Source organism: Hemiscyllium ocellatum, chromosome 27 (assembly GCF_020745735.1).
Source record: "Hemiscyllium ocellatum isolate sHemOce1 chromosome 27, sHemOce1.pat.X.cur, whole genome shotgun sequence".
NCBI classification, from domain to species: Eukaryota; Metazoa; Chordata; class Chondrichthyes; order Orectolobiformes; family Hemiscylliidae; genus Hemiscyllium; species Hemiscyllium ocellatum.
The window spans coordinates 6,675,982-6,747,273 of NC_083427.1; the positions used below are offsets into that span (position 1 = coordinate 6,675,982).

Genomic DNA, 71,292 nt, shown 5'->3' on the forward strand with positions numbered 1-71,292 from the left:
AAACATTCTTTCTCTGTCAATTTTGCCAATCCCTTCCGCATCTAATATAGCCCAATTCAATCTCCTCTCATTCTCCCAGCTTCCAGAGAGTAAGGGCCTAAAGTGCTCAATCTCCTTTCACAAGGCAAGACTTTCAGCTCAGGAATCAATCTGGCGGTGGAATAGGGGCCTCTGTGCTGCAGCTTCTCAACTTCAATCGCTATTTCTTTTTCCGTCTCTTTTCCTCGTTGTCAGCGACTGCCCTTGCCCTGAGCATGGAGGGCATCGACAGCTGCGAGAGCACAGCGTGTGGTCCTCAAGTGGTCTCGGGCCAGGCCCAGGGGCATAGGCCTCAGCCAGGCCTACCACAGACCTCGAGATGGCCCTAAGGAGCGGCACTGCTGGCTCCCAGCACCAGGGTCCCAGGTTCGATTCCAGCCTCGGGGCGACTGTCTGTGTGGAGTTTGTACTTTCCCCTCTGTGTCTGCGTGGGATTCCTCCAGGTGCTCCGGTTTCCTCCCACAGTCCAAAGATGTGCAGGAGGTTCAGGGTGAATTGTCCGTGCTAAATTACCCACAGTGTTAGCGAGAGGGAACTAGGTCTGGGTGGGTTGCTCTTCGGAGGGTCGGTGTGGACTTGTTGGGCCGAAGGGCCTGTTTCCACACTGTGGAGAATAAGTGCACACCAACCCTCCAGACAGTATCCCACCCAGAGCTGCTCCCCAGCCCTATTACATTTGCGTTTTCTGCAGACTAATGCAACTAATCTGCATATCCCTCAACACTACGGGCAATTTAGCATGGCCAATCCCATCCTGTCCTGCACATCTTTTGTGACTGTGGGAGGAAACCCACGCAGACACGGGGAGAATTTGCAAACTCCACACAGACAGTCTGCCCGAGGCTGGAATCGAACCAGTGACCCTGGTGCTGCTAGGCTGCAGTGCTAACCACTGTGGCACCCCCAATGGTCCGATACAAGCCGCCCAGTATCAAAGGCTGTGTCTGAGGAACTGATTTTCATGCAAAAAATACCCCAGGGGAAGTGACAGGAAAGAGAACAGGCCTATGTCCCAGGACTTAGTTGGGGAAGGTGGTAATTGGAATGAGGTCAGCCGGGCGAATCACGTAGAATGTGAGTTCCCTGTTTGGGGCCATTAACCCTATCCAATAAGGGATATATTTCGAACAGATCTAGCATCTCAAAGTCAGGCATACATGAAGCACTGCCAGCCATTAGCTGTATCAGAATTCTACTCAAAATACAATCAGTAATGGCATGGCTCAACATATTCCCCCCCACCAACCATCTCCCTCCTTCCCCTACCGTTACCAGCAAGCGAGAGGTCAATTTAAAAATGGCGAATGCTGGAAATCTGAAATAATAACAGAGAGCGTGAAGAAACCCAGCCGATGTCTCAGGATGTCTGGAGAGAGAAAGACAGTTAACATTTCAAGTGCAATCTGATGCTACTCCAAAACTGAGCGCGGCTGGAAAATGGTGGTTTCTGCGCTGTTGGCCGGTGACGAAAAGTGAGCGCAAAATGTTTTAAAGGTGCCTGGAGCAAAAGAGGAGGAAGCGAGGACCGGAGATGCTGGAGATCAGAGTCGCGGGTGTGGTGCTGGAAAAGCTCAGCAGGTCAGGCAGCATCCGAGGAGCAGGAGAACTGAACCCTCGGGCACAAGCCCCTCCCCCATTCCTGATGAAGGGCTTTCGCCCGAAACGTTGATTCGCCTGCTCCTCAAATGCTGCCAGACCTAGTGCGCTTTTCCAGCACCACACTCTCAATGCTGCCTACAGCAAATGCCCAGAGTGGCAGTGGGGGGGAATAGAGATGCAAAAGAAAGTACCCAAAGGAGAATGTAGGTCTACTTTGCTCACATGCAAAATAGAGAAAATGGTTCATTTCTTGATCTGATAGTGACACACCCTGTCTCCCCATTATTCCTTTCAATAAGCTTTTGAATTATTTGTCCATTATTTTACTATGGTCCCACCTGGTCGGCATGGACAAGTTGGACCGAAGGGTCTGTTTCCGTGCTGTACGTCTCTATGACTATGACTCTATTTTAATTAGAGATCTTGAAAGTCACATTGCAGCTGTACAGGACATTGGTTAGGCCACTTGTGGAATATTGTGTGCAATTCTGTGTTGTGAAACTTGAAAGGGTTCAGAAAGGATTTACAAGGATGTTGCCAGGTTTGGAAGGTATGAGCTACCGGGAGAGGATGAATCGGCTGGGGCTGTTTTCCCTGGAGCGTCAGAGGCTGAGGGGTGACCTTACAGAGGTTTATAAGATCATGAGGGGCATGGATAGGGCCTGCAGATGCTGGAGATCAGAGTTTAAAGTGTGGTGCTGGAAAAACACAGCAGGTCCGGCAGCAACCAGGGAGCAGGTGATTTGACATTTCAGGCATAAGCTCATCATCAGGAATCTTGATTTCTTGACCTCATTCCTGCCGAAGGGATGATGCCCGCAACATCGACTCTCCTGCTCCTCGGATGCTACCTGACCTGCTGAGCTTTTCCAGCGCCATACTCTTGAGATAAATTCTTTTCCTTGGGGTGGGCGAGTCCTGAACTAGAGGGCATAGGTTTAGGGTGAGAGGGGAAATATTTAAAAGGGACATAAGGGGCATCCTTTTCACGCAGAGTGTGCCGCGTGTGTGGAATGGGCTGCCGGGACAATTGCAACATTGCACAGTGTGAGAAACAAAGCTCACTCACTGCAATAATGTCAGTCCAAGACAAGATCTGAATCAGTCGTGCCCTTTATTTCACACTTGCAAGTGGGTGTGATGTCCACAAGGCAGGGACAAAACACACTGAATTCAACAAATACTCGATATTTATATAATTTGGTTCCTATATATGTTTTTCTTATTTCATTGGTTCCCCCCCACCCCGTTCACATCCTCCACTTCCCTCAGACCGGTACCCATTACTCCTGTTTATCTCTTGTCTTCTCCGGCCTTGTCTGTGACAAAAAGGCTTATTCCTGTTCTCACAAGGCCGTTTGACCTCACCCTGCTGTGGGCACATCCTTGCCTTACCATTATCTACTCCCTCCATCTGTGCTGACCCTCACAGCATCTTATCACTAAGCCCTTTGAATTGGGGCTTGTTCCCGTGTTTCTGTAAAAATGGGAAACAAATGTTTATGGTTGAAAATGTGTTGCTGGTTAAAGCACAGCAGGTCAGGCAGCATCCAAGGAATAGGAAATTCGACGTTTCGGGCATCAGCCCTTCATCAGGATGCCCGAAACGTTGAATTCCCTATTCCTGAGATGCTGCCTGGCCTGCTGTGCTTTGACCAGCAACACATTTTCAACTGTGATCTCCAGCATCTTCAGACCTCATTTTTTACCCAAACAAATGTTTATACCTATTGTTTGTACAGGCGTATCTAGTTTAACTGCCTCTCTTCATAGCATTTTATCTAGTGTCTGTATTATCTATCGTTGTCTTACAGTCCCGTTCCTTTCTTGCATACATTTTTAGCTAATACAAAAAAAAATTATGCATTTCCTCCACATAGTTCCCATTCTTGTTGACTCAGCTCTTGGCTGAGCTGAAAATGTGTTGCTGGTCAAAGCACAGCAGGCCAGGCAGCATCTCAGGAATAGGGAATTCGACGTTTCGAGCATAAGCCCTTCCTGATGAAGGGCTTATGCTCGAAACGTCAAATTCCCTATTCCTGAGATGCTGCCTGACCTGCTGTGCTTTGACCAGCAACACATTTTCAGCTGTGATCTCCAGCATCTGCAGACCTCATTTTTTACTCAGCTCTTGGCTGAAACAATTACACGACTGATGTGAGTTCACTTATTTTTATATCAGTAATTATAACTGCAGAAGTTACATTAATGTCCTATATCCCACACACAGGCATCTAGATGGTCATGATTTGGAGATGCTGGTGTTGGACTGGGGTGGACAAAATTAAAAATCACACAACACCCTAGATGGTTATATGATTAAGAAGGGTTTAGAGGGATATGGGCCAAATGCTGGCAAAATGGGATAAATTAGGGTAGGATATCTGGGCTGCATGAACTAGTTGGACTCTACAAAGCTCTGGTCCACTCCCACAGTGCTCTACCTGCTCTAAGCCCCAAACAGAGAGGTCCAGCTTTTCCAGCCCCGCCCCACCATTCACTCCCATTGGTTGGAAGACCAGCCGCACGCGGGCAGTCCTCCAGCCCCGCCCCACCATTCACTCCCATTGGTTGGAAGACCAGCCGCAAGCGGGCAGTCCTCCAGCCCCGCCCCACCATTCACTCCCATTGGTTGGAAGACCAGCCGCAAGCGGGCGGTCCTCCAGCCCCGCCCCACCATTCACTCCCATTGGTTGGAAGACCAGCGCGGCCGGGCGGTCCTCCAGCCCCGCCCCACCATTCACTCCCATTGGTTGGAAGACCAGCCGCAAGCGGGCAGTCCTCCAGCCCCGCCCCACCGTTCACTCCCATTAGTTGGAAGACCAGCCGCAAGCGGGCGGTCCTCCAGCCCCGCCCCACCATTCACTCCCACCCGCGGCCGGGAGGTCCTCCAGCCCCGCCTTCCCACCCCACTCACTCCGATTGGTGGGCGGACCAGCCCCCGGTCTCGCGGTCCTCCAGGCCCGCCCCCCCTCCCTCCAAACCCGCTTCCGATGGGGTGAAGGGCGGCCGTCAGTCACCGCCGGGGTTGCCGTGGTGACCGGGGGGAGCATGCGCAGTGCCGGCGACGCCGCTGAGAGGTTGGTTGCTTGTTTTTCTCTCTGTCGCCGGGGGCACCGCGGCTGCGAGGGGAGAGGAGGGGGGGGGCGGGGAGTGCTGGGCGCCTTCGTGAGCAGCTAGCGAGACGCTGAGACTCCCGAATGAGAAGCGGCAGGTCCCCCGGGGGTCCGCGGCCGCGGGGGGGGTTTCTCCGGCCGGTGGTCCGGGCCCACTCGCTCGAGCGGGGGGCTCCGCCGCCGCCATGTTTGCAGCGTCAACGGGCAGCATCGCGCATGCGCGGGCAATGCAGAGCATCGCGCATGCGCGGGCCATGCAGAGCATGTTGTGCTGTGTCTGTCCCTGGAGCCTCCCACTGCAGCTCCCTCTGCACCCCCTGTCCCCCTCTCTCCTGACATTGGGAGCACACCGTTAACTTGGCAGACCTGCTGGATGGTAAAGGCTTGGCAGCTGGTCTCTAATGGAGCTGCCCAATTTGCATCCTTCAATCCCATCAGGGTTTGGACGTGTCAGGGAGCAGAACAATTCACACAGGGGAGTGTGGGAACTGAAAGGGGGGGGTTGGGGGTGGTGGTGGGGAGGGGGTCTCAGATCGCTGGATGGGCTGCAAGCTCATTGGTGCAGTGACATGGGGTTGGCACCTGCTTGATCGTGGGAGGAGGTTCGCTCAATTTGTTCAACCTTCTCAAACACCGGTGGGCTCACACCAGCAGAGACCGTTATCCTGCCCCCAGGACTGGAATGAGGTTCATTGATTCGCCTCACCTGCAGGGCGAAAGGGAGAGGAACCGATGGCCTGCCCCAAGTGTGAGAAGGCATTCACATTGGTCGTCAGGTCTCCTATAGCATCAATGAATTCACAGCACAGGGAGACCATTCCCTTGTCTCGAGTGTGGGAAGGAATTCACTCAAGTCATCCATGGTGCTGAGACACCTGCAGGTTGACCACGAGGAGACACCTTTTAAATGCTCAGACTGTGGGAATTGGTTATTGGGAAGATCAACGTGTTCACCCTGAGGAGAGACCATTCAGGTGCTTTCTCTGTGGGACTGAGTTCAGGCAGTCATTTCCCCTCACTGAGCAGCAGCGAGTTCACTGTTGCGTCCGATCTGCTGACACACTCGGGAGAGACTGTACATCTCTTCTGTGTGTGGGAAGGCGTTCACACAGACGTCCATTCTGCTGAGACATCAGCAAATTCACAACTGACTGCTTTAATGGGATTCTGTTGTTCATCGCATGTAGGACAGAACCATGTTCTCTGGGGCCTGATTCTGTTGACACTAATAAACGCCACCCCACTTATACTGGTTAATATTGTGGATATAAGTCATGTGTATTAAGCTTATTTTAAATGCAGTGTGTTCAACTGTTTTATTATATTAAACACATGTTAATTCCTTTTGAAATAAAACAAAAAGAGCTGAAAAAGAGTCTTATTGGACTCAAAACGGAAAGTGTTCCCCTGTCTACAGATGTTGCCAGACCTCTCTGGCTACTCACAATTATTGTTTGATCTGCAGTGTTGTGCTTTCATTTGTGTGTTTACTTCCACCAGTTAATCTCAGAGTGCTGACTGTACAGAGGTGATTGCAGAGATAATGGTGGTGGCAGCCATGGAGGGATTTGAAAGCAAGGAATGAAAATCGTCATCTTCCTAGCTGGGGTTTGTGTCTGCCGTGACCACAGGGCAATGGGTAAGCAGCACTCGGTGTGAGTGAGGGGCCATGCAGCAGAGTTTGGGTGACCTGAAGGTTGAATGTGAGAGATGGTCTGGAGCTAACAAATGAATGATTGGAAGCTTCAAAGTAGATGAGTAGAGACTGGGACGGAGTTCACAAACCTACTGAGGTGGAAAAAGACAATCTTGGTGACGAAGAGGCTGAATGAGCTGAGGAGTGGCAGACGGAGTTCATTTTAGATAAATATGAGGTGCTGCATTTTGGGAAATCGAATCTTTGCAGGACTTATACACTTAATGGTAAGGTCCGAGGGAGTGTTGCTGAACAAAGAGACTTTGGAGTGCAGGTTCGTAGCTCCTTGAAAGTGGAGTCGCAGGTAGATAGGATAGTGAAGGTGGTGTTTGGTATGCTTTCCTTTCTTGGTCAGAGTATTGAGTACAGGGGTTGGGAGGTCATGTTGTGGCTGTACAGGACATTGGTTAGGCCACTGTTGGAATATTGTGTGCAGGTTCTGGTCTCCTTCCTATCGGAAAGATGTTGCAAAACTTGATAAGGTTCAGAAAAGATTGACAAGGATCTTGCTAGGATTTGAGCTTTAGGGAGAGGCTGAATAGGATATGGCTGTATTCCCTGGAGTGTCAGAGGCTGAGGGGCGACCTTATAGAGGTTTATAAAATCATGAGGGACATGGTTAGGATAAATAGAGAAAGTCTTTTCCCTGGGTTGGGGGATTCCAGAATTGGAGGGCATTAGTTTAGGGTGAGAGGGGAAAGATATGAAAGAGACCTAAGGGGAACGTATTCACGGAGAGGGTGGTACTTGTATGGAATGAGCTGCCAGAGGAAGTGGTGGAGGCTGGTACAATTACAGCCTTCAAAAGGCATCTGGATGGGTATGTGAATGGGAAGGGTTTGGAGGGATATGGGCCAGGTGCTGGTAGGTGGGACTAGATTAGGTTTGGCTATCTGGTCAGCATGGACGGGTTGGTCCGAAGGGGTCTGTTTCCATGCAGGACATCTCTGTAACTTTAAGAGGAAATCAGTATATTTAGTTGTATTTTCGATAGGAAATTTCTGCTGAATCCAGACAAGCGTATGATTTGGAGATAACTTGGAAATGATGGTGTTCACAAATACCTGCTGTCCTGGTCCACCTGTGTGGGGGAGGTTCGGGGTTTAGGATGTTTTGTCAAATTTCTTGTTAATGTGTATACTCCCTCTTCCTTAGCTCTCCCCACCCCCCCCCCACCCACCCCCCAACTCTCTCTCCCCTCCCAGTAGCCAGACTCTTCTCCAGGTCTGACCTTAGTGATTGGTTCCCTTCTCTGAAGTACATTCGTGAAAACCTACTTTTGTTATTCTCTCTCTGACTGCCTGCTCTATTTTGAATCAATTTCACAGGATGTAAGGAAGGGAGGATTTGTAATCGGAAATCTGACACCAAACATCAAAACTGTAACTGAAAGACACCGTTTACTGTAACCTGCGTTTGGACTTTGATTATGAAAGGAAAGAGCACCATTCACAGGGCAGAGAAACCGTACACGTGTTGTGGGTGTGGACGAGGCTTCAGTCGACCACCGAGCCTTTCGAGACATGAGTGCAGCCACACTGGGCAGAAGCTGTGGAAATGCGGGGACTGTGGGAAGGGATTCAGTTACCCATCCGAACTGGAATCCCATCGACGGAATCACACCGGAGAGAGGCCGTTCACCTGCTGTGCGTGCGGGAAGGGCTTTACGCAGTCATCCAGCCTGCTGAATCACCAGCGGGTTCACACTGAGGAGAGGCCTTTTAAGTGTGCAGACTGTGGGAAGTGCTGCAGGAGTTCCAGCGATCTGATGTCCCACCAGCGCGTTCACACCGAGGAGAGGCCTTTTAAGTGTCCGGACTGCGGGAAGTGCTTCAAAAGCTCTGGGGAGCGGGTGCACCACCGGCGCGTTCACACCGAGGAGAGACCCTTTAAATGCCCAGACTGTGGCAAGTGCTTCAAAAGCTCAGGGGCACTGGTCACCCACCAACGCGTTCACACCGAGGAGAAACCGTTCAGGTGCTCGAACTGCGGGACTGGGTTCAGGCGAACGTCCCAACTCACTGAGCACCAGCGGGTTCACACTGGGGAAAAGCCCTTTATCTGCACGGTGTGTGGGAGGAGATTCACTCAGTCCTCCACCCTGCTGAGACACCAGCAGGCTCACACCGGGGAGAAACCGTTCACCTGCTCGGAGTGTGGGAAGAAGTTCAATCGGCCCTCTCACCTGCTGAGACACCAGCACGTTCACAAGTGATGACAGCAGTTGGATTTTGCTGTGAATCACATCCAGCACATATCTGTGTACATCGGGATTGCTTGCTGTTTAGGTTAATAAACTTCAGCCCAGTTATATATGTTAACATCCTCGGTAAATGTTAAATAAATCGGCTGTGTTAAATAATCTGTCAAATCTTTTTAATGCCTGTAACCATACAAGAGTGGCTCGGTGGTTAGCAGTGTGGCCTGTCAGTGCCAGGGACCCAGGTTCGATTCTAGCCTCGGGTGCCTTTTTCTTTGTGTGGATTTTTGCACATTCTCTGGCTCGATTAGATTAGATTCCCTACAGTGTGGAAACAAGCCCTTCGGCCCAACCAGTCCACACCGACCCTCCGAAGAGTAACCCACGCCCCCCCCCCCGACTAATGCACCTAACAACTATGGACAATTTAGCACGGCCGATTCACCCTAACCTGCACATCTTTGGAATGTGGGGGGAATCCGGAGGACCCGGAGGAAACCCATGCAGACGCAGGAGGGGAGAATGTGCAAACTCCACACAGACAGTGGCCCGAGGCTGGAATCGAACCTGAGACCCTGGTGCTGTGAGGCAGCAGTGCTAACCACTAAGCCACCGTTTCTTCCCACGGTCGAAAGCTGTGTGTGTTAGGTGAATTGGACATGCTATTTTGCCCAATATTGTATTAGGTGGGTTAGCGATGGTAAATGTGGGTTTATGGGGATAGGCTGGCTATCCTCAGCCATTTTAAAAAAAAACTCTTCAGCTTTGCAACATACCAGCCCATCACCAATCTCCCTTTCCCCTGCAAAGGCCTTGAACTTGGTGTCCCTCTAGGATCTATCTTTGCCCCCCCCGCCCCCCCCCACCACCTGCTCACTGCCTTCAACTGACATTATTCCTAAAGCACTGGATTAATTTTCATGCACCCTGATAAAAACCAGCCGCTCCTCACCACCATCCCGCTCCATTTTTCCACTGTTTTAAAAATATCGGACTGCTTATGCCTAGTCTTGTAGGGGTTGCGTCAGAAATTTCTTCCAAGTAAACGTCGGGAAGGCCAAAGCCACTGTCTTCGGTCAGTACTACAAGTTCCATTCCCTCCCTCCCTCACCCCCCCCCCCCCCCCCCCCCCCCCCCACCGTCTGCCCCTCTCCTTAGGTCCTGTCTGCTGCTAAACAAACTGCTCACCATCTCAAAGTTAGAACACCATTATCAAAATTGATAGTGTTGACCTTATTGAATTCAAATGCCAGATCTTATTAAATTGACATTTTGCCATCTCCTTGGTAGGGTTCAACCCTGAGAACTTTGATCTGGTGTTCCGGATTAGCAGTACAACGACACCAGAACATCCTCCTTATTGCCATTCCCCTCCGTGATGCCCTCCACCTCCACCTCACCCCAGCTTAGCTGCTGCTGAAGCCCTCACTTTCGCCCATCTTGCTTTTAGACTTGACCATCCAATCCTGCTCAGACCCTCACATTCACCTCAAGACAGAAACAGCAGTCCATCCGAAACTGCTGCCCACGTGCTTTCTTGCCCAGATTTTGCTTATCATCATGGCCTTTACTCGATGACCTATATTGGCTCCTGATCAGGCAATGCTTTGATTTTAAAATTTGCGTACCGGCTTTCAGATGTTTGTATCGCCTCAACACTACAATTTCTGATCTCCATCCTGTCAGGCGCCCGAGTCCCCCTCATTCATGTCTCTGATTTTAATTACCTCAACACTGCTGTCAAACTCTAAACTTCTCCCTAAAACCTCTCTGTCACTCCTTGACTTAAAGCTACCTCTTCAATGAAGATTTTGGCCAAGTACTATTTTACCATCAAAATTCCTTTGAAGCACTGTGGAATGCTTGATGTGCTCTACAATTATAAGTTGTTAATTTCCCATCGCTACCGGGATTATGCAAAGTCAGCCTGCACAAACAGCCGACAAGGGACCAGTGTAAGAATTATACGCTGGTTAAAATTCCGGGCTGCTAGCCTGCGTAATTTAGCATTCGACAACCTCAATTTCCCTGGAGCTTGGCTGAGCTGATCTGTGAGTTGCAACTGAGTCATCAAAGGGGAACTGGGTTAGATCATGGAGGTGGAATTTCTGAAGCAAAACTGCTAAATCTCCGGAACAAAAGGCAGTGAAAACACTGAGGATATTCTTATCTCATCCTCTGCTGAGGGTGTGCAGTCTCTCAGTGGCTGACAGCACAGTGAAAGTCTGTGCCCTGACCCTCATTTGATGTGAGAGTTGTTACCAAAAGAGTGATGGTAATACTGCCAATGATGCCTTGAACGCTTCATATCTGGCCTTCTTCCTGACTGTCCTTGAGCCAGAGCTCATATCAACCCCTTTTTAGTTATTTTAAAGTCAGGCCACTCTCTATTCTCACGTTCGGGGCTTGAATCGTGGAACTAACAGGCTTATTTCATTCTTGCTCTCCCTAGATGTTACGTGAAGGAATGTAGAGTTCAAATTCCAGAAATTAGGCTCGATCCTCAGCACAGTGTGTATCAAGTAGGCTTTCTCTAATTGTTTTCACACAGTTGACGGGGAGGAGTGGTGTCTGGACTAACAATACGCGCTTGATGGGCTGAATAATGCACATGATGGAAGTTGTCGAAAGGACAAGTCAAATACATTCCCTTCGGCAGCGACACCCTTATCAGCAGAAAGAGGGAACATTGAAAAAGTGAGCAATATCTTAATGAGGGAGGATTCATTCTGAACAGCGACAAAAGGGTGTTCGTGGAGACAAGTATGGAAAGGAAGCACGAGAATACATTGTGGATGATGTGAAAAGCTCAGTGTCATGTAAAAGCTGTTGATAAAGAAACTCGAAATTGACACCAAAAACAGAAATTACTCGAAAATCAGCCTTGGCCTGACAGCTTAATATCTGATGAAGGAGCGGCGCTCCGAAAGCTAATGCTTCCAATTAAAGCTGTTGGACTATAACCTGGTGTGGTGTGATTTACAACTTCGAAAGTCAGCAGAACTGCTCTGAAGGGGAACGGTCACTGAACCGGGAAACGTTGACACTGATTTCTCTCCACGGAGGCTGCTAGACTTGCTGATACTTGACAGGAATTTCTGTTTTTGTTTCAGATTTCCAGCAACCTCAGTTCTTTTGGATTGATGTCAAAATCGAAATTAATGCATTGAGAAATAATGACGAAAACACACTGACCTGGTAACAATCAGCTGTTTACTGTTATTGACAGAATTCAACAGGAAATGGGAACAAGATATTTTCTGACAGTAGAAATGCAGTCACAAAAATGGGTTTTGACAGTCATATTTGAATTATCCCATATTTTCAATTATTGCTCTCGTTCTCCCAGTTTTAAATATTCAACTCAGCCCTGCAGTCACGTGCAGCAGTTTTTTTTAATGACAATTGATAGTGTTGGCCTGATTGAATTCAAATGCCAGATCTTATTAAATTGACATTTTGCCATCTCCTTGGTAGGGTTCAGCCCTGAGAACTTTGATCTGGGGTTCCGGATTAGCAGTACAACGACACCAGAACATCCTCCTTATCATCAGAGTGTAACCTCTGGTCTTCTCCACAGTAAGATTTGTGAAACTTGGAAGGGTTTAGAAAAGATTTACAAGGATGTTGCCAGGGTTGGAGGATTTGAGCTCTATGGAGAGACTGAATAGGCTGGAGCTGTTTTCCCTGGAGCGTCAGAGGTTGAGGGGTGACCTTATAAAGGTTTACAAAATTTTGAGAGGCATGCATAGGATAAATGGACAAAATCTTTTCTCTGGGGTGGGAGAATCCAGAATGAGAGGGCATAGGTTGAGGGTGAGAGGGGAAAGATATGAAAGAGACCTCAGGGGCAACTTTTTCACGCAGAGGGTGGTACGTGTATGGAATGAGCTGCCAGAGGAAGTGGTGGAAGCTGGTAAAATTGCAACATTTAAGAGGCACGTGGATGAGTATATGAATAGGAAGGGTTTGGAGGGATATGGGCCGGGTGCTGGCAGATGGGACTAGATTGGGTTGGGATATCTGGTCGGTATGGACCGAAGGGTCTGTTTCCATGCTGTACATCTCTATGACTCTACTGTGTCCTGTTAATGGTCAATTCAATTAATTTGATGTTTACTAGATCAATTCTAACTCGTTTGCTCCTTTTATTTACTCCACCGAAAACAAACTTTGATACAGAAACAAACAACGCAGGAAAGGTTTTGGAGGACCCTCGATAGTCACACGTGAGGTGCCAGAAGACTGGAGGTTGGCTAGCATGGTGCCACTATCTAAGAAAGGTGGTAAGGACAAGCCAGGGAACTCCAGAGCAGTGAGCCTGACCTCAGTGGTGGGCAAGTTGTTGGAGGGAATCCTGAGGGACAGGATGTGCATGTATTTGTAAAAGCAAGGACTGATTAGGGATAGTCAACATGGCTTTGTGCGTGGGAAATCATGTCTCACAAACTTGATTGAGTTTTTTGAAGAAATAACAAAGAGGATTGATGAGTGCAGAGCGGTGGGCGTGATCTATATGGACTTCATTTGGATACAGAACCGGCTCAAAGGTAGAAGATAGAGGGTGGTGGTGGAGGGCTGTTTTTCAGATTGGAGGCCTGTGACCAGTGGAGTGCTACAAGGATTGGTGCTGGGCCTCTACTTTTTGTCATTTACATAAATTATTTGGACCCGAGCATAAGAGGTACAGTTAGTAAGTTTGCAGATGACACCAAAATTGGAGGTGTAGTGGACAGCGAAGAGGGTTACCTCAGATTACAACAGGATCTGGACCAGATGGGTCAATGGGCTGAGAAGTGGCAGATGGAGTTTAATTCAGATAAATGTGAGGTGCTGCATTTTGGGAAAGCAAATCTTAGCAGGACTTATACACTTAATGGTAAGGTCCTAGGGAGTGTTGCTGAACAAAGAGACCTTGGAGTGCAGGTTCGTAGCTCCTTGAAAGTGGAGTCGCAGGTAGATAGGATAGTGAAGAAGGCATTTAGTATGCTTTCCTTTATTGGTCAGAGTATTGAGTACAGGAGTTGGGAGGTCATGTTGCGGCTGTACAGGACATTAGTTAGGCCACTGTTGGAATATTGCGTGCAGTTCTGGTCTCCTTCCTATCGGAAAGATGTTGTGAAACTTGAAAGGGTTCAGAAAAGATTTACAAGGATGTTGCCAGGATTGGAGGATTTGAGCTATAGGGAGAGGCTGAACAGGCTGGGGCTATTTTCCCTGGGGCATTGGAGGTTGAGGGGTGATCTTATTGAGGTTTATAAAATCATGAGGGGCATGGATAGGATAAATAGGCGAAGTCTTTTCCCTGGGGTCGGGGAGTCCAGAACTAGAGGGCATAGGTTTAGGGTGAGAGGGGAAAGATATAAGAGACCCAAGTGGCAACTTTTTCACACAGAGAGTGGTACGTGTATGGAATGAGCTGCCAGAGGATGTGGTGGAGGCTGGTACAATTGCAGCATTTAAGAGGCATCTGGATGGGTATATGAATAGGAAGGGTTTGGAGGGATATGAGCCAGGTGCTGCCAGATGGGACTAGATTAGGTTCGGCTATCTGGTTGGCACAGATGAGTTGGACCGAAGGGTCTGCTTCCCGATGTATAACTCTATGACACAAAAGTGTTTCCTCAGATTTTCCCTATTCTGAGGGAGCGTCAGTACAAAACAAATTGACAGATTTCTGCACAGATGCAATTCAGCTTGCTGGCAGTTGATTAGCTGTTTAACAATTTGAAACCTTCCGAATGAATTGGCAAAAATGTCAGTGTCGGTGCCATTATTCATTTGTTCAGTGCCGTGAAAACTAGAAAAGGTGCTTTCCTTTTATTGCACACAATTCCCTTTTATTTCAATTCTTATTTTTTTTTGTCCTATGTCCACACCTTTATTCTCAAATAATGAAAGCTATACTTTGTTTGAAATACAGTTTCCCAATTTTAATCTGGTTCTTTATATTCCATGACTTTTTCACCCCAATTAATTTCTTATATTGAATCTTTCAAGAATTTAGGGTGGCTTGATGGCTCAGCGGTTGGCACCAGTGCCTCACAGCGCCAGGGACCCGGGTTTGATGCCTGCCTCGGGTGACTGACTGTGTGGAGTTCGCATGTTCTCCCCCGTGTCTATGTGGGTTTCCTCCAGGTGCTCCAGTTTCCTCCCATAGTCCAACGATGTGCAGGTTAGGGTGAACTGGCCATGCTAAATTCCTGTAGTGTTAGGTCCATTAGTCAGAGGGAAATGGGTCTGGGTGGGTTAGTCTTCGGAGGGTCGGTGTGGACTGGTTGGGCCGAACGGCCTGTTTCCACACTGTAGGGAATCTGAAAAAACAACTCTTTCAGCTCATTCACTTCTAGTTATAAAAACTGAGCCACGCAAGTTTGATCTCAGTAATGGATGAATCAAGAAGGGGCAGAAAGTACTTTACTAAATTATATCGAATAAAATCTCATCTTATTAAGTAACTCTTGAGTATCTGCCTTGCCTGATGGGATATCTCTGTCTGACCTGGAATAGTGTCATTTGAAGGAGTGAATTTGAAACTTTCAATTAGATGGGCTGAACCACATTGAACTCATCTAAATTATATTTCAAACATAGAGCATTACAGCGCAGTACAGGCCCTTCGACCCTCAATATTGTGCCAACCTGTGGAACCAATCTGAAGCCCATTTAGCCGACACTATTCCAATCTTGTCCATTTGCCTATCCAATGACCATCTAAATGCCTTTAAAATTGGCGAGGCAAAAGTGAGGACTGCAGATGCTGGAAACTAGAGTTTAGATCAGAGCGGTGCTGGAAAAGCACAGCAGGTCAGGCAGCATCCGAGGAGCAGGAAAATCAACATTTCGGGCCAAAGCCCATCATCAGGAATAGAGGGATGAAGGACCTTTGACCAAAACCTCGATTTTCCTGCTCCTGGGATGCTGCCTGACCTGAGGTGCTTTTCCAGCACCGCTCTGATCTAAACTAAAAGTTGGCAAGTCTACTACTGTTGCAGACAGTGCGTTCCACACCCCAACTACTCTCTCTGTAAAGAATTATTTCTCAATTACATCCACTCCATTTTAAAGCTTACAACCAACATTAGCGGTAGTGCCACTGTAGGCCGGATGTCAGGAAAGAGATTGAAGGCCTAGCGGCAAGATGCAAAGACAACAGTCTCGTCAAATGAAGGAGCTGCTACCTGACTTCAGGAAGTGGAGTGTTCGGAGGTCCCTATCTGGTGCTGAGGTGGAGATGGCCGAGACCGTGAAATTCCTGGGAGTGATCATCACCAACACTCTGTCCTGACCTACCCACATTTCAAGGAAGCACAACAACATTTTTACCTCCTCAGGAGGCTAAGGAAACTCAGTATGTCCACAAGGACTCCTACTAATTTTAGTAGATGCACCATTTCAGGAACAGCTTCTTCCCTGCTGTTTCGAATCAATCTCTCAAATGTCAATTGTAATCTCTCTCTGCACCTTTTCTGCTGTAACACTAATGCTGTGCACTCTCTTCTACTATCCTGATGCACTCGTATGATATGATCAGCCTGTATATCACAGAAAACACTTTGTTTACTGTATCGCAGCACGTGACAACAATAAATCAATCAAACAATCGATCAATCAGCAGTCCAACCAGATCTTATGCATGCCACTCAATCAGATCATGGCCACAATTCCACGTTCCCCACTACCTCCTGATAATCCTTCACTGACTGAGGAGTCACAAATCTATCTACCTGAAGTTTATAAACACTCCCTGACCCTACCTTCCTAGCTCTCTGGGTAAGAGTGTTCCAAAGACTCTCAGCCCTTTGGGAGTAGAAAGATCTCCATCTGAAATGGGCGAGCCTGAATTTTTAAACTGTGTCCCCAGCTCTAGCCTCTCCCACAGTCAGGAATACTCTTTCAGGATCGACCCTGTCAGAACCGGTGGCCCCGGTGGCTCAGTGGTTGGCACTGCTGCCTCACAGCACTAGGGACCCGGGTTCAATCCCTGCCTTGGGGCATCTGTCTGTGTGGAGTTTGTACGTTCTCTCTGAGTCTACGTGGGTTTCCTCCGGGTACTCTGGTCTCTTTCCACACTCCAAAGACGTGCAGGTGAGGTGAATTGACCATGCTAAATTGCCCCTAGTGTTCAGGGATGCGTAGGTTAGGTGCATTAGTAAATGTAGAGGAATGGGGAATAGGTTTGGGTGGGATGCTCTGCGGAAGGTCAGTTTGGACTTGTTGGGCCGAAGGGCCTGTTTCTGCACTGAAGAGATTCTAACTCTAACCCCTCAGGATCTTATGTTGCAAAAGGTCATCCGTCATTCTTCTAAGCTCCAATGGATACAGGCCTAACCAATCCAACCCCGCCCTCACAAGATGGCCCCTGCCTCCAACCCAGTATCAGCTGAGCAAAGTCTCACGTGAAATGATCCTCCATCACCGGGAACGTTGAACATGGAATCGTGGATGATGTGGCCTCTGGAGTGGGTCTTTATCCACCATCTCCTGACTCTGAGATAACAGTGCTGACCGCCCTGTCAGGTTGAGCATGGTTCAGTCCCGGTTGTGATCAACAAACGCGATAACAGCAGAAGCCAAGCACTGTCATCATTTGTGGACTCGCTGGTGCTTCCGCAGCCCAGAGGACTGACTAAATCCCTTCCCACACACAGAGCAGACGAACGGCCTCTCCCCTGTGTGAACACGCTGGTGTCTGCGGAGATTGGACGAGGTTATAAATCTCTTTGCACAATGAGAGCAGCTGAACGGTCTCTCCTCGGTGTGAATTCGCTGGTGGAGCATCAGGTTCCGAGAGGTTTTGTAGCTGCGACCACAGTCCGAGCACCGAAAAGGCCTTTCGCTGGTGTGAGAGACGTGGTGCCTCTGCAGCTCGGATGACTGAACGAATCCCTTCCCGCACACAGAGCAGGTGAACGGCCTCTCCCCGGTGTGAATTCGCTGGTGTCTCCGCAGGCTGTACGAATCACTGAAGTCCTTCCCACATTCAGAGCAGTTGAACGGCCTCTCGCCGGTGTGAACTCGCTGGTGTGTCAACAGGCTAGATGAGGCACTGAATCCTCTTCCACACACAGAGCAGGTGAAAGGCCACTCCCCAGAGTGAACCCGCTGGTGTTTCAAAAGGCTGGAAAACTGATTGAAGCTCTTCTCACACACCGAGCAGGTGAATGGCCTCTCCCCAGTGTGGACCCTCTGGTGTCTCAGCAGGGTGGATGAATTAACAAATCTCTTCTCACAGTGGCAGCAGGTGAATGGCCGTTCCCCAGTGTGACTGCGTCGATGAATCTCCAGTTCAGATGGAACTTTGAAGCCGATCCCACAGTCCTCACATTTCCATGGTTTCTCCATGGTGCAGATGTCCTTGTGTATGTCCAGGGTCAATAGTGAGCTAAAGCCCCATCCTTACATAGAAACATTGCTTCAACAAAATGTGCTTTCAGTCAGTGCAACTGCATAAATAGTTAAAGCTCCTTCCACAGTCACCTCACTGGAGCACTCTCGCTGTCCTAGACACAGTGACGTTTAAAACATTTTGAAACAGGAAGAACAGACAAGCATTTCTCCTTTCAGATTCCAAGGCCAACTATATTCGGGTCCCAGATATGTCACACATTTGCATGGCGTGTGGTTTGAGTTCTCAGTCTTCAAATCGTCCTGTAAAAGATCACAAAGACGTTACTACCAGTTCAGGTTGAAATTCAGTTTTCAATTGAACAATTTTTTTTTCCACGCTCATTCACCAAAATATGTAAATTTATATCCTGCACACTCTTCCCTCTATGATCACACTGCTGGCCTAATATACACTGTCCCCGTTCTTATAAAAGGTACAGATTCATGTCGATCGACAGGTCCACATTAAACCTATTTGATGATATCGCATCACAGAGGTCTTGAGGTTTGTTCCTGCAAATCCTGCCTTTCAAGTATCCCTTATTCCTGATGAAGGGCTTATGCTCGAAACGTCGAATTCTCTATTCCTGAGATGCTGCCTAACCTGCTGTGCTTTGACCAGCAACACATTTGCAGCTGTGATCTCCAGCATCTGCAGACCTCATTTTTTACTCGTAGATTTTAACCTACTGCGAATCCTCTTACAAGGATGCCTTCCTTGAAGAAGCTCTCTTCCTCCCTCTACAAGGATTTCAGTGAGTCCCTCTCTCACTGCACCCCCCAGGTAAAGCTTATTCCTGATGAAGGGCTTATGCTCGAAACGTCGAATTCTCTATTCCTGAGATGCTGCCTAACCTGCTGTGCTTTGACCAGCAACACATTTGCAGCTTTCAAGTATCCTGCCAAACAAATTTACAAAACTCTGTGCTCGAAGTGAAGGAGAATCGAAATCATTTCAAAATGAGATTGGACGGCATTTGAAGGATGTCAACTTGCAAGGCTGGGGGGGGGGGGACACAGAGGGAGGCTGGGACGCTCCAATTTGCTGTCCCTGAAACCCTGACCCCATCTTTTTGCAGAAATCCTCCAGCTGTGAACGTCTGGCAAGCGGTCATCGCCTGAGCCGGAGAGATCGATGCATCAAGCTGACAGGAAGGGTGTTCATGCCTTGAAGGGAGATCGGCATACCTGAAGCAACCTTTGCAGAGCACGCTCCTTCCCTGGGATCACTTCATGGACTGCAAGTCAGGACAGAAATGCAAGAGGACTTGTGCTCGCACAGAGGAGGAAGTAATCGTTCTAATGGGGGGCAACTTCCTCATTGTGACGTTGCACACGGGGGGGTGGAGTCTGCACGGTTTGTGAAGCAGCCAATAGGAACAGCCGGGTTGCGTCATTGGGGGGGAGTGGTGCTCCTCGGGGTTCCAGGCTGCGCGTTCGGGACGCGGTGGCTCCACCCCTCCCCATTGTTCCCCCCCCCTCGCTACTTCATCCGCGGAGACAAAGGTTTCCAGGGCAACCGGCTGCCGGGGACCGGCGCGGGAGAGGCAGCTCCTCCCGGCTGCCGCAAACTGCGCCTGCGCCGTCCAGCTCCGGGGCTCTCCCCTTCTCCAGCCGCCGCTGCTTTGTGTTGCAGGTGAGGGTCGCTTTCGCGCAGCGCAGGGTGCACACTGCACGGTGCATCGGTCAGCCAAAGCAATTCCTTCTCCCACACTCTTTTGCAAAATCCTGGACCTCCCCCCCACCCCGGGTGCAGGGGGAAACTTGGAGAAAAAGGGGGGGGGGGAAAACTGCAGATCAGGGTCGAGAGTGTGGGGCTGGAAAAGCACAGCAGGTCAGGCAGCATCCCCAGGAGCAGGAGAGTGGACACTTGGGGGCATAAAGCCCTACATCAGAAATCTCCTCCTCCTCTTGCCTTGCCCAACACTGCAAAACAACTTCCCTTGGAAAATCCGGGGTGCAGGGGAATGTTGGGGGAACTTGGAGAAAAGTGAGCACTGCAGATGCTGGAGATCCGGGGTGGAAGAGTGCAGCGCTGGAAAAGCACGGCAGGTCGGGCAGCGTCCCGGCAGCATCGACGTTTCGGGCATCAGCCCTTCACCAGGAATGAGGCTTGTGGCTCGAGGGGGTAGAGAGGTAAATGGGAGGGGGTGGGGGTGGTGGGCAGGTAACAGGGAATGCAATAGATAGATGGAGGTGGGGGTAACGGTGATAGGTCGGAGAGGAGGGTGAAGCAGACGGGTGGGAAAGGCGAGGGACAGGTGAAGAGGGTGGTGCAGAGCTGGAGGCTTCCGAATGGGATAAGGTGGAGGGAGGGGAAACGGGTGAAATCCACATTGAGCCCCTGTGGTTGCAGGGTTCCGAGGCGGAAGATAAGGCGTCCTTCCTCCAGGCGCCGGGTGGTTAGGGTTTGGGGGTGGAGGAGGCCCCAGGACCTGCATGTCCTCGGCAGAGTGGGAGGGGGAGGTGAAGTGTTCGGCCATGGGGCAGTGGGGCTGGACGGTGCGGGTGTCCCAGAGAGGTTCTCTGAAATGATCCGCAAGTTGGTGTCCTGTCTCCCTGAGACTGCATCGGGTGCAATGGACACAGGAGATGACATTGGTGGAGGTACAGGTAAATTTTTGTTGGATGTGGAAGGATCCTTTGGGGCCTTGGACTGAGGTGAAGGGGGACCTTTCTTTCTTTGATATTGACTGAACTGTCCTCCTCTTGGTTTTCTTTGTGTGTGTGTGTGGTCTCTGCGTCCCAGACAGAGAAAGGATGAGTGCACATCCATAAAACATCATGGATCAGTCCCTTTGTGAGAGTGGAGAGCATGAACTTGAGGTAGAATTAGAATTTTTGGAATTAGAAGTGTGGAACTCGGCCCTTCAGCGCAACAACTGCCACACCAAAGAGTAACCCACTCAGACCCATTCCCCTATTACTCAATAATTACCCCTGACTAATGCACCTAACCTACACATCCCTGACCACTGTGGACAATTAAGCACGGCCAGGTCCCCGAACCTGCACATCCTTGCAGAGGGAGAGTGGGTGAGATGTAAGTTTTCAACGTTGGCGAGCAAAAGGGTGGGAGCCTGTTTCATGAAAACTTGAATTGCCCTCTGAATTTGTGGCCTGTACTGACAGTATTTACTTTTGTAATATGTTGCAGGATATTAGATGGAGAGGGTTTGAAGACAGAAGTCTCAAGCCACCCAGCCTGTCAAGATCTGACAGTCACTGTGTTCATCAAGACTTATTGGCTTCTGGAGCTTGTGTAGATTCTATCCTCGCTGCGTCAGAAGCTGTCAACCATCGTCCTGATTCAAATAGCACCGAGGCTCAACATTGCAGTGAGGTCGTTTCAGTGCTGTGAACTTTAACTGGTTACAGGGCGAGAATAGTGTTGCCCTGTTCACAGCAGGAAAACCGTGGAAGGGTTGTGGATGATATTCTACCTGATCGTCAAACCCGGACAGATTGAAGGTCAGCATGGAGAAACCGTGGAAGTGTGAGGACTGTGGCAAAAGCTTCAAAGCCCCATCTGAGCTTGAGATTCATCGACGCAGTCACACCGGGGAGAGACCGTTCACCTGCTCCGTGTGCGGGAAGGGATTCAGTGATTCCTCCAACCTGCTGATGCACCAGCGTGTCCACACGGGAGAAAGGCCGTTCACCTGCTCCGAGTGCGGGAAAGGGTTCACTCGATCGTCCAACCTGCAAGCACACCAGCGGGTCCACACGGGGGAGAGGCCGTTCACCTGCCCGACGTGCGGGAAGGGATTTACTTTGTTGTCCCACCTCCAGATGCACCAGCGCGTCCACACGGGGGAGAGGCCGTTCATCTGCTCTGTGTGTGGGAAGGCGTTCACTATTCTGTCCAATCTGCAGAAACACCGTCGGGTTCACACCGGGGAGAAGCCTTTCACGTGTTCTGCCTGCGGAAAGGGGTTCGCTCAGCTGTCCCACCTGCAAACACACCAGCGTGTTCACACCGGGGAGAAGCCGTTCACCTGCGCCGAGTGTGGGAAGGGCTTCACCGAGCCGTCCAAACTCCAGATACATCAGAGAGTTCATTCTGGGGAGAGGCCGTTCATCTGCTCTGAATGTGGGAAGGGCTTCACTCTGTCCTCCACCCTGCTGACTCACCAGCGGGTTCACACCAACGAGAGGCCATTCGTCTGCTGTGACTGCGGGAAAGGTTTTAAGGATTCGTCCAGCCTACTAATCCACCAGCGGGTCCACACCGGGGCGAGACCCTTCGTCTGCTCCACGTGTGGGAAGGGCTTCACTCAGTCGTCCAGCCTGTTGACACACCAGCGAGTTCACTCCGGGGAAAGGCCATTCATCTGCACGGAGTGTGGGAAGGGCTTCACTCAGTCATCGAACCTACGGGCACACCAGAGAGTTCACAAGTGATGACGAGGGGTCAGATCCGGCGGATAGTATTGCTGATGTTGGGACAGTGCAACAGGCCTGAGGCAGAAATCTGTGCAGGAAAACGCAATGGCGTATTGAAGTAGCAGTTGACGGGTTCATGTTAGCGGACTGAGCCGGGGGTGATCCGTAAAGCTGCCTCTCTTTGGTTCAGGGAAAATTTATCCTCATTTCATAGCTTGGCTCAATCTCTCTCCCAGCTGCAGAGGGAACAACCTTAGTCTGACGGTCTGAAATGCAGAAGACAGACGCGTCCTGTCGAGAAAGCCACATCTGACATCTACCGGAAATCTCAGCACAACCGAGGGGAGGGTGAGCAAATGTTCAGGCCGGACAGACCGACCCGTCACTGTGCTGTTTTGGTAAAGATGGCCTTCACATTCAGTTGGGATACCGGTCTGAGTGGGTAGATATTATGTGCCCCCCTTTGAAGCCATGAACTTGGGGAAATTTCGTGATGAACTGAAGAGCAGGTCCCAAACACGTGCAAGCCCTTGAGAGAACAGCCAGACGTCAAACGGTGAATGTGGCCTGGGGACCGAGACAATATTGTGACATCATCAAGGCAGTGACACGTCGTCCAGACCGAAAGGTAACTTGAAATGATCGGGAGAGAATTCAACTGGCAAGGAATGGTCAGAGAATGAGGGAGACGAATGTGCAAGGGATGACGATACTTGCACCGAGACAGGTAAATCCTGTGCCCCACACCTCCCCCTCCTCACCTCCATCCAAGGATCCTTCCTCATCCGACAGAGATTTACCTGCACTTCCACACACGTCAGCTACTGTGTCCGTTGAACCCGATATGGTCTCCTCTGCACTGGGGAGACAGACGCCAACTTGCAGATCGTTTCAGAGAACATCTCCGGGACACCCGCACCAACCAATCCCACCGCCCCGTAGCTGAACACTTCAACCCTCCCTCCCACTCTGCCAAAGACTTGGGCGTCCTCCATCGCTAAACTCTAACTATCCGACGCCTGGTGGAAGAACGCCTCATCTTCCACCTTGGGACCCTCCAACCACATGGAATCAATGCGGATTTCACCAATTTCCTCATCTCCCCTCCCTCCACCTTATTCCAGATCCAACCTTCCAGCTCGGCACCGCCCTCATGACCTGTCCTACCTGTCCATCTTCCTTCCCACCTGTCCACTCCGCCCTCCTCTCCAACCTATCACCATTACCCCCACCTCCATCTACCCATCAGCTACCTGCTCCCCAGCCCCCCCTCCCATGTATCTCTCCACCCCCTTGGGCCACAAGCCTCATTCCGGATGGAGGGCTTATGCCCGTAACATCGACTCTCCTGCTCCTCGGATGCCTGTGCTTTTCCAGCACCACACTCTTCGACTCCGATCTCCAGCAACTGCAGCCCTCCCTTTCTCTGTTGCGACAAGTGAAGCAAGCTATTGGGAGAGAGGAAGCTAAAGAGGAACTGTAAAGAGACAGTTGGAGAATCTTTCACTTCCATCCATGACCCATTGCTGGAAGCTCACGTATCTGTGTGCGATTAACTTAAACCTCACAGCCCTCCTTCCAAAGAAGATGTGACCCCTCCCACAGGGCAGGGCCAGAACACAACGAGAAAATAACATGTAGAATTGAATGAGCATCAGGGAGAACTCCTTCCCCTCAAGGTGTGAACTGTAAAAATATAGAGGTACTATCTACTTTGGATTTTCTTGCTAAGGGTCACTGATTAAATACTTTATCTTGTTTTAATTACACTCAGGGTCAAGATGGTTGACAGGTGACAGGATGGAAATTATGGCTCGGTCCTCCGTTCTTAGACTATCTTATTGATCTGACAGGGGCCAAGTTTCAGAAATCCAGCAGAACTGAGAACAAATGGTTTCCTCTGTCGGAACGGGGAGATCCACAGCTCCCAGAGTTCACAGGAAACAAGAGGGCCCGGAATCCTGGACAACAGCCGGTGTCAAGGCCGCTGTGTCTTCACTGGTTGGGATGGGAACGCTGACTCCCGGTACCAGGGATGGGTGAGGGAGACCAATTGTCGGAGAGTTTGACCAGACTTGGGCAGGTTCAGGGGCAGATCGTGGAGTTGCTTTGTGCAATGATTGGGTTCAGTCAGTCTGCGTCGGGAAAACAGTTTGAGGAGGGATGTCCTGAGCTCAGAGATTTGTTGAATTTTTACAGATTTGACTGGCTGGTGCCATGGCCTCTAGGGCAGATGGTGCTTTTCCCCAGTGTAATGGTGATGCTCCTGTGCCTTGATATGACCGGTCAAACGTCAGCAGTGAAATATTAACAGAACGGTGATCATGTCCGATCCATTTCCTAATATCACCGTGTCAAACAAAAAAGGGAATCTCACCTTCCACTCTGGCTCTTTACCAATGACTGGAGAGAGACATCTATTCCGTTACGGCACTGCCTACCACTCTTCCCTGAACAGGTTGGCACGGTGGCTCAGTGGTTAGCACTGCTGCCTCACAGCGCCAGGACTCGGGTTCGATTCCAGCCCCCTGGGCGACTGTGCAAACTCCTCACAGACATTCGCCCTGGGCTTCCTCCCACGCTCCAGAGATGTGCAGTTGAGGGTGAATTGGCCATGGGAAATTGGCCACAGTGTTAGGTACATCAGTCAGAGGGAAATGTAGGGGAATGGGTCTGAGTGGTTACTCTTCATAGGGTTCGCACAGACTTGTTGGGCCGAAGGGCTTGTTTCCATACTGTAGGGAATGTAATCTTTTTTAAAAAAGACACAAATTTAATCAGGAAAAGTCCTGCGACATCCGATATTTTTACTGGTAAGAGTTTATAAATGAAATAGAATAAAAATTACTTGAGAATCAAAGGGAGTCAGAATTAAAGGAACGCGTAAAGGGCTCTGGAACCAAAATTTTCCCTTCGACTCCTCTGTCCCCCTGTTCCTGTGACTGTCTGCTTTGGACACTGTCACTGAACCCACGGAGGTCTTGTGAAAGCCCACTTCCCAGTCTGTCCCAGCACCTTCCTATCTCTCTCTTCGTCAATGATCCCCTCAGGGTTTCAGGCCCCATTATTCTCAGCTTCCGCTCTGTCACCTGACTCTGACAAACGCAACAGAGAGACAGAAATGCGCAGGAGGCCCGAATGGTTACTCCAAACTCCAGGCTGTATACCAACATAGAACATTCCAGCGCAGTACAGGCCCTTCGGCCCTTGATGTTGCGCTGACCTGTGGAAGCAATCTGAAGCCCACCTATCCTACACTATTCCATTCTCCTGTCCAATGACCATTCAAATGCCCTCAAAGTTGGTGAGTCTACTACTGTTCCAGGCAGTGCGTTCCACACCCCGACTGCTCTCTGAGTAAAGAAAATACCTCTGACATCTGACCTATATCTATCACTTCAACATTAGTTATTAAAACACTTATATTCACACAATATTAATAGATTGAGTTAAAAATCACACAATACCAGGTTATAGTCCAACAGAGTCATAGAGATGTACAGCATGGAAACAGACCCATCAGTCCAACCCGTCCATACCGATCAGATATCACAACCCAAACTAGTCCCACCTGCCAGCACCCGTCCCATCTCCCTCCAAACCCTTCCTATTCATCTATCCATCCAAATGCCTCTTAAATGTTGTAATTGTACCAGCCTCCACCACATCCTCTGGCAGCTCATTCCATACATGTACCACTCTCTGTGTGAGAAAGTTGCCCCTTAGGTCTCTTTGATATTTTTCCCCCCTCACCCTAAACCTATGCCCTCTATTCTGGACTCCCCGACCCCAGGGATAAGACTTTGCCTATTTACCCTATCCATGCCCCTCATAATTTTGTAAACCTCTATAAGGTCACCCCTCAGCCTCCGACGCTCCAGGGAAAACAGCCCCAGCCTGTTCAGCCTCTCCCTATAGCTCAAACCCTCCAACCCTGGCAACATCCTTGTAAATCTTTTCTGAACCCTTTCAAGTTTCACAACATCTTTCTGATAGGAAAGAGACCAGAATCGCACACAATATTCCAACAGTGGCCTAACCAATGTCCTGTACAGCCGCAACACGACCTCACAACTCCTGTACTCAATACTCTGACCAATAAAGGAAAGCACACCAAACGCCTTCAATCTGTCCGATATGTGTCACTTCAACATTAGTTATTAAAATATTTATCGTCACAATATTAATAGATTGAGTTAAAAATCACACAACACCAGGTTATAGTCCAACAGAGCAGTACCATGAAGTATGTAAGTCCTTCCCTGATTTGCCTGACCAAAATGCAATGCCTCACGTTTAAGGAGAGGAGATGAGGTTACAAAAAGATGCTGACTGGTTTCACTTGCCCTCTATTTCTGGACTCCTCCAACCCAGAGGAAAGACTTAGTCTATTTACCCTATCCATGCCCCTCACGATTTTGTAAGTCTCTATAAAGGCACCACTCAGCCTCCGACGCTCCCTAAGCAGTGCACGGTTGAGTAGTTTGTGCTGTCCACGTAGCACCCTCAGTCCTGGAGGAACACTATCCCAAAATCATCCATGTGCTTATCTAAGGATTGTTTCAATCTCCCTAATGTGGCTGAGTTGACTACATTAGCAGGTAGGGCATTCCACACCCTTACCACTCTGAGTAAAGAACCTGCCTCTGACATCTCTCTTAAATCTATCACCCCTCAATTTGTAGTTATCCCCTCTCATACAAACTGACATCATCCTTGGAAAAAGACTGTCACTGTCTACCCTCTCTAATCCTCTGATCATCTTGTATGGCTCTATCAAATCCCCTTTTAATCTCCTTCTTGCCAATGAGTACAGGTTCAAGTCTCTCAGCCTTTCCTCATAAGACCTTCCCTCCAGACCAGGCAACATCCTGGTAAATCTCCTCGGCACCTTTTCCAATGCTTCCACATCCTTCCCGAAATACGGGGACCAGAACTGTACACAGTATTCCAAGTGTGGCCGCACCAGCGTTTTGTATAGTTTACAGCATGATATTGCGGCTCCGGAACTCAATCCCTCTACCAATGAAGCCTAACACACCGTATGCCTTCTTAACAGCACTACCCACCTGGGTGGCAACTTTCAGGGATCTGTGTACACGGACTCCAAGATCCCTGTGGACATCCACACTACCAAGAATCTTTCCATCGACCCAATACTCTGCCTTCCTGTTATTCTTACCAAAGTGCATCACCTCCCATTAATGTTATATCCCTCAATCATATCCCATCTCCTATGCTCCAGAGAAAACAATCCAAGATAATCAAGTCTTTCCTTAGCCCAGTTTCTCCATCACCAGGCAATATCCTGGTGAACTTCCTCTGTCTGCATTTGAGTGCTATCACATCCTTCACACAATGTGGTGACCATAACTGCAACACAGTGCTCCAGTTGTGGTCTGACCTCGACTATGTACAACTCCAACATTAGCTGGGGCGCACGGTGGCTACAGCACCAGGGGGGCCCAGATCCGATTCTCAGCCCTTGGGTAACTTTCTGTGTGGAGTTTGCACATTCTCCCTGACTTTGCATGGGTTTCCTCCCACAGTCCAAAGATGTGCAGTGGGAAATGCAACGTTGTGGGAGATAGTGGGTCTGGGTGGGATGCTCTTCAGAGGGTTGGTGTGGACTCGCTGGGCTGAACGGCCTGATCTTACCCTGTAGGGATTCTATCGTCAACCTCTTTGCCCTTATACTCTGTGCCACAACTAATGAAAGCAAGTACGCTTGGCTTTATTGGTAAATGCACTGAGTGTAGGAGTTGGGATGTCGTGTTACCACTGTCCAGGACACTGGTTAAGCCACTTTCAGAATACGATGTTCAATTCTGGTCTCACTGCTATAGGAAGGATGTTGTGAAACTTGAAAGGGCGCAGAAAGATTTACGAGAGTATTGAAGGGTTTGAGCTATAGGGAGAGGCTGAATAGGCTGGGGCTGTTTTCCATGCAGCATCGGAGACTGAGGGGTGACCTTATAGAGGTTTATAAAATCATGGATAGGGTAATCAGACAAGGCCCTTTTCCCCTTGGTAAGGGGAATACAGGGCAGAGATTTAAGGTGAGAGAGGGAAGGTTTAAAAGGGAACTTTTCCATGCAGGTGATTAGATTACTTACAGTGTGGAAACAGGCCCTTCGGCCCAACAAGTCCACACCGACCTGCCGAAGCACAACCCACCCAGACCCATTCCCCTACATTAACCCCCGCACCTCATACTACCGGCAATTTAGCATGGCCAATTCACCTAACCTGCACTTTTTTGGACTGTGAGAGGAAACCAGAGCAAACTCACGCAGACATGGGGAGAATGTGCAAACTCCACACAGTCAGTCGCCTGAGTCGGGAATTGAACCCGGGTCTCTGGCGCTATGAGGCAACAGTGCTAACTACTCTGCCACCGTGCCACCCACTAATGTGTGATGTGTGTGTGGAATGAGCTGCTAGAGGAGATGGTGGAGGCTGGTACAATTACAGCATTTCAAAGGATGAATACATGAAAAGGAAGGGTTTAGAGGGATACTGACCAAATACTGACCAATGGGATGAGGTTAATTTCAGATATCTGGTTGGCACAGATGAGTTGGAAAGGTCTGTTTCTGTGCTGTACATCTCTAAGATTCAAAGTGCCCCCTTTGATTCTTAACTATCTTATTCACGTGCTCTGCCAACTTCAAGGATCTGTGAATACATACCCCAAGCTCCCTCTGTTCCGCTAAGGAGCCCAGTGTCATGCCATTCATTAAATACTCCCTCACCTTGTTTCATTTTTCAAAGCGCATCACCTTTCGCTTAAACACCGTCAGTGACGAGAGTGACCCATCTATGTCAACCTGTAACTTATAAGCAAGTCCTTCACTATTAACCACTCTATCAAACTTGGGGTCACCTGCAAGCTTGTTTAACATCCTCCGCAGATTTTGATCCACATCATTTACAATCATTATAATAAACAATAAGGTGCTAAGTTCTGATCCTTGTGGTACACCAGCCTCCTTGTCACTCAAACAGCCTTCGACCACTATCCTCTGTCTCTTGTTACGAAGCCAGTTTTTCTGATCCATTTCACCACGTCTCACTGGATTCCATGTACTTTAAACTTCCCAAACAATCTTCCGTGTGGGACCTTTTCAAAAGCTTTGCAATAGTCCACATAAACGCGGGCGGCACGGTGGCTCAGTGGTTAGCACTGCTGCCTCACAGCACCAGGGGTCCAGGTTCGATTCCGGCTTTGGGGGCAACTGTCTGGGTGGAGTTTGCACATTCTCCCCGTGTCTGTGTGGGTTTCCTCCGGGTGCTCCGGTTTCCTCCCACAGTCACAAAAAGATGTGCGGGTCAGGGTGAATTGGTCACAGTGTGAGGTGCATTATTCAGAGGGAAATGGGTCTGCATGGGTTGCTCTTCGGAGGGTCGGTGTGGATTTGTTGGGCTGAAGGGAATCCAATCTAATCTAAACCGAACTTCCCTCATCCAGACACGCGATCGACATGACCTCCCTCTGGCAAAGCTATGATGACAATCCCTAATTAACCCACGCCCTTCCAAGCAGGCATAGTCTTGTTCCTTCAGAAGTTTCTCCAATAGTTTCCTTGCCACTGACACAAGACTCGTCGGTCTCGAATTTCCTGGTTCATCTCTACCACCCCTCTTAAGAAGTGAGGGAAACAGCACGGAAACAAACCCTTTGATCCAACCCATCCATGCCGACCAGATATCCCAACCCAATCTAGTCCCACCTGCCAGCACCCGGCCCATCTCCCTCCAAACCCTTCCTATTCATATACCCATCCAGGTGCCTCTTAAATGTTGCAATTGTACCAGCCTCCACCACTTCCTCTGGCAGCTCATTCCATACACGTACCACCCTCTGCATGAAAAACTTTCCCCTTAGGTCCCTTTTATATCTTTCCCCTCTCACCCTAAACCTCTGCTGTCTAGTTCTGGACTCCTCCAACCCTGAGAAAAGACTTTGTGTATTTATCCTATTATTGCCCCTCATGATTTAATAAACCTCCCTGCTTAATAACCAGATGCCTCATACCCCAAGGCTAAATGACTGTCCAGCTGAAGAATGTTAGGAGTCACTCCCAGGAAAGCTGTGTCTTCAAACAGAAAGTTAAGGCCAAATGTAAAAAGGAACAAAGGAACTACTTATCAGAAGTAGCTCCTTTGTTCCTTGTTACATGGATGCAATTTTGGATGAAAGAACATGATGAAAGGATCTGAAGATTCATCGCTAATGTTACATCATAGACCCACAGGACAAAAAGCTGTGTCATAATCCGACAGCAGAGCCCTTCACTCTCAGAACTTCAAAGAACATCACTGCACAAGGACTGAACCCTGTGGACACTTCCAGAGACAGAGACTGTTGGTTAGAATCGAAGCTAAATTAATCAGGTCATAGCCAAGTTGAGTTTTGAAGCTTAACTTGCTGACCTGAGAGCTCTTATTTTGGTTGCTGCTTGCAATAAATTTTAAAAGCTTGTTTCAGTACTCGATGGCCTGTGAGATTTCTTAATCAGTAGCTGAAATAAAGGTAACTTGTGGTGATTTATCTACAATAGTTAGGTGCACACTTATGTAGAGCATAAATACTGACAGAGACCAATTGAGCCAATTGGTCTTGTCCTGTGCTGTAGACTCAATGGAACAGAAATGCATATCTATTTTAGATAAATTGAAGGAGCAGGGAAAACAATATTATTTTAATCCAGATTGAAATAAATGTACTTCATCAGCTTCTATGGTTCATTTCAGTGGAAATCATAGAATCACTACAGTGTGGAAACAGGCCCTTCGGCCCAACAAGTCCACACCGACCCTCTGAAGAGTAACCCACCCAAAACCCATTGCCCTACCCTATTGTCCTACATTTACCCCTACCCACACATCCCTGTACACTATGGGCAATTTAGCATGGCCAATTCACCCTCAACTGCACATCTTTGCATTGTGGGAGGAAACATGAGCACGGTGACTCAGTGGTTAGCACTGCTGCCTCACAGCGCCAGGGATGCGGGTTCAATTCCAGCCTCAGGTCACTGTCTGTGTGGAGTTTGCGCATTCTCCCCGTGTCTGCGTAGGTTTCCTCCGGGTGCTCTGGTTTCCTCCCACAGTCCAAAGATGTGCAGGTCAGGGTGGATTGGCTGTGTTGAATTGCCCATAGTGTTAGGTGCATTAGTCAGGGGTAAATATAGGGTAGGGGAATGGGTCTGGGTGGGTTACTCTGCGAAGGGTCGGTGTGGACAGGTTGGGCCGAAGGGCCTGTTTACACGCTGTAGGGAATCTAATCAAACCCACGCGGACAAGGGGGAGAATGTGCAGACTCCACACAGACAGGTGCCCAAAGCTGGGATTGAACCCAGGCCCTTGGCACCGTGAGGCAGCAGTGCTAACCACTGAGCCACCATGCTGCCCTATGCTGGAAACATGCACTCCCGGGTTCAAAGGCGACGGGAAGCAGAGCAGCCAGTCCAATAGAAAGAAACCCTCCAACGTTCCCCACGGTCAGAATGAATCGATTTCAGTCCTGGATGTGGTTAGCAACAGAACCCAGTCTCTATAAATACTTACAAACCCATTAGTATCTGAGCAGGGCTGAGCAGTCAGTGAATACCACATGCACTTTTGTCAGCGTTAATTCGCTGGCATTGTGAACCCTTCCACCCACCAAGGAAGAGTACCTGAACAGTGTCACGGCATTGTAAATGCATTGATGACGCCTCAGCTCCCTGGAAATGTTAAAGTTTCCCGCAGTGAGTCTACGTTATTATGGACCTGGAGCCTAAACGATTGGCAGAAGTGGAGAATGCCTATCATTAGACAATTATATTCTAGATTAGAGTGGTGCTGGAAGAGCACAGCAGTTCAGGCAGCATCCGAGGAGCAGGAAGATCAACATCTCTGACCTATCACCTCCATCCCCACCCCCATTCACCTACTGTGCTCTTTGCTACCTTCCCTCACCCTCCCCTCTGACCTATCACCTCCATCCCCACCCCCATTCACCTACTGTGCTCTTTGATAACCTTCCCCCACCCTCCCCTCTGACCTATCACCTCCATCCCTACCCCATTCACCTATTGTACTTTTTGCTAACCTTCCCCCACCCTCCCCTCTGACCTATCACCCCCATTGCACCCTATGCTGTCCATAGATGCTGCCAGCGCTGAAAATGTGTTGCTGGAGAAACGCAGCAGGTCAGGCAGCCTCCAAAGAGTAGGAGAATCGACGTTTCAGTAATGAGCCCTTCTTCCCGATTATTGAAGAAGGGCTCATGCCCGAAACGTCGATTCTGCTGTTCCTTGGATGCTGTATGACCTGCTGCGCTTTTCCAGCAACACATTTTCAGCTCTGATCTCCAGCATCTGCAGTCCTCACTTTCTCCTCATAGATGCTGCCAGACCTGCTGAGTTTTTCCAGACATTTCTGTTTATGTTTCTGATTTACAGCACCCTGCTACTTTTGGAAAATTAAATACCTTTGAACTCTTAATTTTGGTACTAAGCATAAATTTCTAGTTCAATCAAATCTGTCTTCAGAATTAGACTGACCCTCTGCCTTTTTTTTTTCATTCTTTACGTTTGAGTTTTACTCTGACAAAGTCATGTTGTCTAATTTCTTAGCTCTTTGGAGTTTGTGTTTTTAAAATTCAATTTCCCAGTTTTTATTATTCTCTCTCAATTTCCCAGCTGTATTTCCAATTCTCTGTTCCTTTCCTGATCCTTGTCAATTTCTTTTTATTTTTTTTTTCCATTTTTAGCTGAATTTTGGATAATTCTAGCACTAGTACATTAAGTTCAGGATTCCCTCATTTCAATTCGACATGCAGAGTAATTGCATACAGCATATAACTTTTACAAAATCTTGCTTTTACTCTCATTTAGCGGGTCTTTCAGTTTAGCCTCAAAGATTTCAAATAATCCAGTTCTGGTTTCTACTCCCGGAAGCCTTTGCAACATTCAAACATTGCCAGTCTAATTTCTTGAATAAACTTTACCACAAAATTCCTGCTTTATGTTCAGAACCTCCTCGCCCTCCTATCACATATTCATACAGACTTACATCGCTCTTAAATTTAATACAGTCTGGTTCCGGTAGGAGTCCCCACTTTGAAATAATGCCAGCGAATGGTACAAGTAATGTGCAAGCATGGGGGAGGGAAGGGGGGGTGACAGATGAACGCAACTTTGTTGTGGAACAAGTCGAACAGGAAGGGAGGGAAGCAGCAGAGGCAATTGATCAGCTTGCCTCCGTATGAGTGACAATAGATGCAAGAGTAGGCCATTCTGCCCTTCGAGCCTGCACCACCATTCAATATGATCATGGCTGATCATCCTCAATCAGTATCCTGTTCCTGCCTTATCTCCATAACCCTTGATTCCACTCTCCTTGAGAGCTCTATCCAACTCTTTCTTAAACAAATCCAGAGACTGGGCCTCCACTGCCCTCTGGGCAGAGCATTCCACACACCCACCACTCTCTGGGTGAAGAAGTTTCTCTTCATCTCTGTCCTAAATGGCCTACCCCTTATTTTTAAGCTGTGTCCTCTGGTTCAGGACTCATCCATCAGCGGAAACATGTTTCCTGCTGTCAGAGTGTCCAATCCTTTCATAATCTTATACGTCTCAATCAGATCCCCTCTCAGTCTTCTAAACTCAAGGGTATGCAAGCCCAGTCACTCCAATCTTTCAGCATAAGATAGTCCCGCCATTCCAGGAATTGACCTCGTGAACCTACGCTGCACTCCCTCAATAGCCAGAATGTCTTTCCTCAAATTTGGAGACCAGAACTGCACACAATATTCTAAACTCAAATCCCTCTTGTTATGAAGGCCAGCATGCTATTAGCTTTCTTCACTACCTGCTGTACCTGCATGCTTGCCTTCATTGACTGGTGTACAAGAACACACACATCTCTTTGTACTGCCCCTTTACCTAACTTGACTCCATTTAGGTAGTAATCTACCTTCCTGTTCTTGCCACCAAAGTGGATAACCATACATTTATCCACATTAAACTACATCTGTCCACTCACCCAACCTGTCCAGGTCACCCTGTAATCCCCTAACATCCTCCTCACATTTCACCCTGCCACCCAGCTTTGTATCATCAGCAAATTTGCTAATGTTACTATTAATACCATCTTTTATATCATTAATATACATTGTAAAAAGCTGCGGTCCCCGCACTGATCCCTGCGGTACCCCACTGGTCACTGCCTGCCGTTCGGAAATGGAGCCCTTTATCACTACTCTTTGTTTCCTGTCAGCCAACCAATTTTCAATCCAAGTCAGTATTTTGCCCCCAATACCATGTGCCCTAAACTTACTCACTAACCTTCTGTGTGGGACTTTATCAAAGGTTTTCTGAAAGTTCAGGTATACTACATCCACTGGATCTCCCTTGTCCGTCTTCAGAGTTACATCCTCAAAAAATTCCAGAAGATTAGTCAAGCACGATTTCCCCTTCATAAATCCATACTGACTCTGACCTATCCTGTTCCTACTATCCAGACGTGTCATAATTTCATCCTTTATAATAGACTCCAGCATCTTTCCCACCACTGAGGTCAGACTAACTGGTCTATAATTTCCTGCTTTCTCTCTCCCACCTTTCTTAAAAAGTGATACAACATTAGCCACCCACCAATCCGCAGGAACTGATGCTGAATCTATCGAACTCTGGAAAATAATCACCAACGCATCCACAACTTCTCAATCCACCTCCTTCAGTACTCTGGGATGTAGACCATCAGGCCCCGGGGACTTATCAACCTTCAGACCTAACAGTCTCTCCAACACCATTTCCGGGCAGATATAAATTCCCTTCAGTTCAGGTCCTTCAGCCACTGTTACCTCAGGGAGATTGCTTTTGTCTTCCCCAGGTGAACACAGATCTGAAGTACCAATTCAATTCTGCCATTTCTTTGTTCCCCGTAATATATTCCCGTTTCTGTCTTCAACGGCCCAATTTTAGTCTTAACCATTTTTTTTTCCCCTTTCACATACCTAAAAAAAAGCTTTTACTATCCTCCTTTATATTTTTGGCCAGTTTACCTTCATACCTCATTTTTTTTCTCTACGTATTTCCTTCTTAGTAATCCTCTGTTGTTCTTTGAAGGCTTCCCAGTCCTCCGTTCTCCCACTTATCTTTGCTATGTTATATTTTTTCTCTTTTGACTTTATATGTTTCTCAACTTCCCTCGTCAGCCACGGCCACCCCTGCCGACAGGCAGAAGTTCTACGGGTACCTGACACGTGTTCTCGGAGGTGGTGACAGAGGAAGCAGAGAGAGGAAGAGCACTTCAAAAGGAACCAACTTTTGATAAACTCAATATATGATTTCACACTTTCTTGAACACCAAATTGATCTGTTTGACTTGTATTCAAAATAATAGCACCTAAAAGTGGACTGGAATTCCTTCACATCAGTAAAAAAAGAACAAAATGAACATAGATGCGTGCTGGAGTCACTTGGGAACTGGCTGATGCCTCAACAGGTGAGACAATAATGTAGTGAATCCCTCCGGTTAGACATACAGCCTCTCCCAGTGTTAACTCGCGCTGGATTTAACCATGATCGCTCCTCAGTGCGAACTCGCTGTTCAGCCAACAGTTGGGAGAACTGAGTGAATCCCTTTCTACACAGCCTCTCCCCACTCTGAACGTGTCAATGTATTTCCAGGTCCACTAGGGATCGGAACTACTCCTCACAATCTGCACACTTCCACACTTTCTCTCCAGTGTGACAGCAGGTCAGATCACTGGCTGAAACCTCATCGTTGACAGAAAAACCATGTATCGTTCCTCCACACAGTAAACGGTCTTCCTTCATTCCATGATACTCGGCTTATAAGAAATCGGGCAACTCTCCAATGACCGGTTTCGGTTTCCTCTTTGTAAAACCTCCACTTCTGACAGCCTGTGAAGTTGAAATTTAAAACATGAGAAAAGGGGAGGGAGAGAGCACCCGCAGAAAAACGCAAACGTCAAGTTGTGAAATTGAGCTGAAAGATTCTGGTCATTTGTGGGGTCCCCATCAGGTTAAAGTGACGACGGAAGCTGCCAGACCGGCAAAAACAAAACCCCCAACTTCTTCCTGTTGTCCTTCAAAGAAGGGAACCTGCCATCCAGTTTGGGATCACTCAAGATTCTGATGACCGTAGAAGGAAAGCGAGAGAGATGTGGGTGACGCAGAGGGACCTAAACATCTGGAGCTCAACCTAAACCTCGAAACCATTAGCAAATCCTCAAATACCACTATGTAAGAGATGCAGGGCAACAGATAAAAGTGAACACCATCCTGACGTGTCTGATATAGAGTGCTGGATGAGCAAAGCATCCACTCAGTGAAACAGAGGCAAGATTGGAGAGAGTGTTATCAGTTCTTGCTTTAAATGCCACTCGCTTGCCACTGCTTTCAAATCATTCCAAGAGAAAAAAAATAACTTTTTTTTTGTAGATATTTTTATTGAAATTTAACATTTTTGCAAATTTACAAAAATAAACAAAACTCTCAAATACAAACATTGATGTACAATTAAATCATATATACAATAGTCATAATTTAACAAAGAAAAGAGAAAGAAAACAAAAAAAGAAAAAAAAAGAAACGAAAAAAGAAAGAAAAAAAACTCAACTTTCTACTAATCTAACTTATAACTAACCAGAGTGTATACCTAAGTCTCTTACATGCTCGGAATGTATAAACATCAAATATAATAAAACCCGTATTCGCGCAGGATTCCTCTCCCAAGGGGCCCCGGAGCAGCCCGGTCTGAAATCTTCACTAAATAAAAGCCCTTGTTAGGATAGCCGAAATATCTGCATTTATATAATTCAAAAAGGGCTGCCATATTTTATAAAATAATTCAGTCTTTCGGTGCACCATATTTGTGAGGAAGTCAAGGGGGATATATTCCATAATTAATCTGTGCCAATTTGAAAGTCCAGGGGGGTCCTCAGCCACCCAGTTCACCAAAATATTTTTCCTTGCACAGAAAGAGAGAATAGAAAATAGTCTCTTCCCATGTATATCCAGAGATGAGAGGTTCGAAAAGCCCAAAAGGAGAGATACAGGGTCCACCCTAACTTCCGTTCCTAAAATTTCTGTCAGGGTATTTGCCACTTTAGTCCAGTATCTGCGGATTTTCTGACAAGTCCACAGACAATGTACAAGAGTACCCACCTCTATTTTGCATTTGGGACACATTGGAGATGCTCCTGCCTTAAATTTTGCCAGTCGAGCCGGAGCTATATGGGCCCTATGAAGTATCTTTAGTTGGATAGCCTGAGTTCTGTTCAGATAGTAATTCTTCTAGCATTTTCCCAAATGTCATTCCACATATCCTCAGAGATTTCTAGCCCCAAGTCCTGCTCCCATGTTTTAAGCAGGTCATCCATGTCTCCTGAGACTCCATCATGTAGCAAATGGTATATAGTACTAACGGAGGATGCCCCCGCTGGTCGTAAGACATTACGTTCTCTGTCTGATTTATAAAGACTATCTATTAATGTAGTCTTCCTCTGTATATAATCTCGAACTTGGAAGTATCGAAAGAGATCCCCATTAGGTATTCCGAATTTCAGACGCAGCTGCTCAAAGGACATCAGGATCCCATCTTTAAATAGGTCCCCTAAGCATGAGATGCCCCTGGATCTCCAGAGTTTAAAGGTGGCATCTGTAATCCCCGGTTGGAATCCCCATGCGCCTACTATTGGTGCATGGGGGGATGTTTTATGTGAGTTACCCTCATTTTGCCGCATTATATTCCAGGCCTTAATTGTGTTTAATATTATGGGATTTTTACAGTGGTCTGTAATGATTTTCCTCTTATCTGAAAATAAAAGGTTAATAAGTGGGTATTTTACTTGGGAGGCTTCGATATCCAGCCAAATTGATTGTGGATCAGATGAAACCCAATCAGCTATGTAACTTAGTAGGGAGCTTAACTGATATTTCCTAAAGTCTGGGAAGTCCAGTCCTCCCCTTGCCTGTGGAAGCTGTAGCTTCTTCAGCTTAATAAGGGGCCGTCTATGGTTCCAAATAAAGGAGCCCAACCAGCCATATAATTTACGTAGGGCTAGCCTTGGCAGCATCAGCGGGAGCATTCTCATAGGATATAAGAGACGGGGCAGAACATTCATTTTAATTAATGCTATTCTCCCTAGCCAGGAAATCGGAAGGTCTCTCCATCGCTGGAGGTCCTGCCTTATCCTTTCCATTAATTGTACAAAATTAGCCCTATACAGCTGATCAAATACTGGCGTGATAAAAATACCTAAATATAAGAAGCCCTCCAGGGACCAACGGAAGGGAAAAGGGGATCCGTCCATTAAGTGGGGTATCATAGCCAGACCACCCATTGGCATGGCTTCCGATTTTGAAAAATTAATTTTATAGCCTGAGAATGCACTAAATGTATTAATAACTTGAATTAGACGAGGCACTGACATTAAAGGATTACTGAGGAATAAGAGAATGTCATCTGCATAGAGGGTAATTTTGTGTTTACCTGTACCAATCCTCGGGGCCATTATATTAGGATCAGTCCGGATGGCTTCTGCTAATGGTTCGATTATCAGTGTAAACAACAATGGTGAGAGAGGACATCCTTGACGGCAGCCCCTACCCACACTGAAGCCATCCGATCTTAACCCATTAGTAATAACAGCTGCTTTGGGGTCATTATACAATGTTGAAACCCATTTGGTAAACACCTGTCCAACGCCAAACCTTTCCAATGTGTAAAATAAATATGACCATTCAACCCTATCAAATGCCTTTTCCGCATCCAATGAAATTACTACTCCTGGTATCTTTCCCTGATGACAGGCTTGGATCATATTCAAGACCCTTCTGATATTATTGGATGATCTGCGGCCCTTAATAAATCCCGTCTGGTCCTCCTTTATAATATATGGCAGTACCCTTTCTAGTCTTAGTGCTAACATTTTTGAGAGAATTTTAAAGTCTACATTTAGTAAGGATATTGGTCTGTAAGATGCACAATCTTCTGGGTCTTTTCCTTTTTTGAGGATAAGAGAAATATTTGCTTCTTTCAGCGTGGGCGGGAGACAGACCTGACTATGCGCAAAATTATACATATCCATAAGTGGGTCAACCAATATTCCTGTAAATTCTTTATAGAATTCAGCTTGAAAACCATCCGGGCCCGGTGCTTTTCCGCTCCGAAGTTGCCTAATTGCCTCAAGTATTTCTTGGACTGTTAAAGGGGTATTTAGGGCCGACACCTGTTCCGGAGTCAGGCCCGGGAAGGTCAAATTTTTTAAAAATGACTGCATCCTCCTAATCCTATCTTCACAATCCTGCGATCTATATAGTTCAGAATAAAATTCTTTAAAGGTCGCATTGATCTTTTTATGATCATGAGTCAGGGTACCTGTACTTTCCTTGATGGTCGGAATAGTTTGAGGGGCTTTCTTTTTCTTTGCAAGAAATGCTAAGTATCTACCCGGTTTGTCGCCATATTCATATAATCTTTGTTTCGCAAATAATATTTCCCTTTTAGCCGTTTGAGTAAGCGCGGTGTTTAAAGCTGTCCTAAGAGCTGTAATCCTCTGCAATTTTGTGATAGAAGGTCTATCAGCGTATGCTGTTTCAGCTGCTTTTAGGCGAGCTTCGAGCAGACGCTGTTGCTCTCCCTTCATTTTCCTCTGGGTCGCTGAATAGGAGATGATCAAACCTCGTGCATAAGCTTTGATGGTCTCCCACATCATTGACGGATTGCTTGCCGTACCAGTATTAATTTCTAAAAAAGTTTTAAGTTCTTGGGAGAAGTACTTTAAAAATTTGCTATCTTTTATCAGGAAGGGGTCCATACGCCAATGCCGAGCAGATGTCCCATTGTTCTTTACCTTAGTTTCCATGTATACAGCGGCATGGTCAGAGATTGCTATAGTACCTATTTTACAGGTTGCTATAGAGTTTAGAAAAATCGATGGGGCAAAAAACATATCAATTCTTGTGTGACATTTATGTGGATTAGAGTAGAAAGAAAAATCTCTACCCTGTGGATGGAGACATCTCCATACATCTACCAATCCTAATTCTTTATTCAGGTCCGCCAGTTGTCTAGATCTGGGAGATACTCCAGCGGCACTCTTGGGAATCCTGTCTATTTCCGGATCCATAATACAATTAAAGTCTCCCCCTATAATTGTATGACGGGCACCAAAGGCCATCAGTTTTGAAAAAGCTTCCGTTATGAATTTAAAAGGGTGTGCCGGGGGGCAGTATACATTTAAGATCCCATATTCCTCTCCATTTATGAGGGCTTTAATCAAAATATATCGTCCAGATTCGTCTTTTATCTGATTTAGAATTTTCAAAGGGAAGTTCTTCCGGACAAGGATAACGACTCCCCTGCTTTTTGAATTAAAAGAGGAAAAAAAGGCCTGATCAAATCCGCCCTGTCGTAATTTTAAGTGTTCTTTATCCGACAGGTGTGTCTCCTGTAGGAGAGCTATATCAACTCTCTCCTTCTTAAGATTTGATAATATTTTCTTCCTTTTAACTGGCGAATTACTCCCCCTGACATTCCAGGTGCACCACTTAACCAACTGTTCAGCCATAATCATCTGGACAGATCCGAGACCCCTCGGGAGGGGAAACCCTATCTAGAACATCCCGAGCATGGAGCATACAAGATTTACAAAAGTAAAGATTCTCTGATACACTCAAAACAATATAACAAAAAACTCTTTCTAAGTATAAAAGATATAAAACATTCCGAATTGGAGATTTTCTCCCTTGTTCCCAGGGAGCGTCACTTCCTCTCCCACAGTCCATCTTACCCTCTTCCAACCAGTGCCCCACCCTTGACCCAGGTGTTCCTCAATAAAATGAGGAGAATTCAAATATAATATAAAGCTAGAGTTAACAGTGAACACCCCACCCCCACCCACATCTAAATATATTTGGGAATATTAATACCATATATAACTATAAGATTACAATCTCAACACGTAATACTTAAATATAATACCACAAAATAACAGGGGAAAGACAAACAACCCCGCTCCTAAAAACAGAAGTAAAATAGAATAAGGTAACCACCTCTCCCCATCAACATTAACCAAACGCCCCAACATATATATATACATACACACATAGGGGGAAAGATAAGAAAAGATGAAGGGATGTAAACCAAAATAATGGGAAAGGCAGACCAGCGTCCACAATCTCTTACAGCTTATTTAAGAGAGTCCAAGAATTCCTTAGCCTTCTCCGGTGATCCGAAGTTATATATGGATCCTTCGTGGCTAAGGCGTAGCGTCGCTGGATATCGTAAGGAGTACTGGATATTTAAGTCCCTTAAACGCTTCTTCGCCTCATCGAATGCCTTCCTCTTTCGGACCAAAGCTGGGGAGAAGTCCTGGAACAGCATGATCCTGGATCCTTTGTGGGTCATAGCTTGGGGATCTTTTCCCAGATTTCTTGAGGCTTCCAGGAGCATCTGCCTCTCCCTATAGCTCTGCAGCTGGAACAGGACCGGGCGTGGGCGCTGGGTTGAGCCGGGCCCACGTACTGTGACCCAGTAGGCCCATTCTACCCTTACCTGGCCTGATCCATTATGCAGATTTAAAAGTTGTGGCAGCCAATGCTCTAAGAATGCTGTCAGCTGGCCTCCCTCTTCCTGCTCGGGAAGGCCCAACAACCGAATATTTTTTCTACGACATCGATTTTCGAGGTCATCAATGTGGTTTTCTAGGTTCTGGACTCGATTCTCGAGAAAACGGATGTGGTCGGCTGTTGATTTTATCCCAGTCTCTGAGGCTGCGGCCTTCGACTCCACCTCTCTGACTCGGCACTCCAATTCCTGAATGTCTCTGCCCTGCTTCTGCAGCTCGGCTGATAGTGCTTCTCTGCTCTGCCGAGACTCATCGATAAAAGCATCAATCTTCGCCTCCCACCTGGCAAACATCTCCTCAAAGCTCATCTTCATTGGTAAATCTCCTGAAGTAGCTGAAGACACCTTTGTTGCAGATGAAGAGGGAGAGGGTGGGGGAGGGGTCCCTGCTTTCTTAGAGCCGCCTGTTCCCTTCCCTTTACTCATTTTCCAGCTAGTATTAGACTATTTAAATGTACTAATAGGTAACTATTTAAGGTTAACAACTATTATAAATGGTTTAGTGAGTGTGGTGGGGGTGGATAGCCCACTTTTCCCAAGTTTTGGGTAGAGCACTGTGGACTCAGTCTTGCTGGGTCGCCGCCATCTTGGATCCCCCAAAAATAACTTTTTAAACTGGCATAAGGGTTTAACTTTTTTTTTAAACTTATGTACGATTTGATAAAAATCATGAGGAGCACGATTAGATTAGATTCCCTGCAGTGTGGAAACAGGCCCTTCAGCCCAGCAAGTCCGCACTGACCCTCCGAACAGCAAACCACCACCCACCCCCTGACTAATCCACCTAACACTATGGGGCAATTTAGCATGGCCAATTCACCCTAACCTGCACATCTTTGGATTGTGGGAGGAAACCGGAGCACCCAGAGAAAACCCACGCAGACACGAGGGGAATGTGCAAACTCCACCCAGACAGTCTGCCCTGAGGCTGGAATTGAACCTGGGATCGTGGTGCTATGAGGCAGCAGTGCTAACCGCTGTGCCACCATGGATAAGGTCAACAGACAAAGTCTTTTCCTTGGGTGGGGAGTGCCGAACTAGAGGGCATAGGTTTAGGGTGAGAGGGGAAACGTTTAAAAGAGACCTACGGAGCAACTTTTTCACACGGAGTGATGCGTGTATGGAATGAGCTGCCAGAGGAAGTGGAGGAGGCTGGTACAATTGCAATATTTCAGAGGCATTTGGATGGGGATATGAATAGGAAGCGTTTGGAGGGATATGGGCCGGGTGCTGGAAAGTGGCACTAGATTGGGTTGGGATAGCTGGTCGGCACGGACGGATTAGACAGAAGGGTCTGTTTCCGTGCTGTACATCTCTCTGATTCTACTGTGCTGTGTCCCAATTTTGAAAATGATTTGAACCACTGTTCTCCTGTGGGATTCCCAAGAATTGTAAAGCTTTTCCCACTGTCTCCTTGCACTGTCCTCCCCGAAGCTACTGATTCCACCTTTCTATCACTGAAAGAGAACATTTTGAAGAAATGATACAGCACAGATGGAAATCAACCAATCCAGCACATTGAGTTAAATGGGATTTATTGTCACGTGTACCGAGGCATAATGAAAAGCTTGGTCTTGTGAGCAACACAGGCAGATCACAGAGTTAAGTAGCACAGATAGTAAATAACAGGGAAACAGCAGCAAAAACAAAAGTACAGGTGAGTGTTAAGAGTTTGAGAGTCCATTCAGCATTCTAAAAACAGTAGGGGAGAGACTGGGTAGTAACATCTACCCTAGAAACATTGATCCAATGAGCTCCACGACCCTGCCGGCAGAATCGGAACAATCGAAATCTGCTGCGGGAAGAGAAGGGAAAGGGTTTTCCGGTCAGTTACTTCTTCAGACAGTCCAAAACGCCCGTGGGAAGAGCCAGTGCCCAGCATACTAATCAGAAAGAGTTCACCGGTTCGTTCAGCTCACAGCGTGTCTGCAGAGTTAAATTCACTTGCTGGGAGGATAAAAGAGGAGGAGGGGACATTTGGCCCCTCGAGACCGCTCTGCCCTTCAAGAGGATCACTCCTCACGACCACCTTCCTGCCCCCCTTTTACCCATCTTCCTCCATTCCTCTGCTGATCAAGCATCTACCACAGCAAGGAATTTCAAAGACACATAACCCTCTGAGATAAGGAACTCCTCTTCATCTCAGTCTCAAATCGGCGCCCCTTTGAAGTGACAGATGGCACGGGGCAGGGTGACACAAGGCACACAGACACACAAGATGGCCGCTGAGCCATCAGTTGGCCACTTGACACACAAGATGGCCGCCCGACCACAATATGGAGAGAGTCAACAGAGGAAACACAGACACTGCTTGAGGCCACCAGAATGCCAGTACAATGCACTCACAACCTAGTTGATTAGTTTAAGGTGGATGAGGGACAGGATATTCATGAGTAGCGTACTCTGCCTGCCAAAGTGTCAGGGACCGGCCGACACCTTTGATCGAAATGCTAACAGCTTGATACAGACTCAATACAGAGTGATAACAGCCAGGGCTGCAGTCATCCTTCTTCAGAGGAAGAGTGATTAGCGCCCATTACGACAGCAATGGACTTCCACACAGACATTGAAACTGACAATGTCTGCGCTGGAACTGACAATGCCTGCACCGAAACGATTAACGATTCTGCAATGTTTACCATAAACAAACCATGTTGCAAAGACAATAACCTCATCACTGACCTTTTATCACAAAATGTATAAAAGTGTCTTGACATGTGCTCTGGGTTGAGAGAAGACTTGCAGCTGACCACTGTGCTGTTGGTGTCTCTCTCTCTCTCTCTCCCTCTCTCCCCCCGGAGCTCCGGTATTTCCTTGTACAATAAACGCTGTCGTTGAACCCTGACTCTGACTCTGAGGCTGGTGATTTTGCCCAGAACACCTTAATTCTGAGTGTATGCCCCCTGGTCATGACTCTCCCCAGAGGGGAAACATCCTCTTAGCATATACCCTGTCAAGCCCCTTAAGAATCCTATATGCTTCTAGGAAATTGTGGAGACATTAGACAATTCTTGCAGACCAGGGATCATCCTGGTGAACCGTCTCTGAACTTTCCCCAACGAAATAAAATACCTTCCTAAACAAGGCCATCAAAACCTCTCTCAGTACTCCAGGTATAGTGTCACCAGTACCTTGTGCAGTTAGAATACAACTTCCTTGCTGTGATAGTCCAAGCCCCGTAAAATAAGGGCGCATAATGGTCAGCTTAAGACAGATGAAACACAACAGCACTGTCATCTTGTGGTGTGGAACTAAATTTCCACAGCCCCTCCAGTCATCCAGAGTCCAGTGGAATGATTGACATGTTGGAGGAATGGCAGCGGTCAAAACTGATCACAAAAGGAGTTGATGATCTGTTCAAAGGATTTACAAAATCATGAGGGGCATGGATAGGGTAAATAGGCAAAGTCTTTTCCCTGGGGCCGGGGAGTCCAGAACTAGACGGCATAGGTTTAGGGTGGGAGGGGAAAGATATAAAAGAGACCCAAGGGGCAAATGTTTCACAGAGGATGGCACGAGTATGGAATGAGCTGCCAGAGGAAGTGGTGGAGGTTGGTACAATTGCAACATTTAAGAGGCATGTGGATGAGTATATGAATAGGAAGGGTTTGGAGGGATATAGGCCGGGTGCTGGCAGGTGGGACCAGATTGGGTTGGGATATCTGGTTGGCATGGACAGGTTGGACCGAAGGGTCTGTTTCCGTGCTGTACATCTCTATGACTCTATTTCCTGGGTCAGTTTTTCTCGGTGTCAGAACGACTATTCACTCACACCCTCTTCACTCAATGGTCACAGCCCATGAACTCTTTTGTGAACTCCCAGGAGGTAGGCATTGCCGGCTGGCCAGAATTTATTGCCTGTCCCCCCTCCTCCTTGCCCTTGAGAAGGGGGTGGTGGTGAGCTGCCTTTGTGAACCGCTGCAGTTCACGTGTCGGAGGTTGACCCATAATGTCCCGAGAGAGGGAAGTCCAGGATTTTGCCCCAGTGACGCTGAAGGAACTGCGGTCAGTATCCACATCGGGACGGTGAGTGGAGGGGGGGGGGGCCTGTAGTTGGTGTGCTCCCATGTAGCTGCTGCCTTTGTCCTTTTCGACGGAAGGGGTCATGGGTTTGCTATTCCGAGGAACTTTGATGGAGTGCATTTTGTAGATGGCAGGAGTGGACGCTTGTGGGTGCACTACCAAGCAGGCTACTTTGTCCTGGATGATGCCAAGCTTCACGAGTGTTGTTGGAGCTGCACCCATCCAGGCAAGCGAGGCGTATTCCGACACATTCCTGACTTGGGCCTTGTAGATGCGGAATGGCTTTGGAGAATCAGGAGGCGAGTTAGTTACTCTAGCATTCCTAGCCTCTGACCTGCTCTTGCAGCCACTGCTTATGTAGCGAGTCCAGGTGACTCTCTGGTCAAAGGTATCCCCAGGATGGTGATCGTGACAGTAACACCTTTGAGTGTTAAGGAGTAGCGAATAAAATGTCTCTTATTGGAGACAGTCATTGCCTGACTATGGTACAAGTGTTATTGGTCAGCGTAAGCCGGGGTATTGTCCAGATCTTGTTGCAGTTGAACATGGGCTGCTTCAGTGTCTGAGGAGAGGCGAATGCACAATGTTCAGCACCAATCATCAGCGAATATCCCTCCTTTCTAACTTTATGATAGAGGGAAGGTCATTGATGAAGCCGCTGAAAATGGTCCGGCTGAGGACACTCCCTTGAGGAATTTCTGCAGCTGAGGAGTCTGAGAGCGTTGTCTGGATGTATCACTCCCTGGTATGGCAAATGGACCATCGGAGACAGTTACAGAGAGTGGTGAACGCAGCCCAGACAATCACAAAGGCCAACCTCCCATCTATAGAATCCATCTCCCAGGCCCACTGTCAAGGAAAGGTCACCAGCATTCTCAAAGATCCATCCCACCCTGGCAATGTTTTTCTACAGTCTCTACCAGCGGGGAGAAGGGACAGAAACCTGAACACACCGGGTTCGGAACAGTTTCTACCTTACTGTTGTTAGAATACTGATTGGACTCACAAACTTTTAACACTCGCCCGTACCTGTGTTTTTGTTTTTGCTGCTGTTTCCCTATTATTTACTGTCTATGCTACTTCACTCTGTGATCTGCCAGTATTGCTTGCAAGACAAAGCTTTTCACTGTGCCTCGGTACTTGGGACCATCAGTTCAATTCAATAACCACAACCATCTGTGTGTGTGCCAGGTATGACCAGCAGATAATTCTCCTCAGTTCCTGCCAATTCCAGCTTTACTTGGGCTCCATGGTACCCCACTTGGTTAGATACAGCCAGTAAGGGCAATCACTCTCACCTCACCTCTGGAATACAATGCTTTTGACTTATTTGTCAACAAAACACCATTTTGTCAGCGATCCTGACTTGCCCTGTGGTGGCGTTCCCTGGCGATTTGGAATCTATCACCCACAGAGTCATAGAGATGTACAGCACTGAAACAGACCCTTCGGTCCAACCCATTCCATGCTGACCAGATATCCCAACCCAATCTAGTCCCACCTGCCAGCACCCGGCCCAGATCCCTCCAAACCCTTCCTATTCATATACCCATCCAAATGCCTCTTAAATGTTGTAATTGTACCAGCCTCCACCACTTCCTCTGGCAGCTCATTCCATACATGTACCACCCTCTGTGTGAAAAAGTTGTCCCTTATGTTTCTTTTATATCTTTCCCCTCTAATTCTGGACTCCCGACCCCAGGGAAAATACTTTCTCTATTTATCCTATCCGTGCCCCGCATAATTTTGTAAACCTCTATAAGGTCACCCCTCAGCCTCCGACACTCCAGGGAAAACAGCCCCAGCCTGTTCAGCCTCTCCCTGTAGTTCAGATCCTCCAACCCTGGCAACATCCGTGTAAATCTTTTCTGAACCCTTTCAAGTTTCACAACATCTTTCCGATAGGAAGGAGACCAGAACTGCACGCAATATTCCAACAGTCACCTAACCAATGTCCTGTGCAGCCGCAACATGACCTCCCAACTCCTGTACTCAATATCTGACCAATAAAGGAAAGCATACCAAACGCCTTCTTCACTATCCTATCTACCTGTGACTCCACTTTCAAGGAGCTACGAACCTGCACTCCAAGGTCTCTTTGTTCAGCAACACTCCCCAGGACCTTACCATTAAGTGTATAAGCCCTGCTAAGATTTGCTTTCCCAAAATGCAGCACCTCGCATTTATTGGAATTAAACTCCATCTGCCACTTCTCAGCCCATTGGCCCATCTGGTCCAGATCCTGTTGCCTAGATTATTTCGCGATGTTGGGAAGAGCAGTGAACCCTTCATTGACCCTGTTGACAGCACTGTTTCCATTCTTCTGGTTTGAAGAACATTCAGAAACCACCGCTCTCCATTTTCCATGGTTTCCACAACTTTCTCTCCACACTGCCCCCACTCTTTTTAATATCACGAGGTAGATTTTATCAATGAGCTTGCTGTCCAGCACCTTATCAAATACCTACTGACAATTCATCCACTGCATTTCCTCTCTCACGACAATTTACAAGGATGTTGCTCGGGATGGAGCTACAGGGAGAGCTGTAGGGAGAAGCTGAATAGGCTCAGGCTGTTATCCCTGGCACGTCGGAGGCTAAGGGGTGATCTTATAAAGAGTTATAAAATCATGAGGGGCATGGAGAGAGTACGGCCAGTTGACGTGGTATACGTGGACTTCAGTAAAGCCTTTGATAAGGTTCCACGTGGTAGGCTTTTGGAGAAAATGCGGAGGCATGGGACTGAGGGGGATTTAGCAGTTTGGATTAGAAACTGGCCTTCCGAATGAAGGCAGCGAGTGGTGGTTGATTGAAAATATCCAGCCTGGAGTCCGGTTACTAGTGGTGTGCCGCAAGGATCTGCTTTGGGACCACTGCTGTTTGTCATTTTTATAAATGACTTAGACGCAGGCATAGGTGGATGGGTTAGTAAGTTTGCAGACGACACTAAAGTTGGTGGAGTAGTGGACAGTGTGGAAGAATGTTACAGGTTGCAGGGGGCTTGGATAAACTGCAGAATTGGGCTGAAAGGTGGCAAATGGAGTCCAATGCAGATAAATGTGAGGTGATGCACTTTGGTAAGAATAACAGGAATACAGAGTACTGGGTCGGTGGAAAGATTCTTGGTCGTGTGGATGTGCAAAGGGATCTTGCTGTCCATGTACGTAGATCCCAGGAAGTTGCCACCAGGTTGATAGTGCTGTTAAGAAGGCTTATGATGTCTTAGGTTTTATTGGCAGAGGGATCGAGTTCCGGAGCAGTATGTCATGCTGCAACTATACAAAACGCTGGTGCGGCCACACTTGGAATATTGTGTACAGTTCTGGTCGCCCCATTACAGGAAGGATGTGGAAGCATTGGAAAAGCAGAGGAGATTTACCAGGATGTTGTCTGGTCTAGAGGGAAGGTCTTATGAGGAAAGGCTGAGGGACTTGGATCTGTTCTCTTTCGAAAAAAGAAGGCTAAAGAGGGCATTTAATAGAGACATACAAGGCGATCAGAGGATGAGATTGGGTGGACAGTGAGAACCTTTTTTTCCTTGAATGGTGACATCAGCTTGTACGAGGGGGCATAACTACAAATTGAGGGATGATAGATTTAAGACAGATGTCAGAGGCAGGATCTTTACTCAGAGAGTGGTAAGGGTGTGGAATGCCCTACCTGCCAATATAGTTAACTCAGCCACATTAGGGAGATTTAAACGGTCCTTGGATAAGCACGTGGATGATGACGAGATCGTGTAGAGGGATGGGCTTAGATTAGTTCACAGGTCGGTGCAACATCGAGGGCCGAAGGGCCTGTTTTGCGTTTTATTGTTCTATGTTCTAAATAGACACGGTCTTTTTGTTTGAGGGAAGGTTGAGAGGTGACTTAATTGAGACATATAAGATAATCAGAGGGTTAGACAAGGTGGACAGTGAGAACCTTTTTCCTCTTTTAAATTGAGGGGTGATAGATACAGGCCAGAGGTAGGTTCTTTACTCAGAGTAGTAGGGGTGTGGAACGCGCTGCCTGCAACAGGAGTCGACTTGCCAACTCTAAGGTCATCGGATAAACATATGGATGAAAATGGAATAGTGTAGGATAGATGGGCTTCGGATTGGTTCCAGAGGTCAGCACAACATTGAGGGCCGAAGGGCTTGTACTGAGATGGAATGTTCTAGAAGGTATTTGTTTAGGTGAGAGGGGGAAAAATGTAAAAGGGACGTACAACGGCCAGACAGTGGTGCGTGTATGAAATGAGCGACCAGAGGAATTGGTGGAGACTGGCAGAATAACATTTAAAAGGCATCTGGATGGGCACGTGACTAGAGAGGGTTAGGAGGGATAATGGGCCAAGTGCTGGCAAATGGAACTCCATTAGGTGAGGATATCTGGTTGGCATGAACGAAGAGAACGTGCAAACTCCACACAGACAGTCGCCTGAGGCTGGAATCGAACCTGGGTCCCTGGTGCTGTGAGGCAGCAGTGCCAACCACTGAGCCGCCATTATTCTCCAAAGTTCTCTAACATGGTACTGTGATTGTTTCACGGTGGTCACCATGAGCCGGTGTAGCCTGGACCACGTTGGACCCATCACTGCCGCTGAAGCACTTTACCCCACTCTTGATTTTCCACCCAATCAAACACAACTCAGTCAGCAACCAACCCAACCAGACATGAGAGCCTTTGACAACCGTTCTGACAACTCACCGTGCACCGTGCGTCGGAATCAATCCCATCTACAAACCCGGGTTTGTAATATCTCCCGGGTCGAGGAATTCTCTGTACAAAGGCGTGCTATGTTGTTAAGTTGGTTTTCAGTCTGGACGGACGGTCAGCTTTGTTGTCTCGGATAGACTCCTTTCATATCTTCAGGGGATGGAGAATGGAGAAGGGAATAAAAAACACAAACAGTGCGGGAGCTGAGAAACACCTCTGTTTCATTCCAATCTTCATTCTGCCGTACAGTACAGCGCACGTGGTCACAAAAAGAGCAGATGAATCTGAGGAATGGAATTTTGAAGAACAAATGCCTTGCTGCAATCTCCTCTATCGTTTTTTTTCAAAAATATATCGGGATGATTTTTGTGACATGCACGCTCTCCGAAAAGGATCCTATCTCGCAACAGAGGTGGAGGAGGGCGTTACAGGAGATGGGCCATTTTCTGCTTCAGCAATCCGGCTGCAAGCCCACCTTGCTTGGGCCTTTCTGCATGGTCAGCTGCCTTTTCAATCCCAAATGGTGGCGTTTCCCAACTCAAACTGATGGGAAGCTGCAGAGCCGAGACTCTGGGGTCGAGAGAGCGGCGCTGGAAAAGCACAGTAGGTCAGGCGGCATCCGAGGAGCAGGAGAGTCGACGTTTCGGGCATCAGCCCTTCATCAGGGCTGCGAGGTGTCCATTTCACAGAATTTCTTTTCGATAACTGTGAAACCGAAGAGTGCACAGGTCAGTCAGAATTGTCAGCAAGGTTTAATCAGCACTTTCTCACTGGAGATGTTAATGAGTGGCATCTTTCAGACACGGAATCGTAGATTTTGCACCGAAGATCCATTCAGGATTGAACTAAAAGTTCACAATATTATTGTAAATTTGTTCCTATTGAGAATTCTTCAGTTAACGTGAAGGAGCACAAATTGTCTCAAAGGTGAGAAAGCACTGCTTTAAATATCAGTGACGTATTCAGAATATTCAACTCCAATGGGTTGTCCCGATTGCTCTCACAACACATACAAAAGTTGTCAGACAAATAAGCCCGGATGTGCTTGCCAACATAAATGACAGCAGAGTCCAATCCCCCTGGTCATTTATGGAGTCGCTCATGCGTGACCAGACTGCAGGATCGAGTGAATCCCTTCCCGCACACGGAGCAGATGAATGGCCTCTCTCCAGTGTGAACCCGCTGGTGCGCGAGCAGAGCGGACGAGCACCTGAAGGACTTGGCACAGTGGCAGCAGTCGAAGAGCTTCTCCGCGGAGTGAGTTTGCTGGTGTGCCTTGAGGGTGGACGAGACCGTGAAGGCCTTCCCGCACACGGCGCAGGGGAACGGTTTCTCCCCGGTGTGAACCCGCTGGTGCGTGATGAGGGCGGACGTCTGCCTGAAGCTTTTCCCGCACAGGGAGCAGCTGAACGGCCTCTCCCCGGTGTGGACCCGCTGGTGCCTCACCAGACTGGACGGCTGAGTGAATCCCTTCCCGCACACCGAGCACGTGAACGGCCTCTCCCCGGTGTGAACCCGCTGGTGTTCTTCCAGGCTGTGCAAGTACTTGAACCGCTTCCCGCAGTAGGTGCAGTGGAATGGCTTCTCCTCAGAGTGAATCCGTTGGTGGGTCACCAGGTTGGATGACTTAGTGAACCCCTTCCCACACTGGGCGCAAACGAACGGCCGCTCCCCGGTGTGAACCCGCTGGTGCTGATTGAGGTCAGACGAAGAAATGAACCTCTTCTCACAGTGAGTGCAGCTGAACGGCCTCTCCTCGGTGTGAATGCGCTGGTGTAACATGAGGCAGGTTGTCTTGGTGAACTCCTTCCCACACACTGAACAGACAAACGGTTTCTCCCCAGTGTGACTGCGGCGATGAATCTCCAGCTGGGATGGGTAATCGAATCGTTTGCCACAGTCCCCACACGTCAACGGTTTGACCATGATGCTTTGTTCACACGCTGCACATATATGATCGCTCCCCACTATCAAGAGTGCAATATGATTTTCAGGGTGTAGCAGTTTTAAAATCCTTTCCACAGTCTGTTTGTTGGAACAGTGTCACTCAGCGGGGGTGTAGATGTTTTCGTGCTTTTCCACTCACACTGAGGTTTTAAATCTTCCCTTCAGCCAAGCGTTCCTCCCTCCAAACTCAAAGGCCAATGGTATTCAGATCCTGACGTGCTGGTTGGTCCCAGCCGTGCATCTCGCAATCCTTCCCTTCTCAAAGCCTGTAAAAGGAAATACTATGTTTACAAATGTCATCGTTGTCAGGACAGGACAGAAATTCAGAGCACACACTTCTAGTTTCTATGGAAGACTGTCCCTTCACTTCTTGCGCAAAGCTGTAAATCTCAGCACCCACACACTCTCCTTCCTCCATGGGCTGAAATCCAAATCCATTACCACCACGTTCCTTCTTTCCTGGGTTTCACCTCCCTGCCTCTCCTCTGCAATGGCTTCCGTTCTCCAGTCCCTCTCTGCAGATTGAGAATCTCTGAAGGACTGAGTAAGGACAGTCAGCATTCTCGGTGAGTGGGAAATCGTGTCTCATAAATGGGACTGAATTTTTATTTGAAGAAGTGACCAAGAAGATAGAGGAGGGCAATGCGGCAAACGCTGTCTACAAGGATTTCAGCAAGGCCTTCGCCAGGGTAACACATGGTAGCCTGGTTAGTTCGGTTAAATCACACGGCATCCAGGGAAAGTTGGCAATTAGATACAAATTGGCTGGATGGTAAAACACAGAGGGTGGTGTGCAGAGGCTTGTTTTACAGACTGGAAGCCTGTGATCAATGGCATATCGCAAGAATCCATGCTGGATCCACATCGTCATTTATCTCAGTGATTTGGGTGAGAGTATAGGAGACGCGGTTAGGAAGTTTGCCGATGATACCAAAATCATATAGTGGACTATGAAGAAGATTATTTAAGATGGCAAGGAATCTTGATTAACTCAGCTCGAGGGCCAAGGCATGACAGGTGGGAGTGTAATTCAGATAAATGCAACGTGTGGCATTTTGGAAGACAAACAAAGGACTTACACAGTTAAGAATCGAGTCTTGTCGAACAGAGAGACCTAGGAGTACAGGGACAGTTATTTAAAAGTGGCATCACAAGGTAGACAGGATGGGAAAGGCTACACTTGGCTCACTTGCCTTCATCAGTCAAAGCACTGAGTACAGTAATTGGGATGTTACAGTTGTGGAAGGTATTGGTGAGGTCACATTTGGACTAATGCACACAATTCTGCGTGTCCTGCTATAGCAAGGATGTTATTAAACTGAAAACTATGCAAAAACAATTTACTCGAATATTACCAAAAGTGGAAGGACTGAGGCATAAGGAAAGTCTGGACAGGTTGGTGCTTCATTCCCTGGAGGATAGATAGTTGAAGAACGCCTCATTTTCCACCTCGGAACACTTCAACCCCAGGGCATCAATATGGACTTCACCAGTTTCCTCAGTTCCCCTCCCTCCACCTTACCCCAGTTCCAACCTTCCAGATCAGCACCGTCCCCATGACCTGACCTACCTGCCCATCTCCCTTCCCATCTATCCACTCCACCCTCCCCTCTGACCTATCACCTCCATCCCCAACCCCATTCACCTATTGTACTCTTTGCTACTTTCCCCCACCCTCCCCTCTGACCTATCACCCCCATCCCCACCCACATTAATCTATTGTACTCTTTGCTACCTTCTCCCCAGCCCACCACCACCCCCAACCCGGCATTTATCTCTTCACCCTGGAGGCTCCCTGCCCCGATTCCTGATGAAGGGCTTTTGCCCGACATGGCAATTTTTCTGCTCCTCGGATGCTGCCTGACCTGCTGTGCTTTTCCAGCACCACTCTGATCTAACCCCTGGTTTCCAGCATCTGCAGTCCTCACTTTTGCATACAGTTGAGGAGATGACCTTATAGATGTTTTTAAAACCACAAAGGGCACAGGTAAGATGAACAGCCGAAGTATTTTCCCCAGGGTTTTGGGGGTGTCCAAAACTGGAGGGCAAAAGAGAGCGGTAAGGTGTAAAACGGACCCGAGGGGCAGCATTTTCACAAGGAGCTGGTGTGTATATGAAGTGAGCTGCCAGAGGAAGTTGCAGGGATGGCTATAACTGCAACATTCAAATGACATTTGAACAGGTACATGGGTACGAAAGGTTTCCAGGGGTATGGGCCAAGCGTAGGAAAAGGGGACAAGTCCAGTTTTACAGTAAAAAGTGAGGTCTGCAGATGCTGGAGATCACAGCTGCAAATGTGTTGCTGGTTAAAGCACAGCAGGTAAGGCAGCATCTAAGGAATAGGAAATTCGACGTTTCGAGCATAAGCCCTTCATCAGGAATGAGGAGAGTTTGCCAAGCAGGCTAAGATAAAAGGTAGGGAGGAGGGACTTGGGGGAGGGGCGATGGAGATGTGATAGGTGGAAGGAGGTCAAGGTGAGGGTGATAGGCCGGAGTGGGGTGGGGGCGGAGAGGTCAGGAAGAGGATTGCAGGTTAGGAACGAGTCTGTTTGAGAACGTGGCTGAAGAGTTTCTGTGCAGAGGAGATGACCTGGGGGGTGCAGTGAGAGAGGGACTCACTGAAATCCTTGTAGAGGGAGGAAGAGAGCTTCTTCAAGGAAGGCATCCTTGTAAGAGGATTCGCAGTAGGTTAAAATCTTCGAGTAAAAAATGAGGTCTGCAGATGCTGGAGATCACAGCTGCAAATGTGTTGCTGGTTAAAGCACAGCAGGTTAGGCAGCATCTCAGGAATAGAGAATTCGACTCTCTTATTCCTGATGAAGGGCTTATGCTCGAAACGTCGAATTCTCTATTCCTGAGATGCTGCCTGGCCTGCTGTGCTTTAACCAGCAACACAAGTCCAGTTTTACATGCTGTATCCCTAAAAACAAATCAAATCAATGAATCAGATTGGAATTGCAGTGGTTCTCTCTCTCTCTCTCTCTCCTCCCAAATCCCAAACTGTGAACCATCTTCATTTCACTGCCCCAGACTGGCAACCATTTTGTTTGCTGCTTGCAAAATCATTCCCATTCAATATCCTCCAAACAGCAAATTATGAAATGCAAGGCTGCAAATCTAGGATAGAAACTGGAAAGAAGCTGATATTCATTGGGGGAGTGGAGGGGGGGAGAGAATGCAATGCTCATGCGCCCTGCTCGACCTTGCCCCCAATTAAAATGGCGGCCATCACCCCATCCTCTCCAGGCCAGGGGGACGATGCTACGCATGCGCCCTGCCAGACTTTGCCCCTAATTAAGATGGCGGTCATCACTACGACCACCACCAGGCACTGCCCGGCTTCGGATCCGCGGCCTTGTCCTGGTCGGCCGCAGACCGGGACCGCGATCCTGCCATTCCGATCGGAAGCACCTCCCGGCCTTCAGGAAACTGCCCCGTCCACTTGCAGGTCGTGATTATGCCTCACCTTTCATCGCCCCACAACCTCCGACGGCTTCCCCACGGGCGGCCCCAGCAACGGTCACCACCGGCAACTGCGCCTGCGCGACGCATCGGGGTGCCGGTGGGCCCCGTCGCGTGGGACCCGCCCCGGCTCTGGCTCTGATTGGTCGGAGGGCGGGCCGCCACCGCTCTTTCTATTGGTCCGCAGCGGCTGTCAATCAGGGGGTCCCCCCTCCCATTGTGACCTGAGGCGTGCGCGCTCCCAGACCTCCACCAGCCACTCAAAACAGTCATGCGCACGCCTTCCCACAGGCAGGGTCTATACAAGGTCATACTTGCACACAGTATATCCCACCTTCCCACACACATAAGCCTATGGGGTGAATTTGCATTTGCAGATGTATTCTATTTTGTTTAACAAGCATAAAATCTGCAGGCAGTCCAAGTGACATTTTATCAACTCCTACTTTGGAAATAGTTTAGAATCCTTACAATATGGAACCAGGCCATTTGGCCCCAACATGTCCACACCAACCCTTCGAAAAGTAACCCAGACCCATTTCCCCTACCCTGTATTTACCCCTGACTAATCAACGTAACACTATGGGCAACTTAGGGTGGCCAATTCAGTAGACAATAGGTGCAGGAGTAGGGGTGGGAACGGTAGCATTATTTAAGATGAATCTAGGCAGATACATGAATGGGCAGGGAGCAGAGGGATACAGATCCTTAGAAAATAGGGGACAGGTTTAGATAGAGGATCTGGATCGACACAGGAGGGCCGATGGGCCAGTTCCTATGCTGGAATTTTCTTTCTTCTTTGTTCTAAACCTGTTGGGCTACAACCTGATACAGAACTGTGGGATTTTCAACTTGATAGGAAGACGTTAGAGAGCTAGGACTATTTTCTTTCAAGTGTAGGAGATTGAGGGGGGGAATCTTATAGGAAAGTACAGGGTCATGAAAGGTGTGGGATCGGATGGATGCTCTCAGTCTCTTTTCTCAGGGTGAGGGAATTGAGGACTAGAGGGCATCGTTTCAGGGGAAAGAATAAAAGGGAACCTGAGGGGCAACTTGTTTTACACAGAGGGTGGTATGCATATGGAATGAGCTGCCAGCGGATGTGGTGGAAGCAGGTACAATACCACCATTTAAAAGGCATTTGGACAAATAGACAGATAGGAGAGGTTCAGAAAGATATGGGCCAAGGGCAGGGAAATATGGTTAACATGGACGAACACGGACCAGTTTGGGACAAAGGGCCTGTCTCCATGCTGCAGGAGAGTCTATGACTCTATCAATTCAGCAGCTCCGGCAGCAGCTGTGGGGAGAGGGAAGCAGACTCCCGGTGACATGTCTGCCTGCAGATACAGCCAGACCTGCTGCGGAGTTTTTCCCAGCGATTTCTGGTTTCGTTTCAGATTTCCAGCATCCGGAGTTCTTTGTTTTGTTTTCATTTTGTGAATTGGTGGAGCCCCTCACAAATTTAAACTTACTGATTGTCGTTGTAATCCTCACTGGGTTGTGGGTGGGTAATATTCCCCGTCGGGCCTCTCACTGGGTTGTGGGTGGGTAATACTCCCCGTCAGGCCCCTCACTGGGTTGTGGGTGGGTAATACTCCCCGTCTGGCCCCTCACTGGGGTGTGGGACGGTAATACTCCCCGTCGGGCCTCTCACTGGGTTGTGGGTGGGTAATACTCCCCGTCAGGCCCCTCACTGGGTTGTGGGTGGGTAATACTCCCTGTCAGGCCCCTCACTGGGTTGTGGGTGGGTAATACTCCCCGTCGGGCCTCTCACTGGGTTGTGGGTGGGTAATACTCCCCGTCGGGCCCCTCACTGGGGTGTGGGTGGGTAATACTCCCCATCAGGCCTCTTACTGGGGTATGGGTGGGTAATACTCCCCGTGGGGCCTCTCACTGGGGTGTGGGTGGGTAATACTCCCCGTCGGGCCTCTCACTGGGTTGTGGGTGGGTAATACTCCCCGTCAGGCCCCTCACTGGGTTGTGGGTGGGTAATACTCCCCGTGGGGCCTCTCACTGGGTTGTGGGTGGGTAATACTCCCCGTCAGGCCCCTCACTGGGTTGTGGGTGGGTAATACTCCCCATCGGGCCCCTCACTGGGTTGTGGGTGGGTAATACTCCCCGTCAGGCCCCTCACTGGGTTGTGGGTAGGTAATACTCCCCGTCAGGCCCCTCAATGGGTTGTGGGTGGGTAATACTCCCCGTGGGGCCTCTCACTGGGTTGTGGGTGGGTAATACTCCCCGTCGGGCCCCTCACTGGGTTGTGGGAGGGTAATACTCTCCGTTGGGCCCCTCACTGGGTTGTGGGTGGGTAATACTCTCCGTCAGGCCCCTCACTGGGTTGTGGGTGGGTAATACTCCCCGTCAGGCCCCTCACTGGGGTGTGGGTGGGTAATACTCCCCGTCGGGCCCCTCACTGGGGTGTGGGTGGGTAATGCTCCCCGTCAGGCCCCTCACTGGGGTGTGGGTGGGTAATACTCCCCGTCAGGCCCCTCACTGGGTTGTGGGAGGGTAATACTCCCCGTCTGGCCCCTCACTGGGGTGTGGGTGGGTAATACTCCCCGTCAGGCCTCTCACTGGGTTGTGGGTGGGTAATACTCCCTGTCAGGCCCCTCACTGGGGTGTGAGTGGGTAATACTCCCCGTCAGGCCCCTCACTGGGTTGTGGGAGGGTAATACTCCCCGTCTGGCCCCTCACTGGGGTGTGGGTGGGTAATACTCCCCGTCAGGCCTCTCACTGGGTTGTGGGTGGGTAATACTCCCTGTCAGGCCCCTCACTGGGGTGTGAGTGGGTAATACTCCCCGTCAGGCCCCTCACTGGGTTGTGGGTGGGTAATACTCCCCGTCAGGCCCCTCACTGGGGTGTGGGAGGGTAATACTCCCCGTTGGGCCCCTCACTGGGTTGTGGGTGGGTAATACTCCCCGTCAGGCCCCTCACTGGGTTGTGGGTGGGTAATACTCCCCGTCAGGCCCCTCACTGGGGTGTGGGTGGGTAATACTCCCCGTCAGGCCCCTCACTGGGGTGTGGGTGGGTAATACTCCCCGTCAGGCCCTTCACTGGGGTGTGGGTGGGTAATACTCCCCGTCAGGCCCCTCACTGGGGTGTGGGTGGGTAATACTCCCCGTCTGGCCCCTCAGTGGGGGGTGGGTGGGTAATACTCCCCGTCTGGCCCCTCAGTGGGGGGTGGGTGGGTAATACTCCCCGTGGGGCCTCTCACTGGGTTGTGGGTGGGTAATACTCCCCGTCGGGCCCCTCACTGGGTTGTGGGTGGGTAATACTCCCCGTCGGGCCCCTCACTGGGTTGTGGGTGGGTAATACTCCCCGTGGGGCCTCTCACTGGGTTGTGGGTGGGCAATACTCCCCGTCGGGCCTCTCACTGGCTTCCCTCTGGATTGTGGGTGGGTAATACCTTCTTGTGTCAACTGGATAGTAGGCCCAGGTGAATAACTCACCAGTGGGTTGCCAGGCGTGACTTCCAATCGTCCTCCATCTTTGGAATGCATAAAGATATATGAATAGAGTTAGCCTGTTCAGCCCAATGCGTCTGTTCTAGCCTTCGATCATGGCGGATATGTTTCTGCACCCCATTCTCTTGCCTTCTCCCCATAACCCTTGCTCCCCTTACTAATCAGGAGTGTACCTACTCTGCCTTGAGGATGTGCAAGGACGCAATTTCCACAGCCTTCTGCGGCAATGACATTCACAGTTCAACCACCCTCTGTCTGAAGAAATTCCTCATCATCTCCGTTCCAAAGGGTCATGCCTCTGGCCCTGAATCTGTCCTCCCAGTGGAAATAGCTTCCCCATGACCAGCCTCAGGGCGACTGTGTGGAGTTTGCACACATGTCTGTGTGGGTTTCCTCCGGGTGCTCCGGTTTCCTCCCACAGTCCAAAGATGTGCAGGTATGGGGTGAATTGGCCATGCTAAATTGCCCACAGTGTTAGGTGCATTAGTCAGAGGGAAATGGGTCTGGGCGCGTTACTCTTCGGAGAGTCAGTGTGGACTTGTTGGGCCGTAGGGCCTGTTTCCACACGATAGGGAATCTAATCTAATCTAATCAGCTTCCTCTCTCCCGTAAAAGGTACAGTACACCACACCTTCAGAGAACAGAGAACATTACAGTGCAGTACAAGCCCTTTGGCCCTCGATGTCGCACTGACCTGTGAAATTAATCTGATTCCCAGCTAACCTACATGTTCCATTATTATCCATATTTCCGTCCAATACCCACTTAAATACCCTTCACGTTGGCAAGTCTACTACTATTGCAGGCAGGCCGTTCCACGCCCCGACTACTCTCTGAGTAAAGAAACTACCCCTGAGATCTGTCCTAAACCTATCACCCCTCAATTTAAAGGAAAAAGGCTCCAACTGTCTCCCCTTTCTCACCCTCTGATTATCATATACGTCTCGATAAAGTCACCTCTCAACCTTCTTCTCTCCAACGAAAATAGTCTTAAGTCCCTCAGCCTTTCCTCATAAGACCTTCCTTTCAGACCAGGTAACAAGCTGGTAAATCTCCTCTGAATCCTTTCCAAAGAGTCCACATCCTTCCTATAATGCGGTGACCAGAACTGTACGCAATACTCCCAAGTGCGGTTGCACTAGTGTCTTGTACAGCTGAAGAATGACCTCGTGGCTCTGAAACTCAATCCCCCTACCAATAAACGGCAACAAACTATCTGCCTTCTTAACAACCCTATCACCCTCCTCCCTCCCCACCATCCAAGGCCCTAAAGGAGCCTTCCACATCCATCAAAGTTTCACCTGCACATCCACCAATATCATTTATTGTATCCGTTGCTCCCGCTACATTGGGGAGACTGGGCGCCTCCGAGCAAAGCGATTTAGGGAACATCTCCGAGACACCCGCACCAATCAACCACACCGCCCCGTGGCCCAACATTTCAACTCCCCCTCCCATTCTGCCGAGGACATGCAAGTCCTGGGCCTCCTCCACCGCCGCTCCCTCACCACCAGACGCCTGGAGGAAGAACGTGTCCACCTTGGAACACTTCAACCCCAAGGGCATCAATGTGGACTTCACCAGTTTCCTCATTTCCCCTCCCCCCCAGTTCCAATCTTCCAGCTCAGCACCGCCCTCATGACCTGGCCTACCTGCCAATCTCCCTTCCCACCTATGCGCTCCACCCACCCCTCTGACCTATCACTTCCATCCCCACCCCCATTCACCTATTGTACTCTTTGCTACCTTCTCCCCAGCCCCAACCTCTCCCCCCCACCCCCCACCCCATTTCTCTCTCCCGTCTCTATCCCAGAAGAAGGGCTTTTGTCTGAAATATCGATTTTCCTGCTCCTCGGATGCTGCCTGACCGGCTGTGCTTTTCCAGCACCGCTCTGATCTCAACTCTGATTTCCAGCATCTGCAGGCCTCACTTTTGCCTATCAACCTGGGTGGGAACTTTCAAGGATTTATGCATCTGGTCACGGAGATCTCTCTGTTCATCTACACTGCCAAGTATTTTACCCAGTACTCTGCATTCCTGTTATTTCTTCCAAAGTGAACTACCTCTCACTTTTTCACATTAAACTCCATTTGCCAGTTCTCAGCCCAGCTCTGCATCTTAGCTATGTCCCTCTGTAACGCACAGCATCCTTTGGCACTATCTACAACTCTGCCTAACTTAGAGTAATTGGCAAATTTACTCACCCATCTTTCTACGCCCACATCCAGATCATTTATAAAAATGACTAACAGCAGTGGCCCCAAAACAGAACAGGATGGTGGGTGAGTTGGGGATGAACTTACAGGGGGTGGTGTTCCCATGTATCAGCTGCCCTTGTCCTTCCAGGTGGAAGTGGTCATGGTTTGGAAGACGCTATCTCAGGATCTCTGGAGAATGTCTGCAGTGCATCTTGTAGACAGTACACATTGCTGCTACTGAGTGTGGGTGACGGAGGGAGGGAATGTGGTGCCAATTAAGCGGGCTACTTTGGTTTGGATGATGTCAGGCTTCTTGTGTGTTGTTGGAGCATTTTTAAAACATTCATGAATAGGACATGAGCAACACTGGTTTGGCCAGTATTTATTACCCATCCCAAGTGACCCAGAGGGTCAAACGTCAACCACATTGCTGTGGGTCTGAAGTCACATGTAGGCCACACCAGGTAAGGATGGCAACTTGACTCCCTCAAGGTGCATTAGTGAACCAGATGGGATTTTCTTTCGGACAATCAACAATGACTCATGGTTATTGCTGGGGCTCTTGATTCCAGATCTTCACTGAATTCAAATTCCACCATCTGACAGGATTTGATGCGAGAACATGACCTGGGTCTCCGGATTAACAGGTCAACAAGAAGACCACGATACCCGGTTTTACTGGAGGTTCTTGATGCCACACTTGGACAAACGTGGCCTTGATGGTCAAGTACTGTCACTCTCACATTATCTCTGGAATTTAGGATTTTTTTTGTGTCCATGTTTGTACCGAGACTGTAACGAGGTCAGGAGCTGTCTGAGGTTAGTGAACCTGCCAATAATTTCCTACCTTCTGCCCCCTCCCTTCTAAAACAGGGTGTTACATAAGCCATTTTCCAATCCTCCACCGATCCCGAAAGATAACCAAAAACACTTCCACAATCTCCTCAGCTATCGTCCGTAGAAAGCTGGGGTGTTGTCCATCAGGCTGAGTGATTAGACAATAGGTGCAGGAGTAGGCCATTCAGCCCTTCGAGCCTGCACCGCCATTCAATATGATCATGGCTGATCATTCCTACTCAGTATCCTCTTCCTGCCTTATCTCCATAACCCTTGATTCCACCATCTTTGAGAGCTCTATCCAACTCTTTCTTAAATGAATCCAGAGACTGGGCCTCCACTGCCCTCTGGGGCAGAGCATTCCACACAGCCACCACTCTCTGGGTGAATGATCTACCCCGTATTTTTAAGCTGTGTCCTCTGGTTCGGCACTCACCCATCAGTGGAAACATGTTTCCTGCCTCCAGAGTGTCCAATCCTTTAATAATCTTATATGTCTCAATCAGATCCCCTCTCAGTCTTCTAAACTCAAGGGTATACAAGCCCAGTCGCTCCAGTCTTTCAGTGTAAGGTAATCCCGCCATTCCAGGAATTGACCTCGTGAACCTACACTGCACTCCCTCAATAGCCAGAATGTCTTTCCTCAAATTTGGAGACCAGAACTGCACACAGTACTCCAGGTGTGGCCTCACCAGGGCCCTGTACAACTGCAGAAGCACCTCTTTGATTCAATATTCATCCACCTGATTGATCCACCTTCAGCTTTCCCAGCAGCTTCTCCTTAATGATAACCACATCAATCACCTCTGCCCCTGACTCTCTTTCAGGTTCTGGTCTATTGCTGGTGGCTTCCACTGTGGAAACTGATGCAAAGTAGTTATTCAGTTTTTTTTTAAGATTCCCTAGTGATGAAACAGGCCAACCAGTCCACACTGACCCTCCGAAGAGTAACCCACCTAGACCCATTCTCCTACATTTACCCCGAAAGCACCTAAACTATACATCCCTGAACACTCTGGTGCACTTTAGCATGGCCAATCCACCCTAACCTACACATCCCTGAACACCATGGGGCATTTTAGCACGGCCAATCCACCCTAACCTACACATCCCTGGGCACTATGGGACAATTTAGCATGGCCAATCCACCCTAACCTACACATCCCTGAACAGCTTGGGGCACTTTAGCATGGCCGATTCACCTGACCTGCACATTTTTGGATTGCGGGAGGAAATGAATGTGCAAACTCCACACACTCAGTCGCCCCAAGCCTGGAATCGAACCCGGGTCCCTGGCACCGTGAGGCAGCGGTGCTAACCACTGAGGGGTTCTTCTGGGATTTCTTTCCTCCCCATTACTTCTTCCCTCATCGCATTTCCAGCGGTCTAACGTCCACTCTTGCCTTTTATAAACCTAAAGGAAAACTCTCAGAATCTTCTTCTATACAGGACCAGAAGTGTGCCTATTGATCGACAGGTCCACATCATCAAATAGACACACCAAATAATGGAAACGTAACACAGTGTACACATGTCCCTGTTATACTTTATTTACAGCATAAATCACTTAAAATAATGCAACTTCGCCTTAACCAAAATTTACCCACAGACAACTTTATCACTCGCGTCCTCAACTGTGACTACTTGGGCGTTACAGAGATCGCGATAATACAGTCAACATCCAGTACTTAACCGACATAACTTTTGCTGGTTTATAGAGTGCCCCGTACGTTAAGGTCCTGATTCTAATAAAGTTTGCTGTACTCGCGAGCTTATCCTCATATTTCATCGTTCCCCCACCCTTCCTGCCTTTTTCCGGGGTCTTCCACTCTCTTTCAAAGGCTCCCCATTCACCTGCACCACATTGCACGCACTTTCCTTTGCTCTCCTGCAGTTCCTGACTTCACTCATCAGCCACGGTTGCTTCATCCTCCCCTTTGTATGCTTATTCCTCGTCGGGATCAATTTCTGCTCTGTCTCTTAAACAGCCCCCCCCCCAGAAGCTCCTGCTGCTGTTGTCCCTCCACCTTCTCTATCCGGCCCCCCTTCCAATCAATTCTGGGCAGCTCCTCCCTCACGGGTCGTTCAGTTAGCTTCACTCATTCATAATACAGGTAGACAACCCTTTATCCGAAATCTGAAAACCTCCAAAATCCAAAGGTTTCTCGTGACTTTCTTTTCCCTCATTAACAAGGTTGTTGGGACGTGTGAACAGTTGACCCAACTCCTCACCCACTCGATGCGTGTGACTCAGATACGACGTGGGGGGGGGGGGCAGGGGGAGTGGGGAAGGGGTGTGGCCCAGCCCTGCCAGGTCTGTTTTACTCACGGTGAGTCTGCTGTTAGGGAAGATGTTTTGAAAACTTTCACCATCAAAACCTTCACTGACCCTGAAATTCGGAAAATCCTGAATTCCGAAATCCAGCTGCTCCCCAGCATTTCGGATAAAGGATTGTGCGCCTGTACCATCACACCTGAGTCCAGCTTCTCCCCCTCACTGCAGGGTGGATTCTCTCATAACTTTGGTCACTTCCCCCATGAGCTCCCTCATCAAGTCTGCTTCATTTCACATCACCAAATCCCAGAACTCGCCGTTCACTCATGGGCTCTACCACAGGCTGTTAGATTAGATTCCCTACAGTGTGGAAACAGGCCCTTCAGCCCAACCAGTCCACACCCACCCTCCAAAGAGTATCCCACCCAGACCCATTTCCCCTTTGACTAATACACCTAACACGATGGGCCAATTCACCCTAACCTACACATCTTTGGACTGTAGGAACCAACCGGAGCAAACCCGCACACTCACAGGAAGAGTATGCAAACTCCACCCAGACAGTTGCCCGAGGGTGGAATCGAACCCGGGACCCTGGTGCTGTGAGGCAGCAGTGCTAACCACTGAGCCACCGTACCACCCTGTTCTGAAACAACAATTAAAATCCCGTAGACATTCCATGAATTTCTTTTCTTGAGATCGGTTACCAACCCAACTTTCCGAGGCCACCTGTTGATGTCCTCCCAAATTTCTTACATGTGTTCTCTAATAGCGGGTTTGTTTCCTGTTGCACACCCTTATTACTGCTCGGGGGCCGGTACATAACTTGCAGCAGCAACTTTTGTCTTTTGCATTCTCTGAAAAAAGTCTACCTATATATACCTATACTTTCGCTGTAGATTCAATTTTTTTTTAAGAGCAAGGCCACTCCAACCCTTCTGCCTGTCTTTTACAACATAGAACCTTCCAGCACAGTACAGGCCCTTCGGCCCTCGAAATTGCGCCGACCTGTGAAACCAATCTGAAGCCCATCTAACCTACACTATTCCATTTACATCCATATGTTCATCCAATGACCATGTAAATGCCCTTAACGTTGGCGAGTCTCCTACTGTTGCAGGCAGTGCATTCCACACCACTATTACTGAGTAAAGAACCTACCTCGGACATCTGTCCTATATCTAGCACCCCTCAATTTAAAACTATGTTACTCACCATCCAAGGAAAAAGGCTTTCGCTATCGAATCTAACCCTATGATTATCTTATATGTCTCAATTAAGTCATCTCTCAACCCTCTTCTCTCTAACAAAAACAGTCCTATATACCAGGCAACATCGTGGATAATCTCCTCTGCACCCTTTCCAAAGCTTTCACATCCTTCCCATGATGCAGTGACCAGAACTGTACGCAATACTCCAAGTGAAACCACACCAGAGTTTTGTACAACATGACCTTGTGGCTCCAAAACTCAATCCCTCTCCCAACAAAAGCTAACGCACCGTATGCCTTCTTAGCAACCCTATTAACCTGGGTGGCAACTTTCAGGGATCTATGTACATGGAAGTATAGGACGTATATCCTTATGTCTTCAGTTAACAGTCCTGATACTTTGCAGTCACAGCTCTATAACGCCCAGAACATTGCACCCACCAACTTCAATGTGCACTACAAGCTTAGTTACCTTGTTTTGCAAACTGTGTACATTTAAGTACAACACCCTCATGGTCTCCTGTTCCCCGATACTGTGATTTCACATGACCAACGGCAATGTGAATGTAGTCATGTGGTTCAGGAAATGACTGTAATATTCACCCTGTGGAAATTCTTACTTTTCAGTCTTTTGTTCGTGACTTCAAATATGTGGTTGAGGATTTATCAGTCACATAAAATATGAATCTGGTGTTTTACGTTTGTGCATCTCAGTATTTGCAGAGTTGGGAGTTGGAAATTGCAGAATCTGCCACCGTGCTATTAGATGCTTCCTAAATCCCACAGCAGCTGCATTTCCAGTTAGTTCGCCTTTATAACATGTCAAAAAACACCTCTGGAGGAATAAGTGGCAGTTTGGGGGGTTCATGCGGAGATTCAGCAATGTTTAACTGTGCAGGATAATCAACGACCCTCAATTAAAATATAAATAGTCATTGGTTAGAGATGGGAACAGCAGGGCACTGGGGAGTGTCGAACACTCAAACCTTGGGGTGCGGGTACATCATATGGCATGCTTTCCTTCATTGATCAGAGCAGTGAATATAGCAGTTAGGACACCATGTTACACCTGTATGAGATACTGGAGTCCTGCGTACAATTCTGGTCACCCTGCGACAGGAAGGATGTTATTAAACTGGCAAGTGTGCAAGAAAATATTTACAAGGACGCTACTGAGACTGGAAGATTGTATGAGAGGCGTATGGAGGCTGGCACTTTATGCCTGGAACATCGGAGGCCGAGGGGGTGACCTTCCCGAGGTTTATAAAATCATGAGGGGGTACAGTGAGGTAAAAAAAATTTCCCTAGGGTTGGAGGGCCCAAAACGAGAGGGTGTAGGTTGAAGGTAGGAGGATAAAACAGACTGGGGAGGGACAACGTTTTCCAGACAGAGGGTGACGTGGAATTTGAACAAGTTGCCAGAGGAAGTAGTGGAGATGGGTACAATTACGACGTCAAAAGACATTCGGACAGGTACGTGAACAGGGAAGGTTTAGAGGGATATGGGCCCAACACAGGCAAATGAAATTAGTTCAGTTTAGGAAACGTGATCAGCATGGATACGTTAGGCTGGAGAGCCTTGTCTTCCTAACATTGAGGAACTTGTTCAGTTTGAGAGAAACAGTCTTGGAGAGTCAGGATTTGGAGATGCCGGTGTTGGGCCGGGGCGTACAAAGTTAAAAATCACACAACACCAGGTTACAGGTTTAATTGGAAGCACACTCGCTTTCGGAGGATCACAACCGCCTGATGAAGGAGCGGCGCTCCGAAAGCTAGTGCTTCCAATTAAACCTCCTTGAGAGTGACGGAGTTGGGTGGACACTGAAAGGAACAATTAGTTGGACCACTCGACATAATTGTTAATTTAGATTGACAGGCAGGAGGGAAGATATTTAAACAGAACCGTTCAGCCCTCTCAGAACAAATTCAAACGTTGAATCAATGCTGGGCTTCTGAAATAAACGCGCTGTTGCAATCTCGTTGGACAAAAGACAGAACAACTGGGGTTGAACATGTTACCTCTCCCTTCCCGGCTGGTGGACTTTCAGTCCATTGGCTCGCTCCACGGTCTGTTCTCAGCCTGCATGGACTCAGGAGGAGGGAGAAGGGCGAATTCCTTGAGTCAAGGCCCTTCTGTAAATGGTCACTTGCCACAATTCACTGAGTGGCCTCTAAAGGGAGTTCTGGTCCCACAGTCAGCTGGCATGTGCTCCGGCTGAAAGATTGGTTGATTTCAAAATAAATTCGTGTTTCTATAGCATCCACCTCGGGCTGTATTAACGCTGCCGGTAAGGAACTTTTCGCCTTGTAGACGTCTTCAGGAGATGTGCAAGTCCATTCTCGCAGAGCAGTTAGGTATCTGCTGACGACCAGCCCATCAGGTTTCACTGACGTTGATTGAGGTTTTCAATATCAGGCCCCAGGGCACTGGGCTAACTCCCCTCTCTCCTCACACATTTCTCTCTCAGTGTGGCCATTCCATTGTTTGTAAGCCTTGGATTGACATATGGCCATAATGCCCGTGGTTTTCCCTTTTAAAGTTCAAACACTTCAAGATTGAGGGAATCTCGTTTTGCAGAGACTGGTTACAAACATAGCCTGATGTAGGGAAAAGAGCATTATCTCGGAGATAGACCGATTAGCTCTGATGGGAGACATCTTGCACAGCCACACAGACCCACTCAATCTGACAAATTTGCCGACCAGCCAAGTCATCAATGACTCACGCTCAGCCCGGTTCTGAGTAACTGATGAATAATCGGCGCTGAATAGAGGCTGTATTTTCTTAATTAGTTATGAAGATGCACTAATAAAAAATATACACGGCACGGTGGCTCAGTGGTTAGCACTACAGCCTCACAGCGCCAGGGGCCCGGGTTTGATTCCAGCCTTGGGACGACTGTCTGTGGGGAGTTAGTGCATTCTCCCAGTGCTTCCTCCGGGTGCTCCGGTTTCCTCCCACAGGTCATGTTAGGTACATTAGGCAGGGGTAAACGCAGGCGAATGGATTTGGGCGGGTTGCTCTTCGGAAGGGTCGGTGTGGAGTTGTCGGGCCGAAGGGCCTGTTTCCACACTGTAGGGGAATCTAATCCACCCATTTCAAAATGGAATTTATGATTACTATAAGAAACAGCCGGTAGGGAGTCAAAGAGAGACAACATCTCCAGTTAATTCAGGGAGAGAGAAGAGGGAGGAGTGGGGAGATAGGTGGAGATGTAGAGAGAGATGAAAGGGGAGGAGAACAAGGGGATAGTGGTTGGTACTGGCAGAGGAGAGGCTGAATAAGCGACCGTGAGAGCTGAGGGCGGGAGAGAGTAAGTGGGTTTCACTGAAAGCGAACCATCTCATGTAATAATAGGATGAGGAGTGTGTGTGTGTGGGGGGGGGGGAGTGAGGATGAGTTGGCTGGCCTTAAAATAACCCATGCCATGGACGGAGCAGGGTGTTTAAAAGAACAAAGCAAGGTGGTAATCTTAGGTGACTTAAAACTGACGTTGAGTCTCAGAGGCTGCAGGATCTCCGAGTGCAAACTTGCGCTCCAAGATGGAAGAGTGTTGGCCAGGAATCACGGTGGCTTGTTGAAGCCGGTGGCTCAGGGTCATTTTCACCGACAGACCACGGGCCTTTCCTCTCAAGAGAAAAGAACCCCTCTCAGGAGCTGCCCCAGCATCGGTCCCCTCAGGATCGTCCATGTTTCAAAAAGACCCTCTATGGTTTTAAAATTCATTCACGGGACGAGGGGGTCACTGGCCGGGCCCAGCGTTTGTTTTTTGTCTCCTCCCTTGCCCCCCCCCCCCCCCCCCCACCAATCCATCCCCAATTGCCCAGAGGGCAGTTAACAGGCAACCGCGGGTCTGGAGTCCAAAGCGATCGGCAAGTGGATTTCAGGCTCATCGTTCGACCCTTACACCCGGATTTCGAGCGAGTTCAAATTCCAGCGTCTGTTCGCGGCGGGGTTTGAACCCGGGTCCCCAGGACGTGGTGTGAGGTCTGCAGAGGCTGGGAGTATCAAGAGCTGAAAACGTGTTGCTGGTGAAAGCGCAGCAGGTCAGGCAGCATCCAAAAGGGAGCAGGAAATTCGACGTTTCGGGCCAGAGCCCTTCATCAGGAATCCCCAGGACATGGCCTGGCTGTCCGGAGTAACAGTCCAGCGATAATACCACTGGGACCATCGCCTTCCCCATCGTGTCTTTCGCGGTCGAGTGGATACAGGTTCAGTCTTCCCTCGTAAGGGAACCCAACTCGCCCCCCAAACCCCCCCCCCCCCCAACAATTCCAAGCCTCAGTCACGTTGCAGTTGATGGACTGACCCCCCTGCTCGCTCAGTCTGAGGGGGCACTTGTTGTCGGATCGACCGCGGCTCACTCCTGGCCAGCAGCAGCCGCAGCAGCCGCCGCGCCACTTGGCCCCGGTAGCCTCCGGTGCAGCCGCCGGTGGGTCTGCAGGCTGGAGGACTGGCTGAAGCGCCGGCCGCACTCGGGGCAGGCGAAGGGCCGCTCGCCGGTGTGCACCCGCTGGTGCCGCCGCAGGTCGGACGACTTGCGGAAGCGCCGGGCGCAGCGGGCGCAGGCGAACGGCCGCTCGCCGGTGTGGATCCGCTGGTGCAGCATCAGGTTGCGGGAGCTCTTGAAGCCGCCGCCGCAGTCCGGGCAGCGGAAGGGCCGCTCGCTGGTGTGGGTGACCCGGTGGCTCAGCAGGTTGGAGGAGGTGCTGAAGCGCCGGCCGCAGACGCCGCAGGCGAACGGCCGCTCCCCGGTGTGGACCCGCTGGTGCCGCCGCAGGTCGGAGGAGGTGCGGAAGCCCTTGGCGCAGTGCGAGCAGCCGAAGGGCCGCTCCTCGGTGTGGATCCGCCGGTGCACCAGCAGGTCGCCGGCGCTCTTGAAGCCGCCGCCGCAGTCCGGGCAGCGGAAGGGCCGCTCGCCGGTGTGGGTGACCCGGTGGTTCAGCAGGTTGGAGGAGGACTTGAAGCGCCGGCCGCAGACGCCGCAGGCGAAGGGTCGCTCCCCGGTGTGGACCCGCTGGTGCCGCCGCAGCTTGGAGAGGATCCGGAAGCGCTGGGCGCAGTCGGTGCAGCCGAAGGGCCGCTCCTCGGT

At 48.8% G+C, this 71,292-nt stretch overlaps 3 protein-coding genes across 7 annotated transcripts in view; 1 reads left to right on the top strand and 2 right to left on the bottom strand.

The window, feature by feature from the left end:
• The first annotated feature begins 4,472 nt into the window (after positions 1-4,472).
• On the top strand, positions 4,473-23,705 carry LOC132828724 (gastrula zinc finger protein XlCGF26.1-like). The gene is made up of 4 exons (XM_060845836.1): positions 4,473-4,718; positions 6,255-6,393; positions 7,779-8,661; positions 21,517-23,705. Exons 3-4 carry the CDS (start codon positions 7,880-7,882, stop codon positions 22,442-22,444), a joined length of 1,710 nt encoding a protein of 569 aa, XP_060701819.1. The 5' UTR covers positions 4,473-4,718; positions 6,255-6,393; positions 7,779-7,879; the 3' UTR covers positions 22,445-23,705.
• On the bottom strand, positions 11,902-56,273 carry LOC132828722 (gastrula zinc finger protein XlCGF49.1-like). Of its 5 annotated transcripts, none has more exons than XM_060845833.1 (3): positions 56,216-56,273; positions 50,794-53,015; positions 18,014-18,301 (listed from the first exon to the last, which is right to left on the bottom strand). In XM_060845833.1, the coding sequence occupies exon 2, from the start codon at positions 52,726-52,728 to the stop codon at positions 51,886-51,888; it is 843 nt and encodes a 280-aa protein (XP_060701816.1). In that variant the 5' UTR covers positions 52,729-53,015; positions 56,216-56,273; the 3' UTR covers positions 18,014-18,301; positions 50,794-51,885. The 5 variants fall into 5 exon arrangements, with proteins under 5 accessions (XP_060701818.1, XP_060701816.1, XP_060701817.1 ...); XM_060845834.1 differs by lacking the exon at positions 18,014-18,301 and adding an exon at positions 25,109-25,177; XM_060845831.1 differs by lacking the exon at positions 18,014-18,301 and adding an exon at positions 35,783-36,348.
• A 14,222-nt stretch (positions 56,274-70,495) lies between these two features.
• LOC132828640 (zinc finger protein 226-like) overlaps positions 70,496-71,292 on the bottom strand; it is a 1,562-nt gene continuing 765 nt past the window's right edge. Inside the window, exon 1 of the mRNA XM_060845690.1 lies at positions 70,496-71,292. This exon is cut by the window's right edge and continues 765 nt beyond it. Within this exon, the coding sequence (XP_060701673.1) occupies positions 70,561-71,292 (732 nt within the window). The 3' untranslated portion in view covers positions 70,496-70,560.

Bases quoted from the DNA above. Each gene is read 5' to 3' on its own strand.
- LOC132828724 (XM_060845836.1), top strand. From the start codon at position 7,880: ATGAAAGGAAAGAGCACCATTCACAGGGCAGAGAAACCGTACACGTGT. The intron at 8,662-21,516 runs GTGATGACAGCA...ATTGAAGGTCAG, and splicing joins AGACACCAGCACGTTCACAA to CATGGAGAAACCGTGGAAGT.
- LOC132828722 (XM_060845833.1), bottom strand. From the start codon at position 52,728: ATGGTCAAACCGTTGACGTGTGGGGACTGTGGCAAACGATTCGATTAC.